Source organism: Centroberyx affinis, unplaced genomic scaffold (genome assembly GCF_046629955.1).
Source record: "Centroberyx affinis isolate AG114_WGS23_722 - 3 ecotype Tasmania unplaced genomic scaffold, CSIRO-AGI_Caff_v1 ptg000386l_1, whole genome shotgun sequence".
In the NCBI taxonomy this organism is placed as follows: Eukaryota; Metazoa; Chordata; class Actinopteri; order Beryciformes; family Berycidae; genus Centroberyx; species Centroberyx affinis.
The window spans coordinates 1-63028 of record NW_027279054.1 but is presented as its reverse complement, the minus strand read 5'-3'; the positions used below and the strand labels follow the sequence as shown (position 1 = coordinate 63028).

Here is a 63028-nt window from a genome sequence, read left to right as displayed (position 1 = left end):
CTGCTATAGTAAACTTGTTAAACTACTATAGTAAACTTGTTAAACTGCTATAGTAAACTTGTTAAACTACTATAGTAAACTTGTTAAACTGGTAAACTTGTTAAACTACTATAGTAAACTTGTTAATCTAGTGAACTTGTTAAACTAATATAGTAAACTTGTTAAATTGGTAAACATGTTAAACTTCTATAGTAAACTTGTTAAACTAGTGAATTTGTTAAACTAGTAAACCTGTTAATCTAGTAGTTGTTAAACTGTAAACTTGTTAAACTGCTATAGTAAACTTGTTAAATTGCTATAGTAAACTTGTTAAACTAGTAAACTTGTTAAACTACTATAGTAAACTTGTTAAACTGTGAACTTGTTAAACTACTATAGTAAACTTGTTAAACTAGTAAACTTGTTAAACTACTATAGTAAACTTGTTAAACTGTAAACTTGTTAAAATAGTAAACTTGTTAAACTGCTCTAGTAAACTTGTTAAACTACTATAGTAAACTTGTTATACTAGTAAACTTGTTAAACTACTATAGTAAACTTGTTAAACTACTGTAGTAAACTTGTTAAACTAGTAAACTTGTTAAACTGATTACTAACCCTTCCATTGACCAACGATCGATCAGCCGTTCTCCAAGCTTTGTTTTTGATAATTTCTTCCTGTCGTCAAATAGAAGTTGTAGAGAACTGAAGCTTTGACCGGCTGGAATCAGCTTCTCCTCCATTTTGAACTGTTCATGAAACTAAAACAGCAGGAAATGGATTGATTCATGCTTCCTGACTGCAGGTTTTCCTCCAGGACAGCAACGCCTGGCAGTCTGTCTGTATACTGACTGTACATGTGCCTGTTTTTATTTGTGTGTGTGGTGCACAGGTTGATGCAGCACATGCACCAGCATGCAGAGTTTGTGGGTGAAGCCCGAGGAGGGTTGACAGGAGATGAGAGGCGGTGCTGTAAATTCTGCTACCGCCACTTCTCCTCTCCGCAGCAGCTGCAGAGCCACCAGGAGCAGGTGCATGGCTCCGCCCCCTCCACCTGTAAGAACACCCGAGCTGGCTGACCCGACATGACCCAGTACACTCCAACACGCTCCATCGCGACCCGACACGCTCCATCGCGACCCGACACGCTCCATCGCGACCCAACATGCTCCAACACGACCCAACGCGACCCAACGCGACCCACCATGCTCCAACACGACCCAACGCGACCCAACGCGACCCAACGCGACCCAATGCGACCCAACACGCTCCATTGCGACCCAACACACTCCATCGCGACCCAACATGCTCCAACACGACCCAACACGACCCAATGCGACCCAATGTGACCCAACGCGACCCAATGCGACCCAACACGCTCCATCGCGACCCAACATGCTCCAACACGACCCAACGGCGACCCAACGCGATCCAGCACGACCCAACATGACCCACTGCGCTCCAACACAACCCAACACATTCCATCATATTCCCACACTCTCCAACACGCTCCAACCCGACCCAACAATCTCCAACACGCTCCAACCCGACCCAGCACTCTCCAACACTCTCCAACACGCTCCAACACGCGCCAACACGTTCCAACGCGCTCCAACGCGCTCCAACACTCTCCAACACCCTCCAACACCCTCCAACACTCTCCAACACACTCCAACACACTCCAACACACTCCAACACTCTCCAACACTCTCCAACACACTCCAACACCCTCCAACACCCTCCAACACTCTCCAACACACTCCAACACCCTCCAACACCCTCCAACACTCTCCAACACACTCCAACACACTCCAACACCCTCCAACACCCTCCAACACCCTCCAACACTCTCCAACACTCTCCAACACACTCCAACACGCTCCAACACTCTCCAACACTCTCCAACACTCTCCAACCCGACCCAACCCTCTCCAACACTCTCCAACCCGACCCAACCCTCTCCAACACTCTCCAACACACTCCAACACCCTCCAACACCCTCCAACACTCTCCAACACACTCCAACACGCTCCAACACTCTCCAACACTCTCCAACACTCTCCAACCCGACCCAACACTCTCCAACACTCTCCAACACTCTCCAACCCAACCCAACACTCTCCAACACACTCCAACCCAACCCAACACTCTCCAACACGCTCCAACACGCTCCAACCCGACCCAACACTCTCCAACACTCTCAACACTCTCCAACACTCTCCAACCCTCTCCAACACACTCCAACCCAACCCAACACTCTCCAACACTCTCCAACACGCTCCAACCCAACCCAACACTCTCCAACACTCTCCAACACGCTCCAACACTCTCCAACACTCTCCAACACTCTCCAACACACTCCAACACTCTCCAACACTCTCCAACACACTCCAACCCGACCCAACACTCTCCAACACTCTCCAACACACTCCAACACACTCCAACCCAACCCAACACGCTCCAACACTCTCCAACACTCTCCAACACTCTCCAACACTCTCCAACACGCTCCAACACGCTCCAACACTCTCCAACACTCTCCAATACACTCCAACCCGACCCAACACCCTCCAACACTCTCCAACACTCCCCAACACTCTCCAACACTCTCCAACATGCTCCAACACGCTCCAACACTCTCCAACACTCTCCAATACGCTCCAACACTCTCCAACACGCTCCAACACTCTCCAACGCGACCCAACACACTCCATCGCGACCCAACATGCTCCAACGCGACCCAACACGCTCCATCGCGACCCAACATGCTCCAACACGACCCAACGGCGACCCAACGCGATCCAGCGCGACCCAACATGACCCACTACGCTCCAACACAACCCAACACATTCCAACATATTCCCACACGCTCCAACACTCTCCAACACGCTCCAACCCGACCCAACACTCTCCAACACTCTCCAACACGCTCCAACCCGACCCAACACTCTCCAACACGCTCCAACCTGACCCAGCACTCTCCAACACTCTCCAACACGTGCCAACACGTTCCAACGCGCTCCAACCCTCTCCAACACACTCCAACCCAACCCAACACTCTCCAACACTCTCCAACACGCTCCAACACGCTCCAACACGCTCCAACACGCTCCAACCCGACCCAACACTCTCCAACACTCTCAACACTCTCCAACACTCTCCAACACACTCCAACCCAACCCAACACTCTCCAACACTCTCCAACACGCTCCAACCCAACCCAACACTCTCCAACACTCTCCAACACGCTCCAACACTCTCCAACACTCTCCAACACTCTCCAACACACTCCAACACTCTCCAACACTCTCCAACACACTCCAACCCGACCCAACACTCTCCAACACTCTCCAACACACTCCAACACACTCCAACCCAACCCAACACGCTCCAACACTCTTCAACATTCTCCAACACTCTCCAACACGCTCCAACACGCTCCAACACTCTCCAACACTCTCCAATACACTCCAACACTCTCCAACACGCTCCTACATGCTCCAACACGCTCCAACACTCTCCAACACGCTCCAACACACTCCAACCCGACCCAACACCCTCCAACACTCTCCAACACTCCCCAACACTCTCCAACACTCTCCAACATGCTCCAACACGCTCCAACACTCTCCAACACTCTCCAATACGCTCCAACACTCTCCAATACGCTCCAACACTCTCCAACACGCTCCAACACTCTCCAACGCGACCCAACACACTCCATCGCGACCCAACATGCTCCAACGCGACCCAACATGCTCCAACGCGACCCAACACGCTCCATCGCGACCCAACATGCTCCAACACGACCCAACGGCGACCCAACGCGATCCAGCGCGACCCAACATGACCCACTACGCTCCAACACAACCCAACACATTCCAACATATTCCCACACGCTCCAACACTCTCCAACACGCTCCAACCCGACCCAACACTCTCCAACACTCTCCAACACGCTCCAACCCGACCCAATACTCTCCAACACGCTCCAACCTGACCCAGCACTCTCCAACACTCTCCAACACGTGCCAACACGTTCCAACGCGCTCCAACACTCTCCAACACGCTCCAACACTCTCCAACACGCTCCAACCTGACCCAGCACTCTCCAACACTCTCCAACACGTGCCAACGCGTTCCAACGCGCTCCAACACTCTCCAACACGCTCCAACACTCTCCAACACTCTCCAACACACTCCAACACTCTCCAACACTCCAACACGCTCCAACACGCTCCAACACGCTCCAACACTCTCCAACACTCTCCAACACTCTCCAACACTCTCCAACACTCTCCAATACGCTCCAACACTCTCCAACATGCTCCAACACACTCCAACCCGACCCAACACGCTCCAACACTCTCCAACACGCTCCAACACTCTCCAACACTCTCCAACACTCTCCAATACGCTCCAACACTCTCCAACACTCTCCAACACGCTCCAACACTCTCCAACACTCTCCAATATGCTCCAACACAACGCTCCATCTCTCTCTCTCTCTCTCTCTCCAGGTATGTGTCGGATCTGTGAGTGGGCGTTCGAGAGCGAGCCGATCTTCCTCAACCACATGAAGACCAACCACAAACCAGGAGAGATGCCGTATGTCTGCCAGGTAGGACGCCTCTGACCTCTGACCTCTGACCTCTGACCTCTGCTTTATGTCAACAGGCTACAAAACCATGGAAATGAAATAAAGTGTATTTTGTAGGCTATAATGTTATGTAATAAATTATATTTTGAAGACTACTTTGTAATGTAACAATAAAAATCTTTTTTTTTTTTAAATAAATAAAAAATGGCTACACACAGACACACAAAGATTTTCCCTTTCAGGTCGTTTCATTTCAGTTAGTATCAGAGGAGCTGAGAGACTGAAAACTCAATATTTGACAAGACAAAAAAGGAAAAATTTTATGAAAATCAGAAAAAAATTCTATAATAAATGTATATAATCTCATAACTCATCCTGTGAAACCCCCCCCCCCCAACCCAGAAACATTATGTTGTGACCCCCTGGTGGGTCCTGACCCCCAGGCCGAGAACCACTCCTTTAGATGATTATGGTTTTTTAGAGAGAACTATGAAACTAACAGCTAACAATCACCCCCCCCCCCCCAGGTGTGCTCATACCGCTCCTCCTTCTACTCGGACCTCCTGCAGCACTTCGTCTCTTCACACAGAGACTCTCGCTACCTGCTGTGTGTTTTCTGTCTGAAAGTCACCAGGAACCCCAGCAGCTTCCAGCAGCACCTGCTGCGCCACCAGGTACACACACACACACACACACACACACACACACACACACACACACACACACACACAGACCCCGCTAAGAATTAAACTCTGGAAGAAATACTTGAACACTTGTTGGCATGAGAATGGAAAGATGTGAAGCTTTTGAATATCAAAACAAAATACCAACAGCTTCAGTCCAGATCAGTCCAATGCTAACCTGTCTGTCTGTCTGTCTCTCTCACTCTGCCTGTCTCTCTGCCTGTCTCTGTCTCACTCTGTCTGTCTGTCTGTCTGCCTGCCTGTCTGTCTGTCTGTCTGTCTGTCTCTCTGCCTGTCTCTCTGCCTGTCTCTCTGTCTGTCTGTCTGCCTGTCTCTCTGTCTCTCTCTCTGCCTATCTCTCTGCCTGTCTGCCTCTCTGTCTCTCTGTCTCTCTCTCTGCCTGTCTGTCTGTCTGTCTGTCTCTCTGCCTGTCTCTCTGTCTGTCTGTCTGCCTGTCTCTGTCTCTCTGCCTGTCTGTCTCTCTGTCTCTCTGTCTGCCTCTCTGTCTCTCTGCCTGTCTGTCTCTCTGTCTCTCTGTCTGCCTCTCTGTCTCTCTGTCTGTCTCTCTGCCTGTCTGTCTGCCTGTCTGTCTCTCAGATCAACCAGGCGTTCCACTGTAACCGCTGTCGTCTGCAGTTTGTCTTCCTGAAAGATAAGATGCAGCACAAGCTGGAGAGCCATCGCAGCTTCCGCCGCCCGCCGCAGCTGGAGGGGCTGCCTCCGGGGGCAAAGGTCAGCGGGGGGGGGGGGGCATGTATTCAAACTGCACAGGTCAAAGGTCAGCAGACACAGTAACCAGGATGCTTTACTAACAAAGCAAACAACATGGAGCTTATGGATGATTATTAAATTAATCATGTGACTTCCAGCCATGTGAACAGAGTTCAGCTGCAGGTGTCGTTCTGTCCTCTGGCCACCAGGCGGCGACACACACACACACACACACACACACACACACACACACACACACACACATACACACACAACCAGGCAGATGGATTCTGAAAAGCTTTAAAACCGAGAAGTCCTGCAGACTGTTTGCTGCTTTCACTGATTTACTGTTTGTTTAGTTTAGATGTTTTCTAGCTGCTGTCTGTTCTGTCTGTTCTGTTCTGTCTGTTCTGTCTGTTCTGTTCTGTCTGTTCTGTTCTGTCTGTTCTGTCTGTTCTGTTCTGTCTGTTCTGTCTGTTCTGTTCTGTCTGTTCTGTCTGTTCTGTCTGTTCTGTCTGTTCTGTTCTGTTCTGTCTGTTCTGTTCTGTCTGTTCTGTCTGTTCTGTCTGTTCTGTCCTGTCTGTTCTGTCTGTTCTGTCTGTTCTGTTCTGTCTGTTCTGTCTGTTCTGTCTGTTCTGTCTGTTCTGTTCTGTCTGTTCTGTTCTGTTCTGTTCTGTCTGTTCTGTTCTGTTCTGTTCTGTCTGTTCTGTTCTGTTCTGTCTGTTCTGTTCTGTTCTGTTCTGTTCTGTTCTGTCCTGTCTGTTCTGTCTGTTCTGTTCTGTTCTGTTCTGTCTGTTCTGTTCTGTTCTGTTCTGTCTGTTCTGTTCTGTTCTGTTCTGTCTGTTCTGTTCTGTTCTGTCTGTTCTGTTCTGTTCTGTTCTGTCTGTTCTGTTCTGTCTGTTCTGTCTGTTCTGTTCTGTCTGTTCTGTTCTGTCTGTTCTGTTCTGTCTGTTCTGTCTGTTCTGTTCTGTCTGTTCTCCTCCCTGTTATCTGACATTTCATTGTTTATTTTATTATTTATTGTTTTATTTTCTGTGTCTTGTTTTATGTGTGCTGTACCACTACTAATACATAAATCTAGTCTTGTATGGCTGCAACTAATAATTCTTTTCATTATCAAATAATCTATTAATTATTTAAGTTAGCAAAATGAGTATAAAAAAAAGTGCAAGTAGTAGTATATGCAACAATAAGAGGTGGACTGTAGTTTATGGTTGATGGCAGCAATTGCCTTAGGAATGAAGGAGCCCTGAGCTCTGGAGCTCCTGAGCCTCGGGACCCTGCACCTCCACCTAGAGGGCAGAAGGTGGAGCTCCTGGTGCAGGGGGGGCGGGACGGGTCGGCCTGGATGGAGGTGGCCTTTCTGACCAGGTGTCTGCTGGACAGAGCGGACAGACTGAGCTGGGACGCCCCTGTAGTCTTAGAGCAGCTGTTCACCACTCTCTGTAGCTTTGTCTTGCTCCTCACTTTAAGATTCCCAAACCAGCAGATCAGGACAAAAGTTAAAATTGATTCAATAAAAGATCTATAAAACAGAGTCATAACTGTATTGTCCACATTAAAAGAGTTTAACTTCCTCAATAAAAACAGTCTTTGTTGTGCTCTGGAGTGGATGGCGTTTGTGTTGTCCTCCCATTGCAGTTTGTTGTCGATGACTGTGCCCAGGTATCTGTAGGGTCTAACAATGTCACCTGTGTTACCTGCTGAGACAGACTGAGATGGACTGGGTGGGTTCTTCCTAAAATCAATCAGCATGTCCTTCGTTTTGCTTACGTTGATCTTTAGGTAAGAATCTTTACATCAGTCGATAAAATCATCTAAGACCTTCCTGTGCGCAGACTCATCTCTGTGAAGCAGACTGACAACAGAATTTTATTATATGCCTATTCTCATACAGGCTCCTGAAACTGTCAGTATACAGTATGTACAGCAAGGGGGGGTCAGACACAGCCCTGAAGAACCAGTGGAGGAAAGCCGCTCATCGGACAGGACTAACTCTCACTCTCTGGGGTCTGTTTGATATCCATCCCAGCAGGGAGAGGTCTAAGGTGAAATGGGATATGAGCTTCTCTGCCAAGATGTGGGGTTGTATGGTATTAAAAGCAGAGGAGAAGTCGACAAATAGGAGGCGAGCATGAGTTTTCCCTTGTTCAAGATGGCTATAAAGGAGGTTAAGTAAGGTGAGCGTAGCATCCTCCACCCCCCTATTGCTCCTGTAGGCGATCTGCATGGGGTCCAGTATAGCTTCCGTTCTGTCAGTGATAATAGATTTGATGATTCTCTCAAAACATTTCATCAGCTGGGACGTTCAGCAGTTTGGCAAACTTTTTTTTTGCAACGGGAACGACCGTAGCTTTTTTCCAGGGCGTGGGAACCTTCTGTACATCCAGAGAGGTGTGAATATGTGGTGTGGGATGTTGCAGAGTTGGCTGGACAGGACTTTAGAATTCTACCACCAACACGATCAGGTCCAGGGCTTTTTCTGATGTGGGTAGATTTGAGTGATTTTAAAACCATAGACTGCTCTAGAACAACTGGTTCTCCAGTGGACACAAGTTCACTGATACAATCGCGTTCTTCTTTAAAATCATGTTCATCAAATCTCACATAAAAGTCATTAAGTCCATTTGCCAGGTCAGCGTTGTTGTCAAAGGAGCCACAGGGAACAGTGCCCCCACTAGCCTTCTCCTGCACCCCCACCATAGTCTAAATCCCCTTCCATGCAGATTTATTGCTGCCAGAGGCAAAGTTCTCCTCTGCTTTCTTTTTATAGTTGATTTTTGCCATTTTGATTTCCTGTTTGACCTCCCTGTTGGCCTGCGCTCTCTCCAAAACACCTCCCGTCTGGTAAGCCAGCTTCTTCTTATTTTAGGTGGCTTTAAGAGACTTGGACACCCAGGGTTTGTTATTGGAGTATATTTTGATAGGGGCCCTAGGGTCATAGGTCTCCTCACAAAACTGAATGTAGCCACTAACAACATCAGCTAGCTGGTCAACATCATTAGAGGCGGTGTCTTTAAACATTTCCCAGTCGGTGCATTCAAACTCAAATTGCAGGCGCTGGGTGGATTCATTTGTCCATCTCTATCCCTTTGTAATACCGTTTCAAGTAATTGATTCATCATTTAGTTTATAAAATGTCCTAAATAAAGCCAGATGTCGTCCCAGCTCAGAGTCCAAAGTGACTCAACACAAAGATTCATTTAATAAAGAGATGAAACAGAAAACAGCAAATCTGTGAAGCTGGAACCAGAAAACATTTGGTATTTTTACTGATAAATGACTAAAATGTTTAATCGATTATCAAAATTAGAATCGATACATTTTCTGTCGATGGACTAATCGATTCAGCTCTGAAGTCTTTATTGATTTTGTGTGCAGGTGACCATCAGGACGTACGGGAAGGTGCGGCCTGTGCTGCCGCCGGCAGGGGGCGGAGTCCTGCCCCTCCAGAGCCCCGCCCCCCTGCTCCTCCAGCCAACCAACATCCTGACAGACTCCAAACAGCCAATCCAGCAGAAGCTTCTGCTGCCCAAAGCGCCCAGATTCCCCCTGAAGACCAGGACCAGGAAGCTGCAGGTCAAGAGGTCAGAGCAGGAAGCCTTTCATTAATATCTGAATAATATTAATAATATTAATAATAATAACTTTATCTGTACAGCAGTTTACCAAGAGCTTTAACAAACAGAGCTTCTCTATATTTCCTTATTAAAAGATGTTGTACAAAACTATAACATTATGACTTACATATTATTATCACAGTTAGTTTGTACAAAATAAGCTCAGGTTCAAATGAAAAGACAGACTGTGACTGGATAGACAGACAAGAAAAGGGAAAAAATAGAAGCACAAAATAAATTAATTTGGATGAACTAATGAAAGAGTGTTTAAAGGAGAAGATCAGAGTTTGGAGTCAGTCTGACTCCAGTTCACTTCCACAGAAATTTAGCCTTTCATGCCGTATGGAAATAGATATTTTAATGTTTTTAAAATCCAGACTTGACTGTCAAACCTGTCTGGAAATGAACTAAATAAAAAGCCATGGACGTTATTATTGTCCCCCACCAAAGGAGGGACTATGGATCGGTCTCCGTCCCTTCGTTCGTTAGTCACACTGGAACGTTGACTTTGTGTCACTAGGGGGCGGCACTGACAGTGAATGGGGACTCAGTGGTAAAGCAACACAGTTAAAGTTATCATAGGTAACATAACAGTCTCCACACGCTACACACTTGGAGACATCAGACTGGGTTGATGTGTTGAAGTGAGAGTCAAACCTCTAACCACAAGACACTGTAGTTATTGTCCAGCTGTTGGACTGTTGTTCTGTTATTGCATCATCACTGCACTACCACTGTGCCTCAGTGTTCACTACTGATATCATATTACCACTTACCTACTGTGCAATACCATATATCACTTATCATTTAGCATTTATATTATTCATAACACTCACGCTCCTGCTGTTGTGTGTTATATTGTATATTGTATTATAAATTGTATTGTAGTGTACATTGTGTAATGTAGGGATTGTATTTATTGTGTATTGTAGTTCTTATATTTTGTACTGTATTGAGTAAAAACAGGACAATTACAGTTACTACATTTCAAGATATAACTTGTAAGCCTAATTCTGAGGAGAGTAGGCAACAGAAATATATGGTCAATCTGTCCTTTCATTGTCCCATACCAAAATGCTTATACAGTTTCACTCATATTTCAAGTTCACTCAGCAATCACTGACTGACCCAAGAACTACATCACTGGTGGAGGACGACATGTTTACTGTCTGCTTGTCATGATTTTACGTTAACTAGTTAGTTATCAGTTACTTTCTGAGGTTGTTTACTAATTAATGATGCTTTGTCTTGTGCTTTGTTCTGCTTCCTTTGTGTTGCATCATTCTGCTCTGTGATTGATTGTTGATCAAGTGAACTTGAAGTTGAACTTGAAGTTGTTAAATACTGCAGTATATTATTACTCATTAACCAGCTGTGTGCTGCAGGGAGTCTGACAGGCTGCTGTGTCTGGAGTGTGGGACCGACGCCTCGGACTTCTCCGCTCATTATCCGACCCACGTCCACTGCCTGCTGTGTCCCTACAGCAGCTGCTGCTCCCGGGCCTACGCTGCACACATGATACAGTGAGTACTGCATACAGTACTGCAGTACTACTGACACAGTTCTACATACTGACACAGTACTGTAGTTCTACTGACACATGGTAACGGATCCACTGGTCTGGTCTTTCTCCTGACAAAGTGTCTTTAGGTCATTTTAAGTGTCAAACCCCACAAAGATCCATACACCATAATAATAAACTGTCTTATGTACTGAACCCTACAGCAGGGTATAGAATTCCCTCAACCTTAAAGGAATAGTTCACCCAAAACTGAAAATTCTGTCCTCATCTCCTCCCCCTCATGCCAGGTGAAACTCAGGTGAAGTTTGTCCATATAACACACAGGGAGGCTGCAGCACAACTCCATAGCAGCCTTCTCCAAAACAACTGAAGTGAAAACTGGAGTGACAGTGAAAAACAACACAGCACACTCAAGTCCAAATTAAATTCCAATATATTGAAAAGCATATAGAGAGTATAGGTGTGTGTGTGTATGTGTGTGTGTGTTCAATACAAAAAACCCCAAACACGCAGTCCCATCCAAATAACTCATATGACCATTCCAGGTTTTCCAACTAGTTTTCATAGAGAAAGAGGAAGAAATAATAGAAAAATAATAATCCTGTTCAATAACTGAGCTCAGTTCAATATTTACAACTCAGTTCAGAAACAAGAAATAAACATTTCACAAAAAAACACAACACACTGACACAGGACTGTAGTTCTACTGACACATGGTACACACTGACAGTACTGTAGTTCTACTGACACATTGTACACACTGACAGTACTGTAGTTCTACTGACACATTGTACACACTGACAGTACTGTAGTTCTACTGACACACACACTGACAGAACTGCAGTTCTACTGACACATGGTACACACTGACACGGTACTGTAGTTCTACTGACACATGGTACACACTGACACAGTACTGTAGTTCTACTGACACATGGTACACACTGACAGTACTGCAGTTCTACTGACACATGGTACACACTGACAGTACTGCAGTTCTACTGACACATGGTACACACTGACATGGTACTGTAGTTCTACTGACACATTGTACACACTGACAGTACTGTAGTTCTACTGACACATGGTACACACTGACACAGTACTGTAGTTCTACTGACACATTGTACACACTGACACGGTACTGTAGTTCTATTGACACATGGTACACACTGACACAGTACTGTAGTTCTACTGACAAATGGTACACACTGACACGGTACTGTAGTTCTACTGACACATGGTACACACTGACACGGTACTGTAGTTCTATTGACACATGGTACACACTGACAGTACTGTAGTTCTATTGACACATGGTACACACTGACACAGTACTGTAGTTCTACTGACAAATGGTACACACTGACACGGTACTGTAGTTCTACTGACACATGGTACACACTGACACAGTACTGTAGTTCTACTGACACATGGTACACACTGACAGTACTGTAGTTCTACTGACACATGGTACACACTGACAGTACTGTAGTTCTACTGACACATGGTACACACTGACACGGTACTGTAGTTCTACTGACACATGGTACACACTGACAGTACTGTAGTTCTACTGACACATGGTACACACTGACACGGTACTGTAGTTCTACTGACACATGGTACACACTGACAGTACTGTAGTTCTACTGACACATGGTACACACTGACACGGTACTGTAGTTCTACTGACACATGGTACACACTGACATGGTACTGTAGTTCTACTGACACATTGTACACACTGACAGTACTGTAGTTCTACTGACACATGGTACACACTGACACGGTACTGTAGTTCTACTGACACATGGTACACACTGACATGGTACTGTAGTTCTACTGACACATGGTACACACTGACACGGTACTGTAGTTCTACTGACACATGGTACACACTGACAGTACTGTAGTTCTACTGACACATGGTACACACTGACACGGTACTGTAGTTCTACTGACACATGGTACACACTGACACGGTACTGTAGTTCTACTGACACATGGTACACACTGACACGGTACTGTAGTTCTACTGACACATGGTACACACTGACAGTACTGTAGTTCTACTGACACATGGTACACACTGACACGGTACTGTAGTTCTACTGACACATGGTACACACTGACACGGTACTGTAGTTCTACTGACACATGGTACACACTGACATGGTACTGTAGTTCTACTGACACATTGTACACACTGACAGTACTGTAGTTCTACTGACACATGGTACACACTGACATGGTACTGTAGTTCTACTGACACATTGTACACACTGACAGGACTGTAGTTCTACTGACACATGGTACACACTGACAGGACTGTAGTTCTACTGACACATGGTACACACTGACAGTACTGTAGTTCTACTGACACATGGTACACACTGACACAGTACTGTAGTTCTACTGACAAATGGTACACACTGACATGACTGTAGTTCTACTGACACATGGTACACACTCACATGGTACTGTAGTTCTACTGACACATGGTACACACCGACACAGTACTGTAGTTCTACTGACACATTGTACACACTGACAGTACTGTAGTTCTACTGACACACACACTGACAGAACTGCAGTTCTACTGACACATGGTACACACTGACACGGTACTGTAGTTCTACTGACACATGGTACACACTGACAGTACTGCAGTTCTACTGACACACACACTGACAGTACTGCAGTTCTACTGACACATGGCACACACTGACACGGTACTGTAGTTCTACTGACACATGGTACACACTGACAGTACTGTAGTTCTACTGACACACACACTGACAGTACTGCAGTTCTACTGACACATGGTACACACTGACACGGTACTGTAGTTCTACTGACACATGGTACACACTGACAGGACTGTAGTTCTACTGACACATGGTACACACTGATACAGTACTGTAGTTCTACTGACAAATGGTACACACTGACATGACTGTAGTTCTACTGACACATGGTACACACTGACAGTACTGCAGTTCTACTGACACATGGTACTCACTGACAGTACTGTAGTTCTACTGACACACACACTGACAGAACTGCAGTTCTACTGACACATGGTACACACTGACACGGTACTGTAGTTCTACTGACACATGGTACACACTGACACAGTACTGTAGTTCTACTGACACATGGTACACACTGACACAGTACTGTAGTTCTACTGACACATTGTACACACTGACAGTACTGTAGTTCTACTGACACACACACTGACAGAACTGCAGTTCTACTGACACATGGTACACACTGACACGGTACTGTAGTTCTACTGACACATGGTACACACTGACACAGTACTGTAGTTCTACTGACACATGGTACACACTGACAGTACTGCAGTTCTACTGACACATGGTACACACTGACACAGTACTGTAGTTCTACTGACACATGGTACACACTGACAGTACTGCAGTTCTACTGACACATGGTACACACTGACAGTACTGCAGTTCTACTGACACATGGTACACACCAACACATGGTACACACTGACATGGTACTGTAGTTCTACTGACACATTGTACACACTGACAGTACTGTAGTTCTACTGACACACACACTGACAGAACTGCAGTTCTACTGACACATGGTACACACTGACACGGTACTGTAGTTCTACTGACACATGGTACACACTGACAGTACTGCAGTTCTACTGACACATGGTACACACTGACAGTACTGTAGTTCTACTGACACATGGTACACACTGACAGTACTGCAGTTCTACTGACACATGGTACACACTGACACGGCACTGTAGTTCTACTGACACATGGTACACACTGACAGTACTGTAGTTCTACTGACACATGGTACACACTGACACGGTACTGTAGTTCTACTGACACATGGTACACACTGACAGTACTGTAGTTCTACTGACACATGGTACACACTGACACGGTACTGCAGTTCTACTGACACATGGTACACACTGACACAATACTACAGACCGTACTGACAGACCAGTGCAACAAAGGTGATGACCAGCTGTCGTGTGATTGGCTCTCCAAACAGGACGATTCTTCTCGTTTGTTTAATTGTGATTCTTCTTGATTTCAGCAACCATGTTCCCCGTTCCAAAGATCAGCCGGTTCCTCTGCACCGCCAGCCTCCTCCCTGGTAAACTGTTCCTCTGTTCTGTTCCTCTGCTGTTCTGTTCCACTGTTCTGTTCCTCTGTTCTGTTCCTCTGTTCTGTTCCTCTGTTCTGTTCCTCTGTTCTGTTCCACTGTTCTGTTCCTCTGTTCTGTTCCTCTGTTCTGTTCCTCTGTTCTGTTCCTCTGCTGTTCTGTTCCTCTGCTGTTCTGTTCCTCTGCTGTTCTGTTCCACTGTTCTGTTCCTCTGTTCTGTTCCTCTGTTCTGTTCCTCTGCTGTTCTGTTCCACTGTTCTGTTCCTCTGTTCTGTTCCTCTGTTCTGTTCCTCTGTTCTGTTCCTCTGTTCTGTTCCACTGTTCTGTTCCTCTGTTCTGTTCCTCTGTTCTGTTCCTCTGCTGTTCTGTTCCTCTGCTGTTCTGTTCCTCTGCTGTTCTGTTCCTCTGCTGTTCTGTTCCTCTGTTCTGTTCCTCTTCTGTTCTGTTCCTCTGCTGTTCTGTTCCACTGTTCTGTTCCTCTGTTCTGTTCCTCTGTTCTGTTCCTCTGTTCTGTTCCTCTGCTGTTCTGTTCCTCTGTTGTTCTGTTCCTCTGTTCTGTTCCTCTGTTCTGTTCCTCTGCTGTTCTGTTCCACTGTTCTGTTCCTCTGTTCTGTTCCTCTGTTCTGTTCCTCTGTTCTGTTCCTCTGTTCTGTTCCACTGTTCTGTTCCTCTGTTCTGTTCCTCTGTTCTGTTCCTCTGCTGTTCTGTTCCTCTGCTGTTCTGTTCCTCTGCTGTTCTGTTCCTCTGTTCTGTTCCTCTTCTGTTCTGTTCCTCTGCTGTTCTGTTCCACTGTTCTGTTCCTCTGTTCTGTTCCTCTGTTCTGTTCCTCTGTTCTGTTCCTCTGCTGTTCTGTTCCTCTGTTGTTCTGTTCCTCTGTTCTGTTCCTCTGCTGTTCTGTTCCTCTGCTGTTCTGTTCCACTGTTCTGTTCCTCTGTTCTGTTCCTCTGTTCTGTTCCTCTGCTGTTCTGTTCCTCTGTTCTGTTCCTCTGTTCTGTTCCTCTGTTCTGTTCCTCTGCTGTTCTGTTCCTCTGCTGTTCTGTTCCTCTGTTCTGTTCCTCTGCTGTTCTGTTCCTCTGTTCTGTTCCTCTGCTGTTCTGTTCCACTGTTCTGTTCCTCTGTTCTGTTCCTCTGCTGTTCTGTTCCACTGTTCTGTTCCACTGTTCTGTTCCACTGTTCTGTTCCTCCACTGTTCTGTTCTCTCTCTGTTCTGTTCATTCAGCTGTTCTGTTCATTCAGCTGTTCTCTCTCTGTTCTGTTCTCTCTGCTGTTCTCTCTCTGTTCTGTTCTCTCTGCTGTTCTCTCTGGTTCCTGCTGTGTATTAACGGTTCCCTGTCTTCTCTCCTCAGCTCCTTCCTGCTGCAGTGTTCTCTGTGTGGCTTCAGTCCGCGGACCGGAGATCAGATGGCGGATCACCTGCTGCTGAATCCAGAACACTGCAGCACCTGCCGGCCCAGGAGTACGTTCGGTTCTTTACCTGAACTTCATGGTTCCCTGTCTTTTAGATATAGAGGATCCAGTCTGGTGCGGTCTCTCTCTCTCTCTTAGTCCGCCGAGGTCTTCAGTTCCCCGCCGTCATCTAACAGCTTTCTCGATTAGTCGATTGACTGATTGCATTTTAAGACTTTCTTGATTTCTTTCTCTTGATTTTCTGTCTTTTTTTCATATGAAAGTATGTCTCCTCATAACGTATCTAGAACGTAAGTAGGCTGTAACAGCAGCTTCAGGGCAGGACTTATACCACGGCCAAACGGCCAGTGCCGTGGATGCCCCGGAGCGTGTCCGTAATGCCTCTTCTAACAATAACTGTCCACACAGCCAGTTTGGCATGTCCTGTTTTGAACTGGCCGTTGTGCCTTAAAAGAAAGTTGCGGATTTCCTCATTTAAAACTACATGCGACGCAGCAAATAAACAAACTCACGTTTCCCAGTGTCTCCGTCTTCACGCTGGACATCAACAGTAGCGCGAGATTTCTCCCACTCCCGCAAATATATGTAACGTTAACGTAAACATTAACAGCTAATTATTAATTAAACTGAGAGGGAGAGAGAAGCCTTCGCTAACTGCTAAGCTATCGCTAACTGCTAAGCTAAGTAACTAGCAGATCTGAAAAGCGTGTGAACAACTGTGGGAGAAAATCGCTAAAAGAAGGAGAGAGCTATGAGAGCTTGAGCAGAACTAGAGTCAGTTTAAATGTACAGCGGGTAATTAGCCGCTGTAATGAAGAATACAGCAAAATGAACCGGGTTGAGAGCAGCAAAAACACTATCAGTAGCAGTAGCCTGCATATGAGGCGTTTAGGGAACATCTGTAAATTGTAGCTACAGAAAATAACCTGATAACTTACGTTATCGTGTGTTACTGGACATGTAACTAACTTTGCAGTCTGAGCCATCTTACATATGTGCTGTACCACACTGCAGGACTTAATTTTTCGATTAGGATATTTATTTTGTTGAGGAAAAAGGACTGCAAAAAGGATTTTAATAACCATTGGTTTTGGCCTTGGTGCCCTACATTTTGGCCGCGATTCCCCAATAAATTTGTATTTATCAAAGGCCAAAGTGGCCTAAAAATGACTCAATTCCAGGCCTGCAGCTTGTTTTCCTTAATGCTGATTGGCTGTGAAACGGTCTACAGTGTTTAGCTGCACGTGTTCCTTCATGTGCTCCGAGCTTGCCTTGGTGTTCTTGAAGAGTTTTCCTTTCGTCAAGTCCGCCTCGTAAATGCCGCTCGGGGAACTCGGCGGTTGCGTTAGATCGTTTTTTTCCTTATTGCTCCACCGCCCAGATAGCGTCCGGTTCCCGGCGTCGGCTTGAGCCAAAGTAAATAAACCAAACCTGACCTGAAGTGGTAAACAGCAGAGGGAGAATGTTCTGAGAGACTCAGCGATTACACATCAACACTGTGTTGCAACATGCAGTGAAGCCATTTTAGAAGAATCATAACCTGAAGTTCATCATTCACCATCTCTAAAATCTACAGGATCCAGTCTCATTTACTCAACCAATGACTGAAGTTCCCACCATCCTTTAAAAAGTAGCCTAGCTGTCAATCATTTGGTCAACCAAGGACTCAAGTTAATCCTTAAGTTAGTGAAAAGTACCATCATTTGTTTTTTGCCATCAATAATTATGTCAGAGTAGATGTAGGTCTTCAATATTCTTTTATAGAAGCTTATTTGTCTGCCCATGCAGAAATAGATTTCATTTTGCTGTTTTTTATTATTTTGTCATGTTTTAGCTGCTGCCTCAGATTGACTTGGTTAGGAAATAGCTGTGTTGTGTAAGATGTAAAATGTCTTAAAGTGCAATCGTCTCTCCTCCCAGCCTACACCGAACCCGACATCCAGTTCTGCCCTGATGAAGAGCTCGGCTGTTCGGGAGAGGAGGAACCCGGCCGGGACAGCGACCTGCTGGAACCGTCTTGGACTTCAGCGGATCACTGGAAACCGGCTGAGGAGAGCGATCCGGACAGCGACAAGTTCACCATGGACACGTTCCTGCAGAGCACCGGGCCGTCCCACCATCTGTCCAAGAACAGCGACGCCATCGACTTCTTCAACCTGGTCTTCCCCTCGTCGCTCATGGAGCTGATCACCAACGAGACCAACGCTCACGCCAAGACCTGCCAGTTCCTGGGCACCGGTTTCCCAGACTGGATCCCGGTCACGACCCATGAGGTCAAAGGTTTCTTTGGCCTGGTCATCCTAATGGGGATCCAGAACCTGCCCGACCCGTCCCACTACTGGTCCTGGAATCACCATGACAACAGCTACACCTTCTACCGGGCAATGAGCTTCAAACGCTTCAAGCAGATCGCTGCCAACATCCGCATGGGCAGTTTCACCACAGACGAGTATCGCAGCACCAGCAACCCCAAGGACTCGCTGCACATCTTCAGGCCCATGCTGGACATCCTGAGCGGCGCCATGTGGGATGCCTATCACCCCAACTGTTGCCTGACCATCGACCGGGCGCTGCTGCCCGGCCTGGAGGAGGAGGGCTCCCACGCCAAGGGGAACCCCAAGACCCAGCCTCAGGTGTGGCTGCTGTGCGACTCCAAGTCCGGCTACTGCCACAGGTTCTTCATCCAGATGGGGGAGAAGGTCGGCCAGGAGTCGGGCTTCAGCGTGGTTCCCCAGCTGGTGGAGGGGCTGGAGGAGAAACACCACCAGCTCTATCTGGCGAGCTCGCTCACCTCCGTCCCGCTCATGCAGAAGCTTCTGGACCAGGACATCTACGCTTCCAGCTCCTTCCCTCCGCTGAACCCCATCCTGCCCAGGGAGCTGTGGGAGGAGGGCCGGCTGGAGAAAGCGGGGGACTACCTGCAGAGGCAGTTTGGCCCCCTGCTGGCCACCCGCTGGAAGGACGCCAAGGAGATGGGCTGCCTGTCGACCAACGCGGCTCCCGGGCAACCGGACACGGTGTGGAGGAGGTCTCAGACCAAAGCGGGCGAGCTGGACCCCATCCAGCGGCCCATGGCCTTCCGCCTCCTGCAGGAGAACATGCGAGGAGTCGACATCTGCAAGCAGCTGCTGGCCTGCAACCCGCTGGGAGGGATTCCCCAGGACAGACACTGGCGCAGCCTTTTCTGGTTCCTGGTCAACCTGAGCATCGTCAACGCCTTCATCGTGCTGCGGGAGAGCCGCAAAGACAACCCTCCCTGCTGGGTGCAGGACGGCCTCTTCTCCCAGGTCAACTTCCGCAAGCGGCTGGGCAACCAGCTGGCCAAGTGCGCCCAGAAATACTTTGAGACCATGGAGATCGCCACGTCCCGCGGGATGAGGGGCGAGGTGGTGGAGGAACCGGTTAAACAAAGACACAGGATGGCGAAGATCAGCACCATCTCCAAGAGGTGCAAGAACTGTAACAAGAAGAACGTTCGCCATGAGAGCGTGTACGGCTGTCTCATCTGTAAAGTCAACTTGTGTAAGCAGCCTAACTGCTTCTGGGAGTTTCACGGCCTGTCGCCTCTCCGCAAAGGTCGGTTTTTTGTTCAATATATTTCAAAAGGTCCCGCTCAGTTCTGTCCATGTATTCTTTCAGCTGGTTTATTAGTGTTATACTTACTGCTCCATTTCCCCTCATAATAAACATCTTCTTATGCTTATAACAGGATCAACAAAAATTGGATTCGTCAAGGACAGATTAAGGTAATTTCAATTGTTTTCCCTGTATTGTTTTATTTCATTTGCTGTTAGTTTTGTAACATGCTTATTCAGCAGTGTTTTTGGCTTTACATCTTAACTTAGATATCATTGTAATATTGTACTAATGCCATCTTGAACAAACATGAAACCGGTGATTGTTTTGAACAGAAAAGAAAGAAATCGTTGCCCTGACATTGATCTTTTTTTATTTCTGTGAATGTAACTTGTCGTCTCCTTTTCTGTGCTGCAGTGGGGCGATCGAGCTGGACGAGGTCGATGACAACATGGGTGAGGCGATGGCTCCGGTGGAAGAGATGGACTTTTCTGACGATGAAAAAATGGACGATTTCGATGACATTCTGGCTGCTGATGAAACTGAAGAAATTAAACAAGAATCTGACAAAGAAGTTAGATATCCAACATCTCGGCCGGCATCGACGACCGGCCGCGGCGAGCCTCAGACCGCCTCGCCCGTAGTCAGAGATCGCGACGATTTCCTCACCGCCCGGCAGCTGAGGATCGCTCTGTTCGCTCTGTGCGACGGGATTCGCCAGGCGGCGCAGGACTTCTCCACCGAGCCGCAGCTCATCCGGTCCTGGCTGAAGGAGGGCAGGAAGCGGCTGAAACAGGCCAAACGGGAGCAGGACGCGCACGCCGAGGAGCGCATGGTGGAGTGGGTGCTCGCCATGCGTGAGCAGCAGCTTCCCATCACCGAGAGCAACCTCTTCCACAAAGCCTCCACGTTCAAGAAGAAAGGAGGTTTCAGCGACTCCTTCCGCATCTCCTACGACTGGGCGGTGAGCTTCATGCTGCAGCACCGCCTGGGCCTGCAGGGCGCCGGCGGGGCCGCCTCCTGCCGCGTCCTGCCGCATTCCCTGGAGGACAAGGCGCAGCGCTTCACCGAATTCATCCGGAAGCTCATCCGGGTCCAGAAACTCCCGGCGGGCGCTGTGGCCGCCATGGACGAGCTGAGCGTCTTCGTGGACTTCAGCTTAATTCGGGACAAGTCCGGTGCGGCTCGCCGAACCGAGGCCCTGAAACTGAGCGGCTCCGCTTCGCCTCTGCTCACCGTGTATCTGGCGGCGCTGGCCGACGGCTCCGTGCTGCCGTCTCTGCTGCTGCTGAAGGGCCCGCCGGCCGAGAGGCTCCTGCCGGACTGCGTCCTGCTGGAGGCCGCCGCGGACGGCTTCTCGCCGGAGGAAGCGTCGGAGCTCTGGACCAACAGGGTTTGGCTGCCGCACGTGTCCGCTCCGAACCGGCCCGGGAAAGGCGTGCTGGTCCTGGACCGTCACCGCGATCACCTGGCGGATCCGTTCATCGCTGCCGTCGGCGGGTCGGGAACTCTCCCGGCGCTGATCCCCGCCGGCTGCTCCCTCCGGCTCCAGCCGCTGGACGTTTGTTTGAAGCCCGTCCTCCAGCGCTTCCTGCTCTCCCGCTGGGAGAAGTTCACCGCTGCAGACCAGGAGGAGGAGAGTCCAGCAGACGTCACCCAGCTGCTGGTCGACTGGCTGGTGGAGGCTCTGACTCTCCTGGCCCAACGGCCCCAGCTGCTGAAGAAGTCCTTCCACCTGACGGGGCTTCTCCCCAAGCAGAGGGGGGAGGAGAAGGAGGAGGAGGAGGAGGAGGAAGAGACCCGGAGCCCAGCGGAGGTCCAGTCCCACCTCCTCAGCAGTCTGGCAGAGGCTCTGCTGGGAGCTGAAGCCCTGCAGCCTCCTTCTCCTGACCAACTGGAGCTGGAAGAGGAGGAGGAAACAGAGGAGGAGCCAGACGAAGGAGAGGAGGAGACCAAGGAGACAGAGGAGGAGAGGGAGGAAGAGAGCAAGGAGACAGAGGAGGAAAGGGAGGAAGAGAGCAAGGAGACAGAGGAGGAAAGGGAGGAAGAGAGCAAGGAGACAGATGAGGAGAGCAAGGAGACAAAGGAGGAAAGGGAGGAAGAGAGCAAGGAGACAGAAGAGGTGAGCAAGGAGACAGAGGAGGAAAGGGAGGAGGAGAGCAAGGAGACAGAGGAGGACAGGGAGGAGGGGACCAAGGAGACAGAGGAGGACAGGGAGGAGGGGACCAAGGAGACAGAGGAGGACAGGGAGAAGGAGACCAAGGAGACAGAGGAGGACAGGGAGAAGGAGACAGAGGAGGACAGGGAGAAGGAGACAGAGGAGGACAGGGAGGAGGAGACCAAGGAGACAGAGGAGGACAGGGAGGAGGAGACCAAGGAGACAGAGGAGGACAGGGAGGAGGAGACCAAGGAGACAGAGGAGGACAGGGAGGAGGAGACCAAGGAGAGACGTGAGATCAGAATAGAAAGAGGAGAGGAACTAGGCGATGAGTGGAAGATGACAGACGAGAGGAGAATGGAAAGTACAGAAGCTGAGGGAGAGGAGGATGAGGCGATGGATGAGAGCTGAACGGAGGATGAAGAGATGGAGGGGATGGAAAGGCAGAGAGAGAGAGAGAGAGAGGATTGGGGTTAGTCTGGGTTGAAACCAGCCAGGCTGTTGTTGTGGGCGGGGCTTAGCGGATGATGTTTACCTGAAGCTCCGGGTCGGTTGTGATGTTTCCAGGCTCTACGCTCCGTTAGTCCCTGTCCATCAGCAGAGATCTGATTGGGCGATATTGTCTGTTTTCTGATGCATCACAAACACTTGTGAACGCCGCCTCAGACCAGACGGCTGAGGGTGAGGAGGGTGATCGAACAGATGATGATGATGATGATGATGATGATGAAGATGAGGTGAAGGAGGGAGCAGTCTCTCTCTCTCTCTCTCCTCTGGGGGTCGGCGGACATTTTCTTCTCCAGCGCTTTTGGTTTCAGGTTTGTGTTTCCAGGCAGAAACCTGCTGCTGGTTCTGGTTCCTGAGGAGACGCTGACTGGTTTCCACCCAGCAGAGAGAAGCTGGTGAAGACGCTGACTGGTTTCCACCCAGCAGAGAGAAGCTGGTGAAGACGCTGACTGGTTTCCACCCAGCAGAGAGAAGCTGGTGAAGACGCTGACTGGTTTCCACCCAGCAGAGAGAAGCTGGTGGAGACGCTGACTGGTTTCCACCCAGCAGAGAGAAGCTGGTGAAGACACTGACTGGTTTCCACCCAGCAGAGAGAAGCTGGTGAAGACACTGACTGGTTTCCACCCAGCAGAGAGAAGCTGGTGGAGACGCTGACTGGTTTCCACCCAGCAGAGAGAAGCTGGTGGAGACGCTGATGTTCTCTGACTGCAGGCCACATGAAGTCGGCCATGACTCGTATAAACCTGCTGTCTTGGTGCTGATGTACAGAAGACTAGATGCTGTTCTACAGAAATAAAATACAAATGATGTTTAGATTTTGGAGGTTTTGTTATTTGCATTAAAGATACACACTAACTTTTTGTCAGAAAAGCTCCGATAATAATATTAATCTGGAAATACTTTTAGTTCATTCTGTCATTGATGAAAATATGACAAAACAAAAACACTGTGGGGAAGAATTAAAACTGTCTCTTTTATTAAAATAGAACTTGGAAAGAACATAGTTTTTATCATCTGATCACAGATACACCTGTACTCCTTCAGACTAGAGAACAGAAAGCTGCTCAGATGTCTGGTTCATAATCCAGTCACAGGATCTTGACAGTCTGGCAGCTCCCAGATCAGCAGATAAACTTTAAATGTCTGCAGCAGACGGCCGAGGAGAAGCAGAGCAGAGGCTCAGTGTTCAGTGTTCAGTGTTCAGGTGAGTTGTTGTCAGTCTCTTACCTCCTTTCCACCAGCTGGAACCCGGTGCCGGTGCCGGTTTGCAGTCGGTTCAACTTGCGAACCTTCTAAGAACCGGTTTGCTTTTCCACAGGCTAGAGCTGGCTAGAGAGCCACGTCACCACGTCACCGTATACGTCTGTATACGTCTCCGCTTTCCCAGCAGCACTAGCGCCAACTTCAAGCACAACAACCAAAATGGCGGACTACGTCTCTTTACACGTGTTGCTCCTGGCTCTGCGAGCCTTCATTGGCATCCAAACACGACTGGTCCAACGCTTTTGTGCTGCTCCTCCTAGGGCCGGGTGATACGGTTGAAATCAATATCATGATAATCATAAGGATTTTTCTCGATATCAATATATATCACGATATGGATCATGTATGCAAAATCACGTTAATCAAATGAATGTTCATCTCGTTGAACCAAATGGTAATGTTAGGTGTGGTAAACAAAACTGAAATTTTCAAATAATATTCCTACCGTACCTCATTTTATGAGAGTTTTTAAGTAAAATTTGCTTGTCATCAATTCAGACAGCAGAAATGTGTCACGATATTAAAATATCTTCATATCATCATGGTATGATTCCACTGAAAGACGATAAACGATAATATTGAATTATCTCCCAGCCATAGCTCGTCGTGATTGCTATGGACGGCGATTTGTTTAACAATGGCGGTCTTCTTGGTCTTGTTGGTTTTGGTTGGTCACCAAAAGCAAGGCAAGGCAGCTTTATTTGTACAGCACATTTCATACACTGGGGCAATTCAAAGTGCTTTACAGAGTAATAAAAATACAGTAAAGGTAAAAGATTTACAATTAAAAAGTGCAAAAGTACAGACGAGATACAAAAGATAAAAGACTTAAAAGTAAACTAGTGCAGTTCAAATCAAATGAGATAGAAAGATGAAAGAACACAACAAATACAACAAATTCTCCCACTTCTAGATGCACATTGTGAGTGAACCCAGATGTTTTTCTGTAATTTTCTTTTCTCCTGTCCTTCCTGATTCTACTCTTGATCTGATTTTTACGTCAGATCTCACTGCCTCAGGCAGACGAGGATCACAGATTCTCCTCTTGGTCAGAAACCTCACCATCCAGAGATGGATGAGAGTCATACAGGGTAAAGCTCACTGCTTCACCGTGTTTTGTTCTAACTCTTGGGACAGCCAGCAGGCCAGCCCCAGATGTCCTGAGGGTCCTAGAAGGTGGCCCTATAATCCCGCCCCCAGCCCCTGATGTAAGCGGTTCTTTATTGTAGACCAGCAAAGTGTTGGTGCCTCTCTGGAATCGGTTTTCCTGGCCAGAACCGGTTCTTTGCGTTTCGACAGCCAAAGAACCGGTTCCAGATTAGGCACCGGCTCTGAACCGGGCCTCGAACCGCCCTGGTGGAAAAGGGGGATCACTGAGCACACATGCAGGTCTTCAGCAGCGCTCTGCTTCACTTTCACACAGAATGAACAGACAAAGTAAAAAAGCAGTAATCCTTTACAGAGGGGATGTCAGTAGTGAAGCGGGACGATGCTCCGTGATGGACGAGTGACAGAACCACAGCCTGAAGTTACTCCTCTTCCTCCCTGAAGGTCAGAGCCTGTCAGGCGACATACTGAAGCCAAATGTTTCTCTACACCTGGAGAATGAAAACCTCTGAGTTTCACTGTCTGTCTGGTTCTGTGAGTGAGTGAAGTGCTGCTGAGCTCACTGCAGACACGTTCACCTGAGGACAGCTGAGGACACCTGAGGACAGCTGAGGACAGCTGAGGACACCTGAGGACAGCTGAGGACAGCTGAGGACACCTGAGGACAGCTGAGGACAGCTGAGGACAGCTGAGGACAGCTGAGGGGAAACCAGGACAGTCAGTTTAAAGTGTAGAGAATATTTTCCCTTTGAAGCAATATTCCACTCAGTTTCAACATGGAGTTATTTATTTGAAAAGCAGAATATAATCTTCTCACCAAAATCAGATCAGCTGGACCAGTTTGTAGCGTTCAGATTTTTACTTTCCATTCATTTGAATGGAAACTGACATTGAACACGCAGTGGTGGAAAGTAACTAAGTACATTTACTCAGGGACTGTACTTCAGTACAATTTTGAGGTACTTGTACTTTACTTGAGTATTTCCATTTCATGCTACTTTGTACTTATACTCCACCACATTTTAGAGGGAAATATTGTACATTTTACTCCATTACATTTATTTCACAGCTATAGTTACTAGTTACTTTTCAGATCAATATTTTATATTTAAAACATTTGATCACCTTTCATAAAATAACTATAAAATAGCATTGTTATAGATTAGACTACCCAAAAGTAAAGCTAAATTGTTGCGATTAGCTTCACGTTGACAACTTTAAAATGCTGCTTACATGTACATGTATGTCAATAAATCAGTATTAATATTCCAATAATTTATGAAAAATATAACTCTCTAAATGGGGACAGTTTGCATAATGAGTACGTTTACTTTGATACTCTAAGTACATTTTGCTGCCAATACTTATGTACTTTTACTTAAGTAAGATTTTGAATGCAGGACTTTTACTTGTAATGGAGTATCTTTACATTGTTGTATTGATACTTTTACTGCAGTAAAACATCTCAGTACTTCTTCACCTCTGTGAACATGTTGGTGAACAGATTCAGCATCAGATCTGCTGCTGTGATGTCAGCTGACTGTCGGTCCGACGCTTCAGAACAGAAGAGAACACAGCGGAGGGATACCATGCAGGAGAGATAGTTCCTGTTGGGGAGACCGGATCTACTGTTATTTTTAAATACTAATTTTAGTGTAAACCAAGAATAGAAATTCAAAATGAGGACTGACCAGTTGCTGCTTATTGTCTTAAAGCAGGATCTCCATCAGCAATAGAAACTGGATCAACGTGAAAGAATCAAAACGCACGGCGCCAACTAAATCCACACAATCCATATTAGTGCAGCGAGCCTCTAAACGAGCCGTTTGGACTTCCGTAACTTTGTGATGTCACAAAGGTTCGCTCATTATCATTTTTGTAAGAAATAACAGACTAACAAAGTGTTTTTTTCAAAGCGGTTGAGCGGTTGTCGTTGTTTATTACCGGAGAGTTTTCCCTACCTGTAGCCGCCGGGCCGCAGAGTCTCACGTTTCACTCTGGAAACGGTTAGCCAATAGGAACGGAGGGTCGTTAATATTAATGAGCCTTAAAGACACGGAGACAGAAACGTCCTGTTCTTGGTAAGGCTCAGAGAGATGCTGGAAAATGAACGTGGAGAAATGGATTGAGAGTGTTTTTGGTTCATGACACCACACACACAGCTTTGAATGGACAGAAAGACACTAAATAAAACTCTGGAGGATCTGGAGCTTTAAGTGGAAACATTAGAAATGAGAAAAGTGCAGAAACAGATTCCTCTTCTCACTGTGAATGGATCCACAGTTTGTCAGTTTACGTTGATCCAGTTTCTGTTGCTGATGGAGAGACACAGTCTGTTCTGTGATGTGATTTAAAATGGACTGAAGGGAAAGTAGAATTACTGACTTTAAAAAATACTCAAAAAAGTAAAAGTACACAAAAAGCTCCTCAGTTACAAACAAAAGTAAAAGAAGTAAATAAGTTACTGCCAGTCTTGGCTATAACTTGTACTAATATGAGTTGGTGAAATATATAGAGGCACAACCTTGGATTAAATATAACTCACCGGGTTTGGATTGGATAGGATTTTTTTTTTTTTTTTTTTTTTTACAACAGACAGATGAGCATGTGCTGTACATCATATATAACCTTTAAAGTTTTATATATTTGTTGTCTCTCTGATCTACCTGAACTGAACAAGAGAGGAGAGGCAGATCCATTTGGTCTGAGGCTCTGAAGTGGATTTAAAGTGAAGTAAAGTGTGGATCAGATTCTGTTGCCTCCAGTCAGGATGCTGCAGCAGAGAAGAGACAGAAACAGAAACAGATATTTAGTCTTTATTATAAATTCATCTCTGGTGATTTTACAGCAACAAGCATTTGCAAATTGACAGGTGAGCCTCGAGCAAAAAGATCTGTAACAAATGGTTTTAAATGTGGGGAATGAATGAAATATAAGAACATGTAACAGTGAGGCTTGAAGGGAGTTTAAATATTAAACAGTGAAGTGACATCAGGTTAATCACAGCAGCTCATCAGATCATCATGTTTCTGCTTCAACTGATTATTTACTTTTTATGCAAGAAGGAAGAAGATGTGGGGTGGAGCTGAATCACACTGACAGACAGACAGACAGAGAGACAGACAGGCAGAGAGACAGACAGACAGACAGGCAGAGAGACAGACAGGCAGGCAGGCAGAGAGACAGACAGTGACCTGCTGGAGAAACATGCAGCTGAACTTTGAACAGGAAATAAAGCAGATGAACCTTGGCTCACATTATATTTATAGACTAGATGCTGACCTGAGACCAGCCTCAGACTGGACTGGTTCCTCTCTGGATCTCTTCATATCTGTTGTGACCTTCCCTTCAACTGCTGCTTCAGTTACATCACGTCTCTTCATGGCATGATTTTGACTGATTTGATTTATTTTGCTCATATAAAGATTTGTCATTCAAACATAAAAACAATCCTGCAGGGGATTAAAAAAAAAATCCCTCAGTGGGTTTGAGAAGCAGCAAACCCCCAAAACAACATTTCACTGTTACACATAACAGTGTTGCTGAGTGATAAGCAGCTGGTCAGACTTCACCTTATATTGGCGCCCCACACACACACACACACACACACACACACACACACTGTGGCCTTCACTCTGCAGGTCCTCCCCCTGTTATGTAAGGAGCTGCAGATTCAATCAGTTTGTTCCTGTACAACAAAAAAAAAAAAGTTGGCTGGTGTGAGGAAAGTTTTCTCGCCTCCCCATTGGTTGTGTCTGGTGATTGGCAGCAGTAAGCTCCCCCCCACCCCCTCCCCCCTCTTTATCAGTCCGCTCAGCTCCCGGACTCCCACAGATCCACTGACCTCCGGAGAACCTGCAGGAACCGAACCAGATCTGCAACATGGGTGAGAACGCCGTGTGTGTCTGAGACTGCTGCAGAAAACCAGTTTGATGCTGCTGAGTTCCTGCTGTAGAAACCTGCTGCGGTCCTGACGGTCCTGCTGGGACTTTGTCAGACTGCAGAGTTTAGCTGCAGCTCCACAGTTTAGTTTGAGTTTAGTCCTGTTAGGTTTTGTAGCTCCGTGTGTCTCCAGCCGGACGGGAATCTGGAATTTCAGGCTCCACTGAGCAAACACAAAATCCCAAACCTGACGCTCGGGACCTTTGACCTGGATAAGCGGTGAAGCTGTTGGCTGTTAAAGTGCAGCCAGTCAGTCTGCCAGCAGCTCCCATCAGGCTGCAGAGGACAGAGAGACGGCTGTAGGCTCAGGTGGGATTATGGGTAAAGCAGTTTCTGGTTCAGTTAGAGCAAAAGTCTGACTGATGAACAGACTCTGTGTTTTATACTGAAACCTCTGCTGGGCTTCTCTTATCTCAGGATGTGAAAGCTCCATATTCTCCTGTCCAGAGTTTTATTTTGTGTCTTTCTGTCCAGTCAAAGCTGTGTGTATGTGTGTGTGTGTGTGTGTGTGTGTGTGTGTGTGTGTGTGTGTTTAGATAGACCATCCAACTCCTTTATCACCACAGAGGAAGAGGAGTCCTGCTTTACACCATGTGACCTTTAATGCTTTCATTCATACATTTCTACTTAATTCCACTGCTGTAATTGTTGGTTGTGTTTATGTGAACCTGTTCTGCTCTATTCTTATTAAAACTCTCTTCTTCTTCTGATCCACAGGATCAATAAAGTTTCATCTTATTTTATATTATCTTGTTTTGTCTTATCTTGTCTCTTCTAGTCTTGTCTTCTAATAGTGATTTGGTGAAACGGTGTAGAAAGGGGAAATAAAATGTGTGGTTGTTAGTAGACATTGATTTATTTTGTTGGTTTCTGGGTTGAAAAGGTAGAGAAGTGTTACAGGCTGGATCAGATCAGATGTGCTGTGTTTCCATCCTGGTCTTCAGGACCAGAGTCTGCTGGTTTTAGCTTGTTAGTTGCAGTTAATCATACGGACCAGGTGTAATCCATTTCCAGATTAGTGGGTTAGAATGAAAACCAGCAGGTGTTACACCACTACAGCCTCTGACCCCTGACCTCTGACCTCTGACCCCTGTGTGTCCTCAGCTGGCTGTTCAGGATGTGGACCGGGCTACCGCAGCCCTCTGGACGCCATGAAGGGTGAGCAACCTCCCATGATGCACCTGTCCACTTTCTCTAAATGTAGAGACTAGCAGTCGTCGAGGTGTCACATACCAGATGATAGAATAAAGAATATAAAACTCTATTAAAACTTTAATCTCAGTCTGAAAACTCTATTTAAAGCTTTAATCGGAGCCTGAAAACTCTATTAAAACTTTAATCTCAGTCTGAAAACTCTATTTAAAGCTTTAATCTGAGCCTGAAAACTCTATTAAAACTTTAATCTCAGTCTGAAAACTCTATTTAAAGAGTACAATACAAACAAGAACATTTAAGACCAACGTCTATTAAAGTTTATAAAATGAGTTTTAAAGGGATTTAAATGAGTGAGGAGAGTCTGGTTCCCTCTGGTTCCCCCTGGTTCCCTCTGGTTCCCCGCTGTATCTCTGAGCAGAACAGAACAGAAACAGATGGAACGGGAAAAGATCTGATGCCGACTTTCTTCACCTTTCACCTCTTTTCTCTGTCGGAGTTCACAGTTGGACTCTGGAGGCTGAAATACTGAGACTGAGTTTATATCTGTGAAGAGTTTATATCTGTGAAGAGTTTATATCTGTGAAGAGTTTATATAAGTGAAGAGTTTATATCTGTGAAGAGTTTATATCTGTGAAGAGTTTATATAAGTGAAGAGTTCATATCTGTGAAGAGTTTATATCTGTGAAGAGTTTATATCTGTGAAGAGTTTATATAAGTGAAGAGTTTATATCTGTGAAGAGTTTATATAAGTGAAGAGTTTATATCTGTGAAGAGTTCAGGCTGACCAGCTGAAGTTAAGTAATGAAGAGTTTCATTGTTTTGGAGAAACTGCTTCCTGAAGTCCGTCAGTCAGAAACAGGATGAGTGTTTCCTAAAACCACAACTAAAGGTTTTAAAACGAGTCCTGACTTCAGGCAGAACCCAGGATGAGCTTTCTAAGAGGAAAGGTTCAGAAGAGATGGAGTCCATCTCTTTATTCATCACACTGAGCTGAGGAGGCGGGTACAGGTTCAGCAGGTAGAGGTTCAGGTTCAGCAGGTAGAGGTTCAGCAGGTTCAGGTTCAGCAGGTTCAGGTTCAGCAGGTAGAGGTTCAGCAGGTAGAGGTTCAGGTTCAGCAGGTTCAGGTTCAGCAGGTAGAGGTTCAGCAGGTAGAGGTTCAGGTTCAGCAGGTAGAGGTTCAGGTCCAGGTTCAGCAGGTTCAGGTTCAGCAGGTTGAGGTTCAGGTTCAGCAGGTAGAGGTTCAGGTCCAGGTTCAGCAGGTTCAGGTTCAGCAGGTAGAGGTTCAGGTCCAGGTTCAGCAGGTTCAGGTTCAGCATGTAGAGGTTCAGGTTCAGCAGGTAGATGTTCAGGAGGTTCAGCAGGTAGAGGTTTAGGTTCAGCAGGTAGAGGTTCAGGTTCAGCAGGTAGAGGTTCAGGTTCAGCAGGTAGATGTTCAGGAGGTTCAGCAGGTAGAGGTTCAGGTTCAGCAGGTAGAGGTTTAGGTTCAGCAGGTAGAGGTTTAGGTTCAGCAGGTAGAGGTTCAGCAGGTAGAGGTTCAGGTTCAGCAGGTAGAGGTTCAGGTTCAGCAGGTAGAGGTTCAGCAGGTAGAGGTTCAGGTTCAGCAGGTAGAGGTTCAGGTTCAGCAGGTAGATGTTCAGGAGGTTCAGCAGGTAGAGGTTCAGGTTCAGCAGGTAGAGGTTCAGGTTCAGCAGGTAGATGTTCAGGAGGTTCAGCAGGTAGAGGTTCAGGTTCAGCAGGTAGAGGTTTAGGTTCAGCAGGTAGAGGTTTAGGTTCAGCAGGTAGAGGTTCAGCAGGTAGAGGTTCAGGTTCAGCAGGTAGAGGTTCAGGTTCAGCAGGTAGAGGTTCAGCAGGTAGAGGTTCAGGTTCAGCAGGTAGATGTTCAGGAGGTTCAGCAGGTAGAGGTTCAGGTTCAGCAGGTAGAGGTTTAGGTTCAGCAGGTAGAGGTTTAGGTTCAGCAGGTAGAGGTTCAGCAGGTAGAGGTTCAGGTTCAGCAGGTAGAGGTTCAGGTTCAGCAGGTAGAGCTTCAGCAGGTAGAGGTTCAGGTTCAGCAGGTAGAGGTTCAGCAGGTTCAGGTTGAGCAGGTTCAGGTTCAGGTTGAGCAGGTGGAGGCTCAGCTGGCTGGTCTTTGTGTTGGAGGTCCTCGGGAGCAGATCGTCTACCTGCCCTGCATCTACCGCAACACGGCGGTGCAGAAGCCAGACTACCTGGCCACCGTGGACGTCGACCCACAATCCTCCACCTTCTGCCAGGTAGACTCACCTGAGACCCTGATCCTCCTGCCAGAGCTTCTTCTTCTGCTTCAGATAACGCTCTCCTCTCTTCCTCTCGTCAGATCTCTCCTCCTCCAGACATCTCCGTTTTTTTCCCCTTCTTCTTCTGTGGTTTGGTGTTTCTCTGTCCGACCTGCAGGATGTTTCTGTTCTCTTGTCTCTCATCTGCTTTTAAATCTTTCTTTTTTTCTGCAGTACTTTCTCTTTTTTTTGTGCAAATAAAATAAACCTAAAAACCCTAAACACCTTGTTTGACTTGACCTTTGACCTTTGCCCTCCCAGGTCATCTTAATCTTTTCCTCTTTCTTCTTCCTTCCACAGTCTGTTGTGTTTCTCTGTCTCACCTACAGATTTTACTGCTTTTAATTTCCTTTTTTTGCAACACTGAGATTTGTATTCCTTCATTTTCATATCATTCTTGTGCAGATAAACCTAAAAACCCCTAACCGCCTGACCCGACCCGACCCGACCTTTGACCTCTGCCCTCGCAGGTCGTCCACCGGCTGCCGATGCCGAACCTGGGCGACGAGCTGCATCACTCCGGCTGGAACGCCTGCAGCAGCTGCTTCGGCGACGCCACGAAGAAACGCAACCGGCTGATCCTGCCGTCGCTCATCTCGTCCCGCGTCTACGTGGTCGACGTCGGGACGGACCCCCGCGCCCCGCGGATCCACAAGGTGAGACCGGGAACCTCGCGCGCCTGAGGCATTCTGGGTATCGGAGTCCCAAAGAGCCTGTAGGCAGCTCAGCCGATCAGAAGTCATGTAACAGTAGTCTGTAGGCAGTTTAGCCAATCAGAGGTCATGTCTTAACTGGACAGCCAATCCCAGTTGTGCCGGGATTGGCTCTCCTGTTAATACAATTACAATTACAATTTCACATTTGGCAGACGCTTTTATCCAAAGCGACTTACACATGAGATTTGCATACAACACAAGCAAGTTTCTAGATAGGAGAGAACAACGAGAGTAAGTGCTATAGAGCTAAGTTCTGGTCCAACAGGACATAGGTGCTACGAGGGAGTGCTATGAGGTAATGCATAGAGTGCATCAAATTTTTTTTATTTTTTTTATTTTTTTTATTTTTTTATTTTTATGAAAGGAGGTATTCGCTAAAGAGCTGGGTCTTTAGCCTTTTCTTAAGGATAGAGAGGGATTCTGCGGATCGAATGGAGTTTGGCAACTCGTTCCACCACCGGGGAACCACAGAAGAGAAGAGTCTGGCTAGAGACTTAGGGCCTTGCTGAGGTGGCAGAGGAGGAACCACAGAAGAGAAGAGTCTGGCTAGAGACTTAGGGCCTTGCTGTGGTGGCAGAGGAGGAACCACAGAAGAAGAGTCTGGATAGAGACTTAGGGCCTTGCTGAGGTGGCAGCACCAGGCGCCGCTCCATGGCAGAGCGTAGTGAGCGGGAGGGAGCGTAGACCTGAATGAGGGAGTTCAGGTAGGGAGCGTAGACCTGAATGAGGGAGTTCAGGTCGGTCGGAGCCGTTTTGGTTATTGTTTTGTAGGCGAGCATCAAGGACTTGAACTTGATGCGGGCAGCAACTGGGAGCCAGTGGAGGGAGATGAACAGCGGAGTGACATGTGCTCTTTTGGGGTTGAAGACCAGACGCGCCGCCGCGTTCTGGATCATCTGCAGAGGTTTGAAAGTACAGGCCGGGAGCCCTGCCAGGAAGGAGTTGCAGTAGTCAAGGCTGATATTACAAGAGCCTGAACCAGGAGTTGTGCTGCATGCTCAGACAGGTAGGGTCTGATCTTCCTGATATTGTACAGAGCAAATCGGCATGACCGAGTAACAGAAGTCACATGCTCCTTGAAGGTTAGCTGGTCATCAATCATGACACCCAAGTTTCTGGCAGACTTTGTGGGTATGAGCTCAGTTGATTCGAGCTGGATGCTGATTTGTTGTTGTATAGAGGGACTGGCTGGGATGACAAGGAGCTCAGTCTTTGACAAGTTAAGCTGAAGGTGGCGTTCCTTCATCCAAGCCGAGATGTCGGCGAGGCATGAGGCCGATATCCGCGCCGAGACTGTGGGGTCGTCTGGCGGGAACGACAGGAGGAGCTGGGTGTCGTCAGCATATCAATGATAAGAGAAGCCATGTGAGCGGATCACTGCACCCAATGAGGTGGTGTATAATGAAAAGAGAAGGGGTCCAAGCACTGACCCTTGAGGTTCCCCTGTGGACAAGTAGTGGGATTTAGACACTTCCCCTCTCCAAGACCCTCTGAAGGATCTCCCTGAGAGGCAGGACTCAAACCAGCAGAGGGTAGATCCTGAGAAGCCGAGCTCAGCGAGTGTGGAGAGGAGGATTTGGTGGTTCACCGTGTCAAAGGCGGCCGATAGGTCAAGTAGCAGTAGGACAGACTGGTTAATACATGACCACTGATTGGCTAATCTGCAGCAGTGATTTTTTTTTTTTACCAATGAATTACAGGATTATCTGAGTTTGAACCATCAGATGATTTGAGACATAAAACACCAGATAGGATCAAATCACTCTTTTTATATTTTTTTTTATTTTCATTGTATTTATTACCTTAGAATACAATATGTTTACATATGGTTACATTATAAGTTAAATATAAAATATACATTACATTATAAATCTATTTATTATCTTATTAATTTACATTCTTTACATTATAGACCATTTTTAAACATTACAACCCGTTTTCGCAGCATTAGATTTGCATTAGTGTGTATTGTGTCCGGTCAGGACACGCCCCCTCCTCAGAGGTCAAAGGGTCGTCTGGGCTCGAGTTGTCATGGTGATAAAGCCAGCGCTGACCTTGGCAGAGTTGACACAAGAGCTGCACAAACAACAAACTGTAACATGAAGGAGAAACTTGGAAGTTAAACTTCAACCAGAAGAATGTTCTGGATCCAGATCCAGACTCACACCAGAGACCTGAAGCAGAGCTGCAACCCTCTGACTTCTGTCTGCCAAGAGTTTACTCTTCAACCAGACTGTCACAGTTCATGCTGTGTGGAATTAGATATTTTAATGTTGTTTTTAAAATCCAAACTTTACGGTGTCAGACCTAGCTGGAAATGAACTGCTGCAGGCTCGGATCCAGTTCAGTCCTGCAGGGTGAAAGTCTCCCAGCTGTAAGGAGACAGGAAGTGAACCGAACTGAACGACAGGACACACAACTGAACTCCATGAAATTACAGTTACACAGTTTGTCTCCACTCTAAAGATTATGAATCTAAACATTATGAATCAAATAAAAGACAGTTCAACAAATCAAACACATTCAGTCATAATGTGGATTACATTACAGGTTCTGCATCAGATTCCATCTGAAAGGAACCTTTAACATTTCAATTCTTCAGTTGAATTGGAATTGATGAGTTCAGTCATGAATTAACCCCAAACCCCCTGCTGCTGTCCTGTAACAAAGCTAATAATAATAATAATAATAATAATAATAATAATAAGATAGTAAGTAAGTAATAAAAGCCGTGAATGACTTCCAGACAGCAGAGCAGAGCGTGACGCAGAGCTGAGACAAAAACACAAAGTTTGGCTTCATGTTTGCTGTGATGGATTCTCTCTCTCTCTGTCTCTCTCTGTCTCTCTCTCTCTGTCTCTCTCTCTCTCCCTCTGTCTCTCTCTCTCTGTCTCTCTCTGTCTCTCTCTCTCTCTGTCTCTCTCTCTGTCTCTCTCTGTCTCTCTCTCTCTCTGTCTCTCTCTCTCTGTCTCTCTCTGTCTCTCTCTCTCTCTGTCTCTCTCTCTGTCTCTCTCTCTCTCTCTCTCTCCCTCTGTCTCTGTCTCTCTCTCTGTCTCTGTCTCTCTCTCTCTGTCTCTCTGTCTCTCTTTCCCTCTCTCTCCCTCTCTCTCCCTCTCTCCCTCTCTCTCTCTCCCCTTCTCTCTCTCTCTCCCCTTCTCTCTCTCTCTCTCCCTGTCTCTCTCTCTCTCTCTCTCTCCCCTTCTCTCTCTCTCTCTCCCTGTCTCTCTCTCTCTCTCTCTCTCTCTCTCCCTCTCTCTCTCTCTCTCCCTCCCCCCCTCTCTCTCTCTCTCCCTGTCTCTCTCTCTCTCTCTCTCTGTGGAATTTGTTTTTCACACCGGACAAGATGGAATGTAGGAGGAGATCTGAACTATGCTGACTCACTTAAAAACACTAAGTGGAGATAAATAATCTCCTCCAGCCTCCTCAGATAAAAACATGCGACAGTTCAGACTGTGGAACAGGAGAAGCTGAGGAGTTAACTGCGAGACCGGAGGAGAACCGTTTGGGAGGAGAACCGTTTGGGGGAACAGAGTTCAGACTGAGTTCAGCCTGATAAACACTGTGACAGCTGTTCAGTCTCAGCACTGTTAGCTTCCTGGATCCCAGCCTGATGAACCTCACAGACCGGCTGCTGCTCCACTCTGTGATGAAGCACAGAGCGCTTCATGAGGAACACCTGGACACCTGGATGCATCAGATCATGCAGACAGGTCAGCAGCTTCAGTTCATGTTCACATCAAACATCAGAACGGGGATGTCATGCCTTGATGAGAGAGGTCAGAGGTCAGAGGTCAGAGGTCAGAGCTGACAGAAAGGCTTCAGGAACTCAGATAACCTCTTTACAGCTGTGGAGAGCAGAAAGCATCCCAGAATGCAACAGGTCCAACCTGGAGGAGGATGACACTGAGCTAACAGCTGATACCTGCCCAGTGTTAGTAAGCTGTTCCTAATAAAGCTCAGTGTATTTTAGTTTTCAACATTCAGGTCAAACTCTGTCGCCTGAGAGCCTTTAATAAAGACTGAAATGTAAAACGTGTAATTGTACCTTGGCCTGCAGAGTAGAATAGCTTGTTACTGGAAGGTTGCTGGTTTGAATCCCTGCCAGGCTGGAGAGAGGAGAGAGAGGAGGAGGAGGAGGAGGAGCCTGCTGCTCCCGTCCCGCAGCAGACCGGCTGCACTGGGACACCTGGGGCCGGATTCACAAAACCTTCTTAAGAAAAAAAAATCTTCTCAAGTGCCATTTTTTTCTTAACTTTAGTCTTAAGAAAAACAATTCTTTTTTTTAAAAGAAAAGAAAATTTCCTCTTATGTCATTTCTTAAGATCTCTCTTAAGAACACATTGGTGAATCCGGCCCCTGGTCTGAGCTGCAGCTGGAGTTCCTCTTCGGGCCGATCAGTGTCATCTTGTAATGTGAGAACTCAGCATCACTCCCCATGCAGGATTTGACAAAACCAGCAAGTAAACAAACCTTGTAGCGCCCCCTTCAGGCCAATCAGTGTCATTTTGAAAATGGCAGAACGGAGCGATGAGACGCTTCATTCCCTTCAGTCCGGTCTGGCCTCCAACAGACAGAGACCGGTGGATCCGGACTCTCTCCCTGGATTTCATCCTGGGAGACAGACAGCAGGTGGATTCCTCCAGGTGTTGTGTTGTGTTTCAGATGGTGGAGCCCACTGATCTGTACTGGAAGTGCGGCCTGGCGAACCCCCACACCACCCACTGCCTGGGCAGCGGACACATCATGATCAGCTGCATGGGCGACCCGACCGGCAACGGCAAGGGTGAGAACTGAGATCCAAGACCCACTTCAGCTCTGGTGCAGAGAAAACTGTGTGTAGGCTTTAGGATTCTGAATACAGGACAACAGACTGTAACACACTGACACAGTACAGTACAGACTGACACATGGTACAGGACAACAGACTCTAACAGTGTAAATGTAGTTTCACAGTGAAGCTTCACAAAAACCCGATCCGCCAAGCGACCAATTCTGCCTCCATTCATTTAGCCACTAGCTGTGCAGTGCATGCTGGGATAGCTTGCAGTGTGAACCAAACACGCAACACAGGGAGAGGGGCGGGACAAAAGTTGAAACCAGCAAACTTTATGCAAATGGACGCTTTGTTCACCGTCAAGAACCAATCCAAAGCCAGAGAAGCTGACATTGATTGCGCAATGCTTCGACCGGCTCTCGCTCAGTCATTGGCAATATAGTTTTTTCTCAATCGATTTGTATTGATTTAATATTATTTCTTCATGTCCTGGTAATTAAAGGTTCACACAGCTTTCTAAACTCTGAATATGAAAATATTTGTTGGGACAAAGCGGACCGGCTGTGGCTCCGGTCTGGCTCCGGCCTGGCTCCGGTCTGGCTCCGGCCTGGCTCCGGTCTGGCTCCGGTCTGGCTCCGGTCTGGCTCCGCCCCTCAGACCTGCTGTTGTGTCCTCAGGCGGGTTCGTCCTGCTGGACGGCGAGACGTTCGAGGTGGTCGGGAACTGGGAGCTCCCGGGCGACGCGGCGCCCTTCGGCTACGACTTCTGGTACCAGCCCCGCCACAACGTGATGATCAGCACGGAGTGGGGCGCGCCCAAAGCTCTGGCCGACGGCTTCGACCCCGCCCACGTCCAGGAGGGTGAGACAGACTGTTCCTGCCTGAGTCTCCTGCCTGTCCCTTCACTCCTCTATCATCATGACCATTCCTCAGTCATGTGAATATTTCGAGGGCTTGGAGCCAAAGTAAGAGCGTTAAAGTAGATTTTACAGGAGAGCCAAAACAAATTCTGATCAAACTTGGATCAGCTGCCGTTACACATACTGAGCACAATATTTAAACTTTTTGTGTTATCAGATTGAGCATTACTACAAAAACAATACTGCTACAGTTTAAGTTTAATTATATTTGTTAACTTTTTTAAAAATGGCAAAAGAGTGAAATACGCAGAATATGGACGTATGTAAGTAAACAATTGTAAAGCACATTCATTTTAATACAAATCTAGCAATTACACTTCAGTCAACACAGATCAGAATGAATATCTTTATCTTGAAGTAATGCTCAGCAACTTTCACCAAGGCCTTTAAAACTGTAGCTACATGGAACATATCAAATTGATTGATACTGTTAAAAATTGATTTTTTTCTGTTAAAAACTTTTAATAAACCTTTTTAATAAACCTCTATAGACATAAGAAACTACTTTTGATTCTAAACTACTACTTTTTTTTCTTTTGCTAGTATATTATTGACCTTGAATATTAATTAGGATGTGAATAGGATACTAAAACTGATGTGATCATGCTGCCATGCTAGCATTACTTACATCAGCATGCATTTTGACCTAAGAGCTGTTACAGTCCTCTACCCACAATGCTTCAGTGTCAGAAGGGTTTTGCTTGGTGTCAAAAGGACGTAAGTGCAGTTATGCCCTTTTGACATCAAGCAAAACCCTACTTTTACTGTTACGGCTTTCAGTTTTTGTTTAATTAAAACTTACTGAAAAGATCTCACTGAGATCTTTCAGTTGATATATAATACTCATATTCGACCAAAATTGCACTTACGCCCCTTTGGCTCCAAGCCCTCGATTTGTTCCATCTGTTGTCTGGGTGACCTCTGACCTTTCACCTCTTTACTGTTGGCTGCTTGTAATGTTGGTGATGTGGGAGCTGAAGCTGATCCTGCTGCTGACCTCAGTGGGTCTCTGTGGATCAGTGTCAGCTGGACTAGACTCAAACCGCAGCCTCTGTCCAAGAGAGGAAGCAACATGGCCGCCATGGCAGTGACACATGGAACATCTGCGTAGTTTCCTGGGAACGAAACCAAAACAGTTTCAACAGTCTGCTTTTGGCAAATAAGATGTGTTGCTTCATTTCTGTCAGCTGATCCTGCATTTCCACTTCTGCTTTTGAAATAATCGATTGTCACACTCTTGGAGCAAGTGGAGCAAATGCATCCCCATTATTCAATAAGGGGGAGCAAGGTTATGGTTTTGCTTCCCCACTTTTTGTCTTTTTAAAAAATAAACTTATCATCATACAGTCCCCGCAGGTGATTATATTTAAGCAGCCTATATCCATGATCATTTTACTATTTTCAGCAACTGACAAAAACAAGTAATAAAAAAATCACACATTTTTGGACCCTTTGAGTTGGTTCAGTCGAACCCGTCGCTGATCGTTTGCCACAGCATGCTTTGGCTGTCAATCACAGTCTGTCAATGAATCTACACAGGAGTCTGTTACTAAGGTAAGAAACATGCCGTTTAGCTTAACTGTGACCATTGACTGAAAATAGAACAGGAAAAGATAGGCTAGCGTATGTTGAATGAACCTGCTTGGCCCACTGACTCCAGCCAAACTTTAAATTAGCTAAAAGTAGGATTGTACTGTCGCCGAAATGCCGAACCGATTTGCGAGTCAACGTTAGCTAACTTTGCCAATCAAACATGTTTAATATTATCTGAAGGTAGGTGCGCTCTCTCCAGCACCAAACAGGAAGCAGCAAACCGGGTGGTTACTTTGGTAACGGCCCAAAAAACCCCTCAAATACGTCACACACACATGATAGACGGTGAATTAACAGTGTTATGAGTCGGTGTTTAATTCAGCGTGTATCTGATCCTCCAACCAGCACTTATTTCAGTGAGAAATCTCATTTTTGAAACGGTTCTCATTCCCACGGTCTTCTCCCACTAAAATAGCGCAGCTAACCAACGGAGGCTGGTAGCGAGTTGAGGCGACAAAATCCAAAATGTAAAGTTTGTACGGAAATACAGTTTATCTTTATGGATTCTATTGATGCCACATTGACAAGAAGACTGTCTACATGTGACGCCTTTTATCTTGTGTTTCTAGAGTTATGTGTTTTACAGACACGTAATCAATTGTTAATATGTCATAAATATAATATGTCTAAACGAAACCAGGTCTCACAGCGGTTCTCTGGTCCTCGTCCGGTCTCAGGTCAGTACGGCAGCGCCCTGCACGTGTGGGACTGGACCACACACCGCAGGCTGCAGACGCTCCAGCTGGGGGAGGAAGGTGCGATTCCCCTGGAGATCCGGTTCCTCCACGACCCCGACGCCACCGAGGGATACGTGGGCTGCGCTCTGCAGGGAACCGTCTTCCGCTTCTACAAAACCCCAGTCAGTACCGCAGGGTTCTAGGTTCCTATCCCAGTGAGACTCCAGTCAGTACCTCAGGGTTCTAGGTTCCTATCCCAGTGAGACTCCAGTCAGTACCTCGGGGTTCTAGGTCCCTATCCCAGTGAGACTCCAGTCAGTACCTCGGGGTTCTAGGTTCCTATCCCAGTGAGACTCCAGTCAGTGCTTCGGGGTTCTAGGTTCCTATCCCAGTGAGACTCCAGTCAGTGCTTCGGGGTTCTAGGTTCCTATCCCAGTGAGACTCCAGTCAGTACCTCGGGGTTCTAGGTTCCTATCCCAGTAAGACTCCAGTCAGTGCTTCGGGGTTCTAGGTTCCTATCCCAGTGAGACTCCAGTCAGTACCTCAGGGTTCTAGGTTCCTATCCCAGTAAGACTCCAGTCAGTGCCTCGGGGTTCTAGGTTCCTATCCCAGTGAGACTCCAGTCAGTACTTCGGGGTTCTAGGTTCCTATCCCAGTGAGACTCCAGTCAGTACTTCGGGGTTCTAGGTTCCTATCCCAGTAAGACTCCAGTCAGTACTTCAGGGTTCTAGGTTCCTATCCCAGTGAGACTCCAGTCAGTGCTTCAGGGTTCTAGGTTCCTATCCCAGTGAGACTCCAGTCAGTGCTTCAGGGTTCTAGGTTCCTATCCCAGTGAGACTCCAGTCAGTACTTCAGGGTTCTAGGTTCCTATCCCAGTGAGACTCCAGTCAGTACTTCAGGGTTCTAGGTTCCTATCCCAGTGAGAGTCCAGTCAGTACCTCAGGGTTCTAGGTTCCTATCCCAGTGAGACTCCAGTCAGTACTTCAGGGTTCTAGGTTCCTATCCCAGTGAGACTCCAGTCAGTACTTCAGGGTTCTAGGTTCCTATCCCAGTGAGACTCCAGTCAGTACTTCAGGGTTCTAGGTTCCTATCCCAGTGAGAGTCCAGTCAGTACCTCAGGGTTCTAGGTTCCTATCCCAGTGAGACTCCAGGGTTAGGGTTAGGGTTAGCTACCGCTCTGGTCCCGGACCGCTCTGGTCCTGGACCGCTGTGGTTCGGTTGGAACAGTTTGTGTTTTCTGTCCTCAGAAAGGCGACTGGGCAGCAGAGAGAGTGATCAAGGTTCCCAGTAAGAAGGTGGAGGGATGGGTTCTGCCCGACATGCCCAGTGAGTCTCTCTCACACACACACACACACACACACACACACACACACACACACACACACACACACACACACACACACACACACACACACACACACACACACACACACACACACACACACACACACGTATTAACAGCACAATCAACAGAGTTTCAGATTTTGGGCAGTTGAGGTAACGCAGCTCAACAAAAGGACAAAGTTCAGCCTGAGTGACTGAACATCTGACTGACTGGCTGTAAGAGATTTAATTTATTAATTTACTGACTGAGGTACTAACTGACTGATTTATGGACTGACAGACTTACTGAGCAGTTTATTGACTGACTGACTGACGGTCTTACTGACTGGCTGCCTCACTGGTTTACTGACTGACTGGTTTCCTGCCTGTCTGTCCAGGTCTGATCACAGACATCCTGATCTCGCTGGACGACCGTTTCCTCTACTTCAGTAATTGGCTGCATGGTGACATCAGACAGTATGACATCACCGACAGGAGGAACCCGCGATTGGTCGGCCAGGTCTGCTGAGAACAACGATTACATTCCTGTCCGATCTGTTTATTCATCTTCTTCCTGTTAATTACTGCTGCTTCCTGTTTGCTCTGCCTGCAGCTGAAGATAACAACCAAGTTCTGACCTCCTGACATCATAATGAAGTATTAGAAATAACACTTTAAAAAAATAGATATATAACTATATTTACCACCATTTACCACAATGTTTTTCACCTTGAAGAATCCTACTGCAAACAAATCTCTCCTTTAAATCTGTTGTTCCTACATTTCATTGTTTACATTTGTGGAAATCAACTAAACTAAACTAAAGGCCTTCCTCTGGACAGGAACAGGAAGCTGGGAAGGAAAAGAGGGCGGAGCCAAAGCACAAGATCCTTTATAAATAATGACTGACAGTTTCAGTGCTTCTCAGTGTTTGTACAGGTTTGGGATCCAAGCTGTCTGACTGTCCTGTGTGTCTGCAGTCTGTCAGCTTCACTGTGCTGACACTTCGCTCCAGCGGCCAATCAAAACGGCTCACCGTGTTACCTGTGCTCGTTTGTCCCAGGTGTTTCTGGGAGGAAGTATCGTTAGCGACGGTCCGATCAGAGTCCTGGAAGACCCAGAGAACCGGCCCCAGCCCCCCCCACGCATCATCAAGGTGCGTCTGAAGTTTGTGATCAAATGAACCCGACTGAAGAGAAGATTCACAACAAAACAGACGAGTTCTGAGTGTGAGAACAGGTACAGAACCTTTAGATGATGAGTCTGTCTGTCCACCTGTCTCTCTCTCCACCTGTCTGTCTGTCACCTGTCTGTCTGTCTGTCCACCTGTTTGTCTGTCTCTCCACCTGTCTGTCTCTCTCTCCACCTGTCTGTCTCTCTCTCCACCTGTCTGTCTGTCTGTCTCTCTCTCCACCTGTCTGTCTGTCTGTCACCTGTCTGTCTCTCAGGGGAAGCGTATCCGTGGCAGTCCTCAGATGTTACAGTTGAGTCTGGACGGTCGGAGGCTTTATGTCACAACTTCACTGTACAGCGGCTGGGACCGACAGTTCTACCCAGACATGATCCAGTGAGTACTGCCAGTACTACTACTAATACTACTAATATTACTACTGCTACTGCTACTACTAATACTACTGCAACTACTACTACTGCTACAACTACTGCTACCACTACTGCTAGGCTACTGCTACTGCTACTACTAATACTACTGATAGTGCTACTACTGCTGCTACTATGCCCACAGCAGCAGTACTCAGCATCTTAACAGGTTTCTTCAGTCTGGTCTCAGGTCAGTTAACAGGAACAGTCTTCTCTGCATGGAGAGACAGTCTGATGTTATGAAGCTTCATACTGTTGTATTAGTTGTGTATGTTTAATACACCAACATCTGTTTTGTTTCTACGTGGATTATATTATTCTGTACTGTATCCTTTCTGTTTACTGATCCTGTTTCCCCACATGATCAATAAAGTTTCAATCAATCTAATCTGATCAGTGCAGGGACGCTTCATTAAGAACTGAATAAGACTGAAATCAAATCCAAATATTCACATCCAAATCTCTCTCTCTCTCTCTCTCTCTCTCTCTCTCTCTCTCTCTCTCTCTCTCTCTCTCTCTCTCTCTCTCTCTCTCTGTAGGGAGGGTTCTGTCATGATGCAGGTGGATGTGGACTCGGTGAACGGCGGTCTCTCTCTGAATGAAGACTTCCTGGTTGATTTTGGTAAAGAGCCGGACGGTCCGGCATTGGCCCACGAGCTGAGATACCCCGGAGGAGACTGTACGTCTGACATCTGGCTGTAAAACTCAAACTACAGACTGCCTCTGATATCTGGCTGTAAAACCCAAACTACAGACTGTAAAACCCAAACTACAGACTGTAAAACCCAAACTACAGACTGTAAAACTCAAACTACAGACTGTAAAACCCAAACTACAGACTGTAAAACTCAAACTACAGACTGTGCCTCTGATATCTGGCTGTAAAACTCAAACTACAGACTGTAAAATTCAAACTACAGACTGTAAAACTCAAACTACAGACTGTAAAACCCAAACTACAGACTGTGCCTCTGATATCTGGCTGTAAAACCCAAACTACAGACTGTAAAACCCAAACTACAGACTGTAAAACCCAAACTACAGACTGTGCCTCTGATATCTGGCTGTAAAACCCAAACTACAGACTGTAAAACCCAAACTACAGACTGTAAAACTCAAACTACAGACTGTAAAACCCAAACTACAGACTGTGCCTCTGATATCTGTCTGTAAAACTGAAACAGGATTTCAAATTGTTGACTTTGAAGTGAAGCTCTGGGTATGAAAGCTGAGTCCAGAGTCAGATTTCCTCTGACTGTCTCTGATCACTGATGTACAGATATATCAGAATAACATGTGGGGATATTGCTTAGAATTTTTCAACTACTTTATGGACCAAAATCTCTGTCTTGTCTTAACCAGCGACTTTTATACATTGCTGTCAATAACATATAATTCACAGTTTTACCGCAGTACTACTTTAGGTGAAAAGACAATATATTGTAGTAATGCCATATTATAATACAGGTTCATTTGACTGCATGGATGTTTCTATAACAAATCAAATGTCACTGTTTTTGACAAATTTGATATGAAATAAAGATGTTAAAAGTAGTAATTTGTTGCAGTGTCATCACTATGGAAGCATAATGCATTCACTTGAGAAAAAAAGAATTCTAAGAAATGTTCTCATGGAAAAAAAAAATTCTGCTGTTTTTCTGAATTAATGAGAAACCTCAAAATCCTGTGAGCAGCTCTCACCTGCATGGAGCAGCCTACGGTTACAAAACCATCTGTATCAGTGATTCTCAACCTTTTTCATATCAAGGACCCCAATTTAGTCCACATCAGAGCCACAGGCCCCATTTGATGATGATCCAAATCTGAGAATATTTTTATTGTCAGATATGATTTTGTCCAGAACTCCATGACTGTCTGTATTGCAGGTAGAGAGATAACAGAGAAACTATGATCAGAACAATCATTCTTCTACATTCTCTAATTGTGTTAACTTCTTGTAAATGAAATAATGCTGAAGTTTAATAATTCATCAATTTGCTGGGGACCCACTGGAACCACCTCAAGGACCGCTGGTGGTCCCCGGACCCCACGTTGAGAACCACTGATCTATATTACTTAAAGACATGAGTGTCTCCCAATGTTTCAAACCAAAAGCAAAATAAAACTGGATTAAACTAAACAGGCGGACATGTTTGCTTCCATGAAGTCCAGCTCTCAAGTAGGAATGAGAGCTTCTCTTGGGATTTTGAGATATCTCATTAATTCAGAAAAACAGGGCAATTTTTTTTCTCAAGTGAACGCATTATGCTTCCGTACATCACTGAATCCTCCTGACACATTTTCAGTCGGTCTTTTATTCTACAGCGCCACCTACCGCCCAAACCAGGCTCATACTACATAATATAATGTTCTTTCTATCAAAATGTGACGCACAAGTCACATTCCCATGTGTAGGAGCAGTCAGTCTGACTCGGCAAATAAAAAAGGTTTAAGCAGGTTTTCACAGATCAAAGCATGAACTGGCTCATCTCAGTATATAGTTATGGGTGTAGCCTATGTTCCCATAACTTATAACAATACAGGTATATAATGTATAAATCAAAATACATTTATTACCAAAACCTATTGATAAGGCACACTCATTACTTGGCTGGTTTTGGCCCTGATACCGGTCACGCCAAACGCGTCAAAAAGTCTGTCAGTTTAATCTGTCCTTCTTCATACCTAGCAGAACATATCTTAACACATTTTAAGAATTATTAGCAGACATTCTTCAATTCGGCGAGACACGGTACACGCGAAACACTTATTCTAATAAAATATCAACTTTTAGAGCTGGTTCTCTGTTAAAACGTCCACGAAAACACACCGCGGGGCGGCAGCGAACCGGGTGAACCGATTCTAAAAGTTGATATTTTACTGACATAAAGTGCAGCTTGGTGGAATATCTACACGCCGAATTTACCAGAACACTATAATAACTCGAAGAACATTTGCCGATACGCAAGGATGTATTAACCTGCTTGTTAAAGTAGATGTTTGAGTAGAATCTGACGTGACGAGAGTCTCTTTAAAACACGGGCTTTAGTTTCAAGGCTGCCACACCGGTCGCCTGTTTATAAAATATTAAATTAGTTACATGAGGAATTTAACGTAATCTGTTATTTAATTATCACTTTTAGTATTGGCAAGGACACAAACTTTTATATTGTATGTGTTATTATGAAGCCTGTGGTACAAAGAGGGGTTTAAGTTTTAGATGTATTCAGGCAGTGGACGGACAGCTAAACCCAGGCTGCTCTCAGTAAGCTCGGATGAGATGAGAAGACTTTCATCCATGGAGGAGAGAAGCTGGACATAACGGAACATTTCACAACCGACAAACTCTTCTCAGGTACGACCGACCGGTTCCTACTGACGGTCTGTCTGCTGTAAACAGACGGGACCGGAGCGGACACCCGGCTCACACTGACTTGTAACGCTGATGCTAACGTTAGCTTAGCTTGCGATCAAACAAACAGCTGAGCTAAGTTAGCAACAGTTGGCCTTCTAGCTAGCTGATGCTAATACTAACTGTTTGAATCAGACTGGAGTAAACGGCTGGACACGGAGCCAGGCTAGCTGCAGGACAGAGTCAGAGCAGCGGTGCGGTGAAGCTAGCTGCCCGTCAGGGGGATTTATAGACAGACGCCACGAAGCTCCGAAGCTAACTATCTCACGATGCTAATCTGTAGCTGTAGCTGTAGCTAGTCTAGTTAGCTGTGGTGCTACATGAGTGTGTCTGATTCAGTTTGCTCAGTCAGTCCTGCAGCTAGCTGTCTGTCTGTCTGTCTGCTGTCTGTCTGCCTGTCTGTCTGCTGTCTGTCTGTCTGTCTGTCTGTTCCCCTCACGCTGTGTGGAGCTCAGGTTCCGCAGCTACACAGCGCTGCTGCTAGTTCAGTTGATGCTAACTTGATGTTAACTAGCATAAAGTTAGCACAGTTGGCTAACCAGCAGCAGCAGCGGTGCTGAGGGTGAGGGGCGGCGGGCGGTGTCCATCCAGCCCGATCTGTCCCGCTCTGTTCTGGGTAACACACACACACACACACACACACACACACACACACACACACACACACACACACACACACACACACACAGGCCTGAAGCTGTGTCATTGTGATGGGGAGACACAGAGGCTTTTGTTATCTGGCCAGGCCATGTGCTGTCTGTCTCTTTCTGTCTGTCTGCCTGTCTCTCTCTCTCTCTCTCTCTCTCTGTCTCTCTCTTTCTCTGCCTGTCTCTCTCTCTCTGTCTGTCTCTTTCTCTGCCTCTCTCTCTCTCTCTCTCTCTCTCTCTCTCTTCTCTCTCTCTCTCTCTCTCTCTCTCTCTCTCTCTCTCTCTCTCTCTCTCTCTCTCTCTCTGCCTCTCTCTCTCTCTCTCTCTCTCTCTCTCTCTCTCTCTCTGCCTGTCTCTCTCTCTCTCTCTGTCTGTCTCTTTCTCTGCCTGTCTCTCTCTCTCTCTCTGTCTGTCTCTCTCCCTGCCTGTCTCTCTCTCTCTGTCTGTCTCTCTCCCTGTCTGTCAGGAGGAAGCAGCTTCCTCTTCCTCCTGCAGTCCGGCTGTGTTCCTGCTGCTCAGCTGTCTTGGACAGTTGGAGTTACTATATATTGTGTAACGTCCGTGGCCACACACACACACACACACACACACACACACACACACACACACACACACACACACACACACTGTAATGTGAAGTTTCATCTCTGTGTGATTTCATGCCACTTTGCCTTCTGGCTGTAAACTCTTTTAAAAGTCAGTGTGGATCTGTCTGTGAGCTTCTCTGTTTCCCTTCCTGTTTTCCTTCATCTGTTCCTCTTCTCTTCACCCCCCCCCTCCAGGTTTAAGTCAATAGGCTCAGTGTCCCAGCCAGTGTCCTAGTGTCCCTGTCTCAGTCTCAGTGTCTCAGTCCCAGTCTCTCAGTGTCCCAGTCTCAGTGTCTGTGTCTCTGTGTCCCAGTGTCTCAGTCTCTCAGTGTCTCAGTCCCAGTGTCCCAGTGTCTCAGTCCCAGTGTCTCAGTGTCTCAGTCTCTCAGTGTCTCAGTCCCAGTGTCTCAGTCTCAGTGTCCCAGTGTCTCAGTCCCAGTGTCTCAGTCTCCCAGTGTCCCAGTGTCTCAGTGTCTCAGTCTCCCAGTGTCCCAGTGTCTCAGTGTCTCAGTCTCCCAGTGTCTCTGTCTCAGTCTCCCAGTGTCTCAGTCTGTCAGTGTCCCAGTGTCTCAGTCCCAGTGTCTCAGTGTCCCAGTGTCTCAGTCTTCCAGTATCCCAGTGTCCCAGTGTCTCAGTCTCCCAGTGTCCCAGTGTCTCAGTTTCAGTGTCCCAGTGTCTCAGTGTCCCAGTGTCCCAGTGTCCCAGTGTCCCAGTGTCCCAGTGTCCCAGTGTCTCAGTCTCAGTGTCCCAGTGTCTCAGTTTCAGTCCCAGTGTCCCAGTGTCACAGTTTCAGTGTCCCAGTGTCCCAGTGTCTCAGTATCAGTGTCCCAGTGTCTCAGTTTCAGTGTCCCAGTGTCTCAGTGTCCCAGTGTCTCAGTTTCAGTGTCCCAGTGTCTCAGTTTCAGTCTCAGTGTCCCAGTGTCTCAGTTTCAGTGTCCCAGTGTCTCAGTGTCCCAGTGTTCCAGTGTCTCAGTATCAGTGTCCCAGTGTCTCAGTTTCAGTGTCCCAGTGTCTCAGTTTCAGTCTCAGTGTCCCAGTGTCCCAGTGTCTCAGTTTCAGTGTCCCAGTGTTCCAGTGTCTCAGTATCAGTGTCCCAGTGTCTCAGTTTCAGTGTCCCAGTGTCTCAGTGTCCCAGTATCTCAGTTTCAGTGTCCCAGTGTTTCAGTGTCCCAGTGTCTCAGTTTCAATGTCCCAGCGTCTCAGTTTCAGTGTCCCAGTGTCTCAGTTTCAGTGTCCCATTGTTCCAGTGTCTCAGTTTCAGTGTCCCAGTGTCTCAGTTTCAGTGTCCCAGTTTCAGTGTCCCAGTGTTTCAGTGTCCCAGTGTCTCAGTTTCAGTGTCCCAGTGTCCCAGTGTCTCAGTGTCCCAGTGTTTCAGTGTCCCAGTGTCTCAGTTTCAGTGTTCCAGTGTCTCAGTGTCTCAATTTCAGTGTCCCAGTGTCTCAGTGTCTCAATTTCAGTGTCCCAGTGTCTCAGTGTCCCAGTGTCTCAGTTTCAGTGTCCCAGTGTCTCAGTGTCCCAGTGTCTCAGTTTCAGTGTCCCAGCGTCTAAGTTTCAGTGTCCCAGTGTCCCAGTGTCCCAGTGTCTCAGTGTCCCAGTGTCTCAGTGTCCCATTGTTTCAGTGTCTCAGTGTCCCAGTGTCTCAGTTTCAGTGTCCCAGTGTCTCAGTTTCAGTGTCCCAGTGTCCCAGTGTCCCAGTGTTTCAGTGTCCCAGTGTCTCAGTTTCAGTGTCCCAGTGTTTCAGTGTCTCAGTGTCTCAATTTCAGTGTCCCAGTGTCTCAGTGTCTCAATTTCAGTGTCCCAGTGTCTCAGTTTCAGTGTCCCAGTGTCTCAGTTTCAGTGTCCCAGTGTTTCAGTGTCCCAGTGTCTCAGTTTCAGTGTCCCAGTGTCTCAGTTTCAGTGTCCCAGTGTTTCAGTGTCCCAGTGTCTGTTTCAGTGTCCCAGTGTCTCAGTTTCAGTGTCCCAGTGTCTCAGTGTCCCAGTGTCTCAGTTTCAGTGTCCCAGTGTCTCAGTTTCAGTGTCCCAGTGTTTCAGTGTCCCAGTGTCTCAGTTTCAGTGTCCCAGTGTCTCAGTTTCAGTGTCCCAGTGTTTCAGTGTCCCAGTGTCTCAGTTTCAGTGTCCCAGCGTCTCAGTTTCAGTGTCCCATTGTTTCAGTGTCCCAGTGTCTCAGTTTCAGTGTCCCAGTGTCTCAGTGTCCCAGTGTCCCAGTGTCCCAGTGTCTCAGTGTCCCAGTGTCCCAGTGTCTCAGTGTCCCAGTGTTTCAGTGTCCCAGTGTCTCAGTTTCAGTGTCCCAGTGTCTCAGTGTCCCAGTGTCTCAGTTTCAGTGTCCCAGTGTCTCAGTTTCAGTGTCCCAGTGTTTCAGTGTCCCAGTGTCTCAGTTTCAATGTCCCAGTGTCTCAGTTTCAGTGTTTCAGTGTCCCAGTGTCTCAGTTTCAGTGTCCCATTGTTTCAGTGTCTCAGTGTCCCAGTGTCTCAGTGTCCCAGTGTCTCAGTTTCAGTGTCCCAGTGTCTCAGTTTCAGTGTCCCAGTGTCTCAGTGTCCCAATTTCAGTGTCTCAGTGTCCCAGTGTCTCAGTGTTGTGATAATCTGCTCAGTGGGATTAACGGCCTGTCTGTCTGCATGACATGACAGAGCTGAGGGAGGGGGGGGGGGGGGGCTGTCTGTCTGTCTCAGACTGTCTGTCTGTCTGTCTGTCTGTCTGTTGGGTCTTGTGATCTGCTGACTGATCCAACATGGAGGATCCTCACAGTGCAACTGCTGCTGAATTCAATTAATGAGAAAAAGATAAAAACTAGCAGAGCACTCAGAGAGCGTAGACCTCCACCAAGGCCACTCGCTTGTTTGTGAGTCAGATCCGGATCCGCTCCAAAATCTAATGGGTTCTTCCTTGGTCCATGCTGCACCCTTCCACCAAGTTTCATGAAAATCAGGCCAGTAGGTTTTCTGTAATCCTGCTGACAAACAAACAAACTAAACTCTGAAACAGTTAAATGAGACGAGCATCAGTTTGATGAATGTGAGTTTCTGTATGTTAGCAGATATCTGTAGATATTGATATCAGGATTATTGATGGTTCAGGTTCTGCAGTGTTGAGCTGACTCAGCAGATCAGACCGGTCCTCTGACTCCGCCTCTTCTCTCTCTGTGTGTTTCAGCGGAGGCGGGCCGGAGCGTTACAGCGGCCATGATGGAGGACACCGAACCGGATCTGTCTCCCCCCCGCTCCCCCTCCCCCTCCCCCTCCCCTTCCCCCTCCCCCTCCATCTCCATCACCTCCTCCCCCTCTCTGTCCCTCCCCTCCACCCCTTCCTCCGGCCCCCCCCGGCCCGTCCGGACGCCCAGCCCGGGCCTCGCCCCCCCTCCCTCCACGCCGCCGCTGGGTGTCATCAGCGAGGGCGAGGGAGCGGGCGAGGGGGGGGGCGAGGTGGCGGGCGAGGGGGGGGGCGAGGGAGCGGGCGAGGGGGCGGGCGAGCTCGGCCTGCTCATCGACGCCGAGGTGGCGCGGCGGGCTTGTCAGGAGGTCCTGCAGAAGGTCAAGCTGCGGCAGACGGACGGCGAGGCCGACGGGGCGGAGCCCGACCCCGAGCCTGACGCCGCCCCCGCCCCCGCCCCCGCCCCTGCCGCCGCCGCCCCCGCCCCCGCGGTCGCTCCCCCCGCCGCCGGCCTCGACCCCGGGGTCAAACCGCCCAAGATCCACGGGGAGGACGACCCCGAGGGCCCCGCCCCCGGCTCGGTGAAGAGCGCCCGGCGGCGGCAGCGGCACAACCCCTCCAAACAGTCGTGGCTGCTCCGCCTGTTCGAGTCCAAGCTGTTCGACGTTTCCATGGCGATCTCCTACCTGCACAACTCCAAGGAGCCGGGCGTCCAGGCGTACATCGGGAACCGGCTGTTCAGCTTCAGACACGAAGACGTCGACTTCTACCTGCCACAGCTGCTCAACATGTACATCCACATGGACGAAGACGTGGGGGACGCCATCAAGCCATACGTGGTGAGGGGGGGGGGGGGGGGTCTGCCTGTCTGTCTGCCTGTCTGTCTGTCTGTCTCTCTTCAACATTCAATACACACGCATCGAAGTGTAAAACAAGAAGTGCCTAGCTTCATGACAAAAAGAAAAAACGTGAACATAGTGCGGTTGTGGCGGTTGCTTGTCTATAGAGCAGTACTGCAGTACTATAGAGCAGTACTGCAGTACTGCAGTACTGCAGTACTGTACTGCGGTCATGTGACAGCCCTACTCAGAGGTTCAGTATTTGTTTGTTGACAGGACAGAGCAGTGTGTCCTGCTGTCCCGTGTCTCTGTGGGGAAACAGTGTGTCCTGACTGTGTTGTTGTTGTTGTTGTTGTTGTTGTTGTTGTTGTTGTGGTCCAGGTGCACCGCTGCAGGCAGAGCATCTGGTTCTCCCTGCAGTGCGCCTGGCTCCTGGGAGCCTACTCCTCCGACATGCACATCTCCACTCAGCGTCACTCTCGCGGCACCAAGCTGAGGAAGCTCATCCTGTCCGACGAGCTGAAGCCGTCGGGCCCCCGCGCCCGCCGGGACCCCCCCGCCCTGACGGCCTTCTGCCCCGCCCCCCCCGCCGGCCCCGGGGCCCCGGGCGAGCACGGCCTCTCGCCCTCCAAACGCACCCACCAGCGCTCCAAGTCGGACGCCACCGTGAGCATCAGCCTGAGCAGCAACCTGAAGAGAACCGCCAGCAACCCCAAGGTGGAGAGCAGCCAGGACGAGGTACTGCACCCACACCTGGACCTGATCCAGATCACACCACACCCACGCCTGGACCTGATCCAGATCACACCCACACCTGGACCTGATCCAGATCACACCCACACCTGGACCTGATCCAGATCACACTAACACCTGGACCTGATCCAGATCACACCCACACCTGGACCTGATCCAGATCACACCCACACCTGGACCTGATCCAGATCAAACTAACACCTGGACCTGATCCAGATCACACTAAGCCCTGGACCTGATCCAGATCACACCACACCCACACCTGGACCTGATCCAGATCACACTAACACCTGGACCTGATCCAGATCACACCCACACCTGGACCTGATCCAGATCACACCCACACCTGGACCTGATCCAGATCACACCACACCCACGCCTGGACCTGATCTAGATCAGACCAACACACTGGACCCTGTACCAAACAAAGATGTTTTCTTCAGTCTGTAGAGTGTGATGTGTAGGCCAGGACATCTCTGCAGCACCACAAGATTTACTTTAAAATGCTATTTTGACACATTTCACCTTTAACAAATATTGCGCCTCCTGAGATTTGAAAATTGCAGTCGGCCATATTGCGATTTCCATAAAATTTTGAGTAATTGTTCGGCCCTAATTTAGATCAAACCAACACACTGCACTCACTGAACATTCATTAATAATTCAGGTCAGTCAGTCATCTGTCACTTCCTCAGTTGGCCTCTAGAGGGCGTCTACTGTGAGATGCAGTGCTTCCATACAGAGGCACAGGATCAAAAGTTGGTCAGTGTTTAGAAATGGATCTAAATGGATCTCTGATGCTCCTGATGGGAGGACGTGTCACATCCTGTCTGTCATGTGACCAGCAGACAGACTGGACGTGTCACATCCTGTCTGTCATGTGACCAGCAGACAGACTGGACGTGTCACATCCTGTCTGTCATGTGACCAGACAGGTCACACATCCTGTCTGTCATGTGACCAGCAGACAGACTGAGCCTCCTGCTGTGAACCTGAACCTTCCTCCCTCTGCTCTGCTGTTAGTAACAGGATGGAGACAGAAACTGATCACTCTTCTTCTTCTTCTTCTTCTTCTTCTCTACAGACTTTAGCAGTAGGTGATGTTATTTTTGTGGTAGGGAAGGCAGGTTTATTCCTGCAGCTCTTATCAACACAAGCTGTTAGGTCACTTAACTGTCACAGTGCTTCAGTCAGCTGAATTGAACTGAACACGCCCTGTGGGTCTGAACAGGATCTGTGCTTGTTTAAATCTATAAACCAACACACTGTATAGTAATATATATGCATATTAATGTTATTGACCCCTGACCCCTGACCCCTGACCCCTGACCCCTGACCCCGACCCCTCCAGGACAGCAGCTCCAGCTCGGACAGTCCGCAGTTTGAGGCTGGTCCCGTAAGTTTACCGGCTTCCTGTTCTGACGCTCTTCCATGGTGCATTCTGGGAAACGATGTCTGTTTGGAGGCTCTGGGTTGTGGTTCACTTTCCGGCGTGAAGTCCGAGGCGTGCGGCTCAATAAAACAATAAATAGATTATAGATCATAAACCATGGATCTCTCTCCTCGAGCTGCCTGTCTGCGGACTTCACTGTGACTTCGTTGATCTCAGTCCTTGTTTTGTTTTGTTCTGTGTGGACCAATCAGAAGCCGCAGGCTCTGGGTGACATCAATCAATCAAGACTCAATGAACGGGACAGAAAGATGAAACTGATTTGCATTGGGTCAAAATCTGTCTCCTTCATCACATCGTCTTCCCTCTCAGCTCAGTTCAGTCTGGTTTCATGAGTTCAGTTTGTTTCTGAAGGTGAAGTTTGTCCTCAGACCTCCAGACCTCCAGACCTCCAGACCTCCACACCTCCACTGATCCTGTCTGGTGAGACTGAGGCTGGGCGATGGACTGGATCACTGCATACTGCCACTCTTACCTCAATAAGTGATATGATAATTTGTTTATTTTTCTAACCCAGGTGTAGAAATGCTAAATTCACCAGCATCCATATAAACAGTCTATCTTCAGTTTGTCGCCCAGCTCCAGCTCACTAAACTAAACCTGCTAACATCTGATCTGATCCTGCAGACACTGGACCTGCTAACAGTCACACTGCTCTTCCTCCTCCTCCTCCTCCCCCCCCCCCCCCCGGTGTTGTGGTGTGTGTTGCAGCCGGTGCGTCTGACTCCTCAGAGGGAGTTCATGAAGTCTCTGATGGGCATCGGGAAGCGTCTGGCCACCCTGCCCACCAAGGAGCAGAAGACCCAGCGGCTGATCTCAGAGCTGTCGCTGCTCAACCACAAGCTGCCGGCCCGGGTCTGGCTGCCCACCGCCGCCTTCGACCACCATGTGGTCCGGGTGCCACACACACAGGCTGTGGTGCTCAACTCCAAAGACAAGGTGCACACACACACACACACACACACACACACACACACACACACACACACACACACACACACAGGCTGTGTTGGCTGGTATTATGTCTCACTCTTATTCTCTGCTCTGAACTGGGATCAGTTCAGAGTAACAGGAAGCTTCTCTCCCTCACCTCCAGAACAGCTGACTCAGACCTGCTGTGAGACACAGAGGAGGAACAGACGGTTTGGGAGAAAAAAAACGTTTAAATTTAAGGAAGGAGGTTCAGGTTTCAGAGCGTTACTGGGATTAGTAACTGTAATGTGATTACTGAATCTCTTACACTACTGGTACTGAAAAAAGTAATCAGATTACTGTAACTAGAGCTGCAACGATTAATCGATTAGTTGTCAACTATCAAATTAATCGCCAACTATTTTGATAATGGATTAATGGGTTTGAGTATTTTTTAAGAAAAATAAGTCAAAATTCTCTGCTTCCAGCTTCTTAAATGTGAATATTTTCTGGTTTCTTTCCTCCTCTATGACAGTAAACTGAATATCTTTGGGTTGTGGACAAAACAAGACATTTGAGGACGTCATCTTGGGCTTTGGGAAACACTGATCCACATTTTCACCATTTTCTCACATTTTATAGATCAAACAACTAATCGATTAATCGAGAAAATAATCGACAGATTAATCCACATTGATAATAAAGGTTAGGTGCAGCTCTACTCAACACTGTGAAGGTGGAGATGTTCCTCCTCAGCTTCAGGTGGATGTTCCTCTGGAGGGAGAACCTCCAGAGGAAGACAGGTTCCTCAGCTGTGAGTCAGTTCTTGAGCGGGTTCTCTCTCTGCAGGCTCCCTATCTGATCTACGTGGAGGTTCTGGAGTGCGAGAACTTCGAGACGTCCAGCGTTCCCGTCCGGATCCCGGAGAACCGGATCCGGAGCACCCGGTCCGTGGAGAACCTTCCGGACTGCGGCATGACGGCGGAGCAGCGGGCCGGGAGCTTCTCCACCGTCCCGAACTACGACAACGACGACGAGGCCTGGTCCGTGGACGACATCGGGGAGCTGCAGGTCGAGGTGGGGGCAACTTCCCGGGCAACTTCCCGGGCAACTTCCGGGGCAACGCCGATGGGCAACGTGGACGCGGTCGGCTCAGTCGCTGCCGGTCACACGGGAACGTCTCGGTTGCTTGGAAAAATCAAAATAGATTCTTGAAACATTTGGTTTTATTGCCTGAAAACTCTAAGAAACATTTCAGCTGATTTTCTGCCTTTAATGCAACAAAACATCTGATGACATGTTTCAGCCTGTGGTTCACTGGGTTCCTGTTGCCCATTTAGATTGCCCAGAAAGTTTCTCTGTCCTGACTCTGTCTTTCTGTCTCTGTCTGTCTTGTCTCTGTCTGTCTCTGTCTGTCTTGTCTCTGTCTGTCTCTGTCTGTCTGTCTGTCTGTCTGTCTGTCTGTCCTTCTCTGTCTGTCTGTCTGTCTGTCCTGACTCTGTCTGTCTCTGTCCAGCTTCCAGAGGTTCACACCAACAGTTGTGACAACATCAGTCAGTTCTCGGTGGACAGCATCACCAGTCTGGAGAGCAAAGAGCCTGTCTTCATCGCTGCTGGAGACATCAGGTCTACACACACACACACACACACACACACACACACACACACACACACACACACACACACACACACACACACACACACACACACACACACACACACACACACACTACAAAACATGTTAACACTCTGCAGCCCCTCTTATCATTCCTTATTACAGCTGAACACAAAATCACTGATAGTTTGTGTGTGTGTCTTGTCTGTGTGTGTGTGTGTGTCTTGTCTCTGTGTGTGTGTGTGTGTGTGTGTGTGTGTCTTGTCTCTGTGTGTGTGTGTGTCTTGTCTCTGTGTGTGTGTGTGTGTGTGTGTGTGTGTGTGTGTCTTGTCTCTGTGTGTGTGTGTGTGTGTGTGTGTGTGTCTTGTCTCTGTGTGTGTGTGTGTGTGTGTATGTGTGTGTGTGTGTCTTGTCTCTGTGTGTGTGTGTGTGTGGCCAGGCGGCGTCTCTCGGAGCAGCTGGCTCAGACTCCCACCACCTTCAAGAGAGATCCTGAGGATCCATCAGCCGTCGCCCTGAAGGAGCCCTGGGAGGAGAAGGTCCGGTAGGTGGAGACACACACACACACACACACACACACACACACACACACACACACACACACACACACACACACACACACACACACAGAGACAAGACACACACACACACACACAGAGACAAGACACACACACACACACACACACACACACACACAGACACACAGACACACACACACACACACACACACACAGAGACAAGACACACACACACACACACACACACACACACACAGACACACACACACACACACATATTATTATTTTATTACACACTCTCATGTTATTTTTAATTAGATTACAGCTCGTTACTCATCTTTGTTCAGCTGGAAGATGAACATAATTTTTGCATTTTTCTGGCTGAGTGAATATTCCATTCTCAAATACATTTTTGCAGACAAACTCCTAAAATAATCCTTGTTTCCTGAGTTATGGCTGTTGTGTTTTCAGGTTTTATTCCCTCGTTATCCGTGTTCTTAATGAGCGGTTCTCCCGCGGTTCTCCCGTATGTTCCGCGGCTCTGAGTTCCTGTGTTCTCCCGCAGGCGGATCAGAGAAGGTTCTCCGTACGGTCACATGCCCACCTGGAGGCTGCTGTCCGTCATCGTGAAGTGTGGAGACGACCTGAGGCAGGAGCTGCTGGCCTTCCAGGTGCTGCAGCAGCTGCAGGTGAGACCGGACTGATCCTGACACCTGAAGGTACAGGTCTTCACGGGTCTACCCGGACCCTAGGACCCGAGACCCGACCCGGGACCCGTACGGGTTCGGGTCCACGGTTTATTACGGTCAATCGGAACCGGGTCGGGTCCCGTTCTATTACCGCGGGTCCCGGGTCTGTTTGTCATTATGTGTAAAACCCAAGTGGATCGGAGCTGACCCGTGATCAGCTCCGATCGCGTGACGAGACGAGAAACACACGGAAGCGCCGTGTAACGTGACGATCAGGCTGACCTGGGATCAGATCACAAGAGCGAAACTAAGGTGAAAAAAAACGTTGAGCGGCGCCAGCGAGTCGGAGCGGAGGAAAGGATCAAGATGGAAACCTTCTTCACTGAGGGGGAAAATAATCTATAAACTATTGTTTTAATCCATTTAACATGCAGGTTCATTTTAGTTGTAGCTTCTCAGCTGCTGGATCCATGATGGAGTCTCACTGCCACCTACTGGACAAACTGTAGAACGGCACAACTTGGCAAGTCGGAAACTTGCTGTTATTTTGATCTCCTTTTGTTAGGCACCATATGTTGTATCTGACATGGGGGGGGGGGGGGGGGACTTCTGCTCTTCTACAGATTCTTCACTTCAACAGTTCTTCAGCAGAAATGAATCCATGTCTGCTTCTCTGTAATAAGACTCTCCTGACATCATCAACACTTTATATTTATGATGACATTCTAGTTATTAAATCTAACTAAACCTATTTGTCCTTAATGACTTCTCATGTACTTTTCACATGTTACATGTTAACAAATAACTGACAGTTTGTATGAACTTTTATGACCCGCCTCTTTTATCTGATTGGCTGAGCGACCAAAATGTGACATTGACGAGCGGACCTGCTGTTTGGCTTTGGACCAGAAGATGGAAGGAGAGACAGGGAGGAGAGACAGGGAAGAGAGACAGGGAGGAGAGACAGGGAGGAGAGACAGGGAGGAGAGACAGGGAGCAGAGACAGGGAGGAGAGCAGCAGAGGAACACGCAGCGTTCCACACGGCGTGCGGTGGGTTCAGAGGGCGGTCCTATAGGAACCGGTGCCATAGTGGTTTCTGTACCCAGCCCTGCTGGCACACGGCTAAAACACGCTAAACACACACTGCTGTTCATACTGGGATTGTACTTTGTTTTCTAGGAGTTTCTGTCATGGTAGAAAAACTGAAAGAAATCCATTAGTAATGTTTCCTCTCCTCTTTCTTCCTCTCCTTTCCTCCTCTCCTCTCTCCTCTCCTCTCTCTCCTCTCTCCTCTCCTCTCCTCTCCTTTCCTCCTCTCCTCTCTCTCTTCTCCTCCTCTCCCCTCTCCTCTCCTCTTCTCCTCTCCTCTCTCTCCTCTCTTCTCCTCCTCTCCCCTCTCCTCTCCTCTCCTCTTCTCCTTCCTCCTCTCTCTCCTCTCTTCTCCTCCTCTCCCCTCTCCTCTCCTCCTCTCCTCTCCTCTCCTCTCCTCTCCTCCTCTCTCTCTCTTCCTCTCCTCTCCTCTCCTCTCTTCTCCTCCTCTCCCCTCTCCTCTCCTCTTCTCCTCTCCTCTCTCTCTCTTTCTCTTCCTCTCCTCTCCTCTCTCTCTTCTCCTCCTCTCCCCTCTCCTCTCCTCTTCTCCTCTTCCTCTCCTCTCTCTCCTCTCTTCTCCTCCTCTCCCCTCTCCTCTCCTCCTCTCCTCTCCTCTCCTCCTCTCTCTCTCTTCCTCTCCTCTCCCCTCTCCTCTCCTCCTCTCTCCTCTCTCCTCCTCTCTCCTCTCCTCCTCTCCTCTCTCCTCCTCTCCTCTCTCCTCCTCTCTCCTCTCCTCCTCTCCTCTCTCTCTTCTCCTCTCCTCCTCTCCTCCTCTCTCCTCTCTCCTCCTCTCTCCTCTCCTCCTCTCTCCTCCTCTCCTCTCTCCTCCTCTCTCCTCTCCTCTCCTCCTCTCCTCTCCTCTCCTCTCTCCTCTCCTCTCCTCCTCTCTCTCTCTTCCTCTCCTCTCTCTCTCTCCTCTCTCTTCCTCTCCTCTCCTCCCCCCCCCCCCCCCCTCCAGTCTATCTGGGAGCAGGAGCGTGTTCCTCTGTGGATCAAGCCCTATAAGATCCTGGTGTTGTCCTCAGACAGTGGGATGATAGAGCCGGTGGTGAATGCCGTGTCGATCCACCAGGTGAAGAAGAACAGCCAGCTGTCCCTGCTGGACTACCTGCTGCAGGAACACGGCAGCCAGACCACCGAGGCTTTCCTCTGTGCCCAGCGCTGCTTCGTCCAGAGCTGTGCGGGGTACAGCCTGATCTGCTACCTGCTGCAGGTCAAGGACCGGTGAGACTCTGACCCTCTGCACACACACCCAGACCCACACCCAGAACCAGACCCACACACACACCCACACCCACACACAGACCCACACAGACCCAGAACCAGACCCACACACACACCCAGACCCACACCCAGACCCAGACCCACACCCAGACCCACACACACACCCAGACCCACACCCAGACCCAGACCCACACCCAGACCCACACACACACCCAGAACCACACCCAGACCCAGACCCACACCCAGACCCACACACAGACCCACACAGACCCACACAGACCCAGAACCAGACCCAGACCCACACACACACCCAGACCCACACACAGACCCACACAGACCCAGAACCACACCCAGACCCACACACACACCCAGACCCACACACAGACCCACACAGACCCAGAACCAGACCCAGACCCACACACACACCCAGACCCACACACAGACCCTCACAGACCCTCACAGACCCACACAGACCCAGACCCACACCCAGACCCACACACACACCCAGACCCACACCCAGACCCACACACACACCCAGACCCAGACCCACACACACACCCAGACCCAGACCCACACCCAGACCCCAACACAGACCCAGAACCACACCCAGACCCACACACACACCCACACCCAGACCCACACCCAGACCCACACACACACCCAGACCCACACACAGACCCACACACACACCCACACCCAGACCCAGAACCAGACCCACACACACACCCAGACCCACACACAGACCCACACAGACCCAGAACCAGACCCAGACCCAGACCCACACACACACCCAGACCCAGACCCACACCCACACCCAGACCCAGGCTCACTGGCCCAGCTGCTCCAGACTAGTCCAGTCTGTGACTGGCAGTGTGGGGAAAGTTACTTTGAAACTAACTGGTTACAATAGTAACTAGTTACTTTACTAAGTCTTTATTAAAAGTAACTCAGAGTACTTTCATGTTACTCACTTTAAAATGCTTTTTAAAACACGTCTTCTGCTGATGTCATCACTAGAGTATAGAAATCATCACTAAGTAACAATCTGCTGTTAGAAAAGAAAACATCAAGGTTCTTTCAGTCAGCTGGTCCAGGTTCTTTCAGTCAGCTGGTCCAGGTTCTTTCAGTCAGCTGGTCCAGGTTCTTTCAGTCAGCCGGTCCAGGTTCTTCAGTCAGCCGGTCCAGGTTGTTTCAGTCAGCCGGTCCAGGTTCTTCAGTCAGCCGGTCCAGGTTGTTTCAGTCAGCCGGTCCAGGTTCTTTCAGTCAGCCGGTCCAGGTTCTTTCAGTCAGCCGGTCCAGGTTCTTTCAGTCAGCTGGTCCAGGTTCTTTCAGTCAGCCGGTCCAGGTTCTTCAGTCAGCTGGTCCAGGTTCTTTCAGTCAGCTGGTCCAGGTTCTTCAGTCAGCTGGTCCAGGTGTCTGGATGGACTGAAGCTAACAGTAATGTTGTGACTCTTCTCCTCTTCATCAGTCTGAACCTCCAGCCCCACACCGCAGGCTGCTGTGATAACATCATGTAGCACAATACTTTCATTTTTTATAAATCAGCACAAACTTTTTTAATTTCTTCCTGACCTTTGACCCCCCACCCCCCACCCCACCCATCCAGGCACAACGGGAACATCCTATTGGACGCCGAGGGCCACATCATCCACATTGACTTCGGTTTCATCCTGTCCAGCTCGCCCAAGAACCTCGGCTTCGAGACCTCCGCCTTCAAACTCACCGCAGAGTTTGTGGATGTGAGTTTGTTTTCTCCTCCAGGCGGTGCCAGGTGGGAGGGGTCAGCCACACAGGACAGCATAACCAGTACCAGAATGGTTAGCCAATCACAGAGAAGTGTGTGAAGGCTAA

At 48.0% G+C, this 63028-nt stretch overlaps 3 protein-coding genes across 5 annotated transcripts; all 3 read left to right on the top strand.

The window, feature by feature from the left end:
* The first annotated feature begins 3714 nt into the window (after positions 1-3714).
* pogzb (pogo transposable element derived with ZNF domain b) lies at positions 3715-23809 on the top strand. Its single transcript, XM_071515970.1, has 11 exons — positions 3715-4285; positions 4500-4600; positions 5107-5253; positions 5860-5994; positions 9355-9560; positions 10979-11116; positions 15217-15276; positions 16632-16741; positions 18613-20268; positions 20402-20438; positions 20686-23809. The coding sequence occupies exons 1-11, from the start codon at positions 3715-3717 to the stop codon at positions 22835-22837; spliced, it is 5313 nt and encodes a 1770-aa protein (XP_071372071.1). The 3' UTR covers positions 22838-23809.
* Positions 23810-29152: 5343 nt separating this feature from the next.
* Positions 29153-45824, top strand: selenbp1 (selenium binding protein 1). 3 transcript variants are annotated; one of them, XM_071515969.1, is made up of 13 exons: positions 29153-29189; positions 30350-30403; positions 32538-32650; positions 33163-33348; positions 38071-38191; positions 38860-39042; positions 41372-41553; positions 42619-42697; positions 43093-43214; positions 43758-43850; positions 44143-44261; positions 44833-44998; positions 45037-45824. In XM_071515969.1, exons 1-12 carry the CDS (start codon positions 29186-29188, stop codon positions 44993-44995), a joined length of 1419 nt encoding a protein of 472 aa, XP_071372070.1. In that variant the 5' UTR covers positions 29153-29185; the 3' UTR covers positions 44996-44998; positions 45037-45824. The 3 variants fall into 3 exon arrangements, 2 of the variants coding, with proteins under 2 accessions (XP_071372070.1, XP_071372069.1); XM_071515968.1 differs by having other exon boundaries at positions 44833-45824; XR_011694980.1 differs by lacking the exons at positions 44833-44998; positions 45037-45824 and having other exon boundaries at positions 43758-43933; positions 44143-44251.
* Positions 45825-52119: 6295 nt separating this feature from the next.
* On the top strand, positions 52120-62916 carry pi4kb (phosphatidylinositol 4-kinase, catalytic, beta; the record flags this gene model as incomplete). Its single annotated transcript, XM_071515967.1, has 10 exons — positions 52120-52926; positions 53308-53664; positions 55031-55075; positions 55841-56068; positions 56891-57118; positions 57558-57667; positions 58096-58200; positions 58740-58863; positions 60912-61177; positions 62784-62916. Coding segments are annotated over exons 1-10 (2403 nt in total), but the record flags the coding sequence as incomplete, so codon positions are not given.
* Positions 62917-63028: the final 112 nt, after the last annotated feature.

Coding starts and splice junctions, on each gene's coding strand:
- pogzb (XM_071515970.1), top strand. CDS start 3,715: ATGCTCCAACGCGACCCAACATGCTCCAACGCGACCCAACACGCTCCA. Junction 9,561..10,978: donor AGGAAGCTGCAGGTCAAGAG/GTCAGAGCAGGA, acceptor TGTGTGCTGCAG/GGAGTCTGACAGGCTGCTGT. Junction 15,277..16,631: donor CACCGCCAGCCTCCTCCCTG/GTAAACTGTTCC, acceptor TTCTCTCCTCAG/CTCCTTCCTGCTGCAGTGTT.
- selenbp1 (XM_071515969.1), top strand. Junction 41,554..42,618: donor TCCGCTTCTACAAAACCCCA/GTCAGTACCGCA, acceptor TTCTGTCCTCAG/AAAGGCGACTGGGCAGCAGA. Junction 42,698..43,092: donor GGTTCTGCCCGACATGCCCA/GTGAGTCTCTCT, acceptor CTGTCTGTCCAG/GTCTGATCACAGACATCCTG.